This window comes from Pygocentrus nattereri, chromosome 14 (assembly GCF_015220715.1).
Source record: "Pygocentrus nattereri isolate fPygNat1 chromosome 14, fPygNat1.pri, whole genome shotgun sequence".
Lineage (NCBI taxonomy): Eukaryota > Metazoa > Chordata > Actinopteri > Characiformes > Serrasalmidae > Pygocentrus > Pygocentrus nattereri.
This window is the reverse complement of record NC_051224.1, coordinates 11,894,623-11,966,711: the sequence shown is the minus strand read 5'-3', so window position 1 is coordinate 11,966,711 and position 72,089 is coordinate 11,894,623. Positions and strand designations below refer to the sequence as shown.

Below are 72,089 nucleotides of genomic sequence, written 5' to 3'. Positions count from 1 at the left end.
GAGCCTGGGGCAGGGATGTGAATGAGAAGGATACGAGGAGATATTTGAACATTTCATTTGTATTGATTTTCATTGCTGCCAGATTGAACCACAATCAAGTTGGACTGGTTCTGTTCCAATTGTCCCTCACACGGTAAACTGATTTGAATTTGAATGGATGAAACACAACACCAGAATTGCTTCATTTGAAATGTAGCTCTGAATTTCCTGTTTAGTTTTGCCACCTAAGATCGGACCACTTAGACTCAGCTGCAAGACAATATGTGCTGTAATGACTTGATGTTGTTTCTATTGTAAGTGAAACATGGCTTGGTGTTGGCCTTGATAGCACAATTAACACCATCTGCTGTAGTGAGATTTATGGAGATAACAAATACCTTAAAGACTCTTCAGCAATGCATAAAATTAAGTAACTAGGTCTGAGGTGCAGATTCCAGCTCTACCTAATAAGCAACATAAGCAGCTGGTTAGGGCTCTGTGGCCGCCATGGGCCCCACTAACAACTTCAGGGTTATTACTTCACTGTTATGTCATCTAAAACGCGCAAGTTTGGGTGGGAAAACACAACTGGTTATTCTTGTCTCAAACAAGATCAAATGCATCTTGAGTCCAAAAAACAGTGAAGAAAATATATAATGAGAAAAAGCATTACTGTTATGTCATTTGTTTTGACTTTAGTTGGACAACAGTGAGCAGTGGATCTGGAGTCTGTTAAATGAAGCAGGTTCAATTCAGACAGGCAACACTGTGTGGTGAGAAAGACCCCTCAATCGAGAATGCTGAGAAGGTAATTTGTATTTTAAATCGTAACTCATTAGAACCCCACATAAGCATCCAATCATCAGCGATACGCAAATTAGCCCATCATGCATTTAGATAATTTAGACAGACTGTGGTAGTCATTATCATTAGTTAGACTTTAAATTTATAGTATATCAGCAAGCAAGACAGGGGCCCCCAGATTTACTAAAAGATTCCTGATGGTGTATAACAGTTTGCACTGGTATGGGTGGCCAATTTTCAATACCCAACAAGCAATCTTCTACTGAACTTAATTAACATATGTGCAATTTAATAATTTACATTTAACTATTGTGGTATATAAATGCCTGCTTGGGGAGAAAATAATTGAAGAAAAAAGTCAAAGAAAAGTTCAAGAAAGTAAGTAATTAATTATTACATATTTTGACTTTCTGGTTTTAAGCACATTTATTTTTAGCTTGAATTTGATTTCAATGCTAAATGCATTTGAGTTTAGTTCACTGAATGAAACCTAGTCATATGGGAATGGTAAGATTTTGAAGTTGTGGTGAATGCAACATCTTAGCTCTCTGAATGGCATCAAAATCTGTGATATTTCTGCGATAGAAACCACAGCCCTCAAAGTAATGAGTAGCTTTAGTTATGCAGGTACTGAACAGCAGAAACACTTAAAATCAGGGTTTTTATGCAATGCATTGCATTGTTATGCAAAATTAATATGTTGCTTTGCAACGATTGGCCACATTTTCACCTATCAAGAGCTTCAGGCGCCAGCTTCCATAAACATGGCTAATGTAAATTCCTGCTAAAACAGTTGAGATGCTGATTTTAAATTTATTGTTACATTAAGTGGACATAAATCATGTTAAAATGTGCATCATTAGAATGGAGGAAACTTGCATAAATAATAGTTATGAAAACAATTACAGTTATGAAATTAAGGACATTTATTTAATCATTTTATGTCATTACTCAGTTCCAGATGATCACAGAAAAAAATGCAGCAGGGGTTCCATGGACAACAGGAACTTTGCATCAGTGGCACGGAGTGGATAGGGCAAAGCAGCAGAGTCTGAAATGAAACTGGGCTACTGTGTTGGCAAAACCATGCCACATCACTGGATTGACTGTGTGCTTTTGTTTTTTTAAGACCAGAATTTAGAAAAAATCTTCTTTTAAGACAATTTGATGAATGTTGAATGTACCCAAAGTATAAGCAAATATGTATTAAAAACATTGTTTTACTGAATCAATTGGGTTTCAGTACGATTTTTTCAGTACGATTTGGGTTTTTTAATTACTTCCCCACATTAAGAAAAACATGACATGACAGGAATTCACGTTTGATTTTAATCACACATTTGATGACACATTGATTTAAATAAATGTATTAAAATCCTTTGTTTTTCTCAGTCTGTCAAAAAAAAAAAAAAAAAAAAACAAAAGAAAAAATGAAGAAAAGTGCTTAAGAAACAAGATAAAAATCTTACAAAACATTTAAAAGAAAGTATAAGGCACATAAAGTAAAGAATAAAAACATGAAAAGAAATTAAAACAAAGGACTCGTGAAAAAAGTGTTTAACCTGGATTTAAAAATCTCTGTGGGGCATGTCTAAAATCTTCTGGCAGTTTGATCTAGTTGTATGCAGCACAAGGGCTACATGCTGCTTCACTATGTTTAGTTTGGGCTCTAATAACTGATCTAAGACACCTACTCGCTTTATATTCCTTAAACATTCAGCGGTTTAAAGACTAGTAGCACCACTTTATCAAAGTACTCTGGAACAAACTGGATGCCAGTGTAAAGATTTTAGGACTGGAGACATGTGCCCTGTTCTCTTAGTCCTGGTTAAAACTCTAGCAGCAACATTCTAAATAAGCTGCAGATGTTTAATGGTCTTTTTGGGTTAGGACACCATTGCTGTATCCACTCTACTGGACATAAAAGCATGAGAATGAGCTTTTTAAGGTCTTTTCAGGGCACCAAACTCTTGATTCTGGCTATATGTTTAAGATGATGGAATGCTGTTTCAGTGATTGCTTGATATTCAGATTCAGATTCCTTTATTGATCCCAGGGGGAAATTGCAGTTGTTACAGTTGCAGGCATTTATGTAAAAGAATAAACACTTTAATAATTAAAACAATATAGAGTTTGCAGTATGTACACAAGATTTAAGTACTTATGAATACAGTAAAGTGGCGGTGATTGTGATAGTAAATATGAAACATCTGGTATAAACAGTTCAACTATTTAAATTATTTAAATTAAGTTAGTGTCCCTCTGAGTTACTGCACACACAATTGTTGTTAATGCAGATATGAACAGTTTGGTATTGAGTTTTGTGAATACACACTGAGGGAGGAGTTATGGAGTTTGATGGCCACAGGTAAGAATGACTTCCTGTGGTGCTCTGTGGTGCATTTCGGTATGATGAGTCTTGCACCGAATGAGCTCCTGTGTCTCAACACCGTGTCGTAGAGTGGGTGGGAGCCATTGTCCATAATGGCCTGCAGCTTAGACAGCGTCCTCCTCTCCGACACTGCCGTCAGCGAGTCCAGCTCCACACCCACAACATCACCGGCCTTGCGGATCAATTTGTTGAGTCTGTTGGCGTCAGCCACCCTCAGCCCTTGCTGATACATCCAACTTTTGCAGAGTCATCAGAAAACTTCTGAAGGTGGCAAGACTCTGTGCAGTAGCTGAAGTCTGTGGTGTAGAAGGTGAAGAGGAAGGGAGAGAGGACAGTTCCTTGTGGAACTCCAGTGTTGCTGACCACTCTGTCCGACACATAGTGCTGCAGGTGTACATACTGTGGTCTGCCAGTCAAGTAGTCAACAATCCAGGACACAACGGGGGCATCTACTTGCATCACTGTTAGCTTATCACCCAGAAGAGCAGGCCAGATGGTGTTAAATGCACTGGAGAAGTAAAAAAACATGACCCTCACAGAGCTGGCTGGCTTATCCAGGTGAGCATATACACGGTTGAACAGGTAGATGATGGCGTCTTCAACTCCCAGGCAGGGCAGATAGGCAAACTGGAGGGGATCTAGAAAAGGCTGGACTATTGGTCGGAGCTGATCCAAGACGCGCCTCTCCATGGTCTTCACGACATGAAACGTCAGTGCCACTGGCCTGTAGTCCTTGGCGTCACTGGGTTGTGGCATCTTTGGAACAGGAACAATGCAGGATGTCTTCCACATAATGAGGACCCTCTGGAGACTCAGGCTCATGTTGAAGACATGTTGAAGTACTCCACAAAGCTGGGTGGCACAGGTTTTAAGCACCCTGGGTGGAACCCCATCAGGGCCTGCAGCCTTGTTTGTGTGGAGTCTCTTCAGTTGTCTTTTCACCTGGTCAGCCGTGAGACACACTGTAGAGGTGATGGGTGGGGGAGGGATGGAGGTGTGAGATGGGCTGTCACGAGAGGGGGGCAGGCTATCAGGAGGGGGAGGGAGGGTGAGTGGAATGGTCTGCTGAGGACCAGCACCAGAGGAGTCAGGCTGGGTGGGACAGAGCCTGCCTTGTCAAATCTGTTAAAGAACAGATTTAGCTTGTTGGCCCCGTCCACACTGACCTCGACTCCTCCGTTGTTGCTGGACCTGAAGCTGGTGATGGTCCTCATTCCATTCCAGACCTCCCTCATGTTGTTCTGCTGGAGTTTCCTTCACCTTTGTCCTTCGCCTCCTTGACACCTGTCCTCAGTTCCCTCTGGATCGTTCTCACCTCCACTCTGTCTCCAGCTCTGAAGGCCCTTTTCTTCTTGTTGAGGAGAGCCTTAATGTCCATTGTTACCCACGGCTTGTTGTTTGGGTAACATTTTAACAGTCCTGGTTGGGACAGTGGAGTCCACACAGAAGTTAATGTAGTCCGTGATACACTCTGTGAGCCCGTCGACGTCCTCTCTGTGCGGCTCACAGAGCGCAGACCAATCAGTAGCCTCAAAGCAATCCTACAATGCCTCATAAGTCTCCCCAGACCATCTACTCACTGTCCGCTTGGTCACAGGCTGACTCTTCACCAGCGGCACATAACAGGAGCTGTGTACCAAGTTGTGGTCTGACCTACCCAGAGGAGGAAGGGGGGAGCAGCTGTATGCGTCCTTCACATTAGCATACAGCAGGTCCAGTGTTCTTTCCTCTCTGGTGGGACAGTCCACATATTGAATGAAGTGTGGTAGTGCCTTGGCCATAGCGACATGATTAAAGTCACGTGATATGGCAATAAAGGCACTCGGGTGTTGCATTTGGAGACGTGCTGTAGTTGAGTAAATGACGTCACTTGCCGATGTGGGGTTGGCAGAGGGGGGAATGTAGACTGTCACGATAATGGCATGCGAATACTCGCGTGGTAAATAATATGGCCTGAGTCCAACAGCCAACAGCTCAATGTCCAGGCAACAGGTATGTTCCTTGATGGTAATGTGACCAGGGTTACACCAGCGGTTATTGACTAGCACAGGGAGCCCCCTTCCTTTGTGCTTACCGCTCTCGGTCCAGCCCCGGTCGGCCCGAACAGTCTGGAAGCCATTGATGGAAACATGGTCATCCGGGATGTCCTGGTGTAGCCATGTCTCCGAAAAGCACATTAAACTACACTCCTGGTACTCCCTCTGACTCCTGGCTAGTGCTGTTAGCTCATCCATCTTATTCGTCAGCAACCTCACGTTGCCCATGATGAGGGAGGGGAGACGATGAGATATGATGTGGCTGGTGAAGATGAGATCTGGTACATAAAACCACACACGTATCACAAGTAGACCTCAAGGGAAAAAAATAATAAAACGACCTATCTAAGACTGCTTTGTATTTCACTGGCGTTCTAATGACCTCAATAGAGAAGATTTATGCTTTAATTAGTGTGGCTTGTTTTTAACTGTCATTTAATTCAATCAAATAGGGTCTGTGATACTGATCTATGCAATATCCGCATGATGTTATGAAATATAAAACATGCAATAAAGCACAAATTCCACCCGGGTGATGCCTACGGTCATTCATAAGGCGAGGGCCTGCGCAGCTTTTACAGCACGATGGACCCTGGAGAATACACACATGCCTGCTTCTCCTCTTCAATCAAGCACCTCCGTGTCTTGAGTGGCTCAGGATTTGTGTGACCTTTTTGACAAGCGGCCTGTAGTGTGCTAAATGAACGAATGCTAATTAAGCCGGTGGACTTAACAACTCCAGACATGACTGTTGCTGGTGCTGGGTGGGTGAGCGGGAGCCTGATCCAGAACACAAGACTGCTTCGTTGATTTAACCATTTTGTGATGATGATATGGTGGTAGGCATCACCCTCAAGCCCCAGCATTCTCACAGTCTGTCCCACCACTCTAGTGCTTCCATTGACTCATACATGAAAGAAAGACGGATAATGAAAAAGGGCAAATAGCACTAGTCTAATATATACATATACACTAGTCTATCTGTAGAAATTATATTAATTATCTTACAGTATGAGGCTTAATATGACTGGTCTTACTAGGTTTTTATGATTATATAGATTAGCTAGCTAATGCTCGCTACCATTAACATTATCCATCATAGAGTTAGCAAATTTGGCAACTGTTATCATCATCATTAACCGCTTGTTCTAGATAGGTTTGTGGGTACAGTTGAGAGAACAGAGAATCCCAGATGACCCTGTCCCCGACAACTTCCTCCAGCTCATTCCCGGGCACCCCAAGCGGGTCCTAGGACAACCCCCAGGGTCTTGTCCTGGTAGGCCGTGCCTGGTACACCCCCCACCGGGAGGCATCCAGGGGGCATCCGGATCAGATGCCTGAACCACCTCAGCTAGCTTCTCTCCATGCGGAGGAGTAGCGGCTCTACTCTGAGCTCCTCCCAGATGACTGAGCACCTCACCCTATCAAAAAGAGTGTAGCCCGCAACCCTGCGAAGAAAGCTAATTTCCGCCGCTTGTATTCCCAGTCTCTTTCTTTCGGTCATTACCCACAGCTCATGACCATAGGTGAGGGTCAGGATGTAGACCAACTGGTAAACAGAGAGCTTTGCCTTATGGCTCAGCTCCTTCTTCACCATTACAGTCCGGTACCATGACCTCATTACTGCTGCCGCCCATCTTAGCCTGTGGCCTATCTCTTGATCCCTCTTCCCATCACTCATGAACAAGACCCAAAGATGCTTAAACTCCTCCACCTGGGGCAAGTCCTTTCTCCTTATCTGGAGTGGGCATGTCATCCTTTACCAGGCTAAGAACATAGACTCGAGGTGCTGATCCACATACAAACCGCTTCACACTCATCTGCAAATCGCTCCAGTGAGAGCTGGAGACATCCATGTGATCCAGCCAAAAAAACATCATCTGCAAATAGCACAGACATGACCCTCTGGCCTCTACACATAATGTCCTCCTGACCCTGGCTACGCCCTGACACTCTGTCCATGAATATCACGAACAGACGTGGAGACAGGGCATAACCCTGGTGGAGTCCAACACTAACATTGAAAGAGTCTGACTTAATGGCGAGTATACGAACACAGCTCTCACTCTGGGAGTACAGAGATTGAATGGCCCGGAGTAGTAGCCCTGGCACCCCATACTCCTGGAGGACCTCCCACAAGATATCTCTGGTCTGCCAGTCCAAGGGTACTGTTTCTGAGGTACATGCAATATTGCAGAGACGTGTTAGCCACAACAGCCCCACAATATCCAGAGCCTTAAGCATCTCCAGATGAATCCCATTCACCCGAAGTGCCTTGCCACTGAGGAGCTTGCCAACTACCTCAGTGACCTCCACCAGGGAAATGGAGCTTGACACTCCAGAAGCCTCTGGCCCTGACTCCCATGAGCGAAGCATGTCTCCTGGATTAAGGAGTTCGTCGTGTGCTCCTTCCGCCGACCAAAAATATCCCCATTTGAAGTCAGAGTTTCTCCACCCTTGTCGAATACAGCTTGGGCGCAGCCACCCCAACCACTCCTGAGTTGTCAGACAGTTGTCCAGAACCACTTTGAGGGCAATTGAAAATCTTTTTCCATGGCTTCACCAAACTCCTCCCACGCCCTGGATTTTGCTTCTGCCACCGTTTTTGCCTATCGGCACCTATCTGCTGAGTCGGGAGTCCTTTGGGCCATCCAGTCCCTAAAGGCCTCTTTCTTCGACTTGATGGGCTCCCTCACCACCCGTGTCGACCAGGGGGTTCCTGGGTTACCGCTCTGACAGGCACCCACAAGCTTTTGGCCACAGCTACATCTGGCAGCTTCTGCAATGGAAGATTTGAACAGGTTCCATTCAGACTCCATGTCCCCTACCTACTCTGGGACATGAGAAAAGCTCTTCCAGAGGTGGGAGTTGAAATCATTCTGAACAAGGGCCTCGGAGAGTCATTCCCAGCACACCCTCACTATTCGCTTGGGCCTACTGGGTCTGACCATTAGTCTTCCCTGCCATCTGATCCAACTCACCACCAGATGGTGATCAGTTGACAGCTCAGCACTTCTCTTCACCCGAGCGTCCAGAACATATGGTCCCAAGTCAGATGAAATGACAACAAAGTTGATCATTGACCTTTGACCTAAGGAGCTCTGGTACCATGTACACTTATGAACGTCCTTGTGTTCGAACTTGGTGTTTGTTATGGACAATCCATGCCTGGCACAGAAGTCTAATAACAATTCACCATTCGGGTTTAGATCTGGCAGGCCGTTCTTTCCAGTCACGCCTTTACAGGTCTTCCAGACTTTACCAACGTAGGCAGTAAGACTATGGAGTCTGTAGGCAGGACCCTTTCCAGAACCCCATCCACTCGCTCAAAGAAGGCTGAATACTCTGACCTGTTGTTTGGTGCATAAGCACAGAAAACAGTCAGAGCTTTCCTCTCTGCAATTTTAATTTGCATTGAGGTGACCCTCTCATCTACTGGGACAAACTCCAACTGCATGGCCGCCAGCCGGGGATTCGTGAGTATCCTCACACCCTCCCGACGCCTCTCACCCTGTGTAACCCCTGAGTAGGAGAGGGACCAAATCCTATCCAGGAGTTTGGTTCCAGAGCCGACACTGTGGGTGGAGGTGAGCCCAAATATATCTAGTTGGTACCTCTCAAACTCCTGCACAAGCTCTGGCTCCTTCTCCCCCAGTGACGTTACAATCCACATACCAATAGCCAGTTTCTGCTATTCTGCTGATATCTGAAAGCTGACCTGAAGGCTTTAGGTCACACTTACTCTAAGTAGCATGAGGACATATGCAAAGGTTTGGGTACTCCCGAAGTAATTATAGGTTTTGTTGATGTTTAAAAAATAACGAACACATCCTCTTCAGCACATTTTATAGAACAATTACTGTTTATTTGCGAATTTAACATATGGGGAATAAAGTAATAATATAATGAATAAAATGTGGCCTGTGCAAAAGCTATATTAATTCATATTTTATTAATTAATTATATTAATGTTTGTTTTTACAATATGTTAAACTCAGCAAATAAATTGAAACTTTGAATTAAAATATGCAGACAAATGCTGTATTTTGATTTGTTCCCTTTAGGTGAAATGAAAACTTATTTTCACAATTTGACTGAAAATTCAAACTTACAAATGTGGTGGGAAAAAAGTACTAGTGATACAACCCTGTTTCCAAAAAAGTTGGTACGCTGTGCAAAATGTAAATACAAACAAAAGACAATAATGTGCAAATCATTTAAACCCTACATTTATTTAAAATAGTACAAAGACAACATATCAAATGTCATGATTGAGAAATTTTTTTGCTAATATATGCCCATTTTAAGGCAGAACATTTAAAAAAATGATGGGAAGGGCATGTTTACCACTGTGTTTCGTCATCTTAACAACACACTGTGAGTGAACTAAACTGAGGAGTAAGTGAAGTAAGTTATGGTTTCCGGACAACCAAATGCAAAGATAATCACAAAACATCCTTTTTCATATCCTGTTTAGGGTGATGAAATTAGCACCCCTCCCGATTACCTTGTTACATACCTTAGTCCCTATTATGTCATGATTCAGCACTTTTATTGACAACATGATTCAGCACTTTGAGATCCCCTACTTCCAATTGTGCATGACTTTTTAAAAAAATTATTATTATTATTATTATTATATAACTTACTTGTTTTTGGCTGTAACAAGTGTTTTCCAAGGCCCTTTAACTCTTGCTTTATTAACGGCCTCCAAAAACTCGGGTTCTGCAGGTTCTTATCAGCTTACTTAACTCTTTTGATGGTCAGGTCGTCCTTGTCGTCAATGCTTCTAAAGTTTCAGGGACTCTCCTATGTAAAAACTCCCTAACATGCACAAATCAAGGTCTATCCCTCTTGAGAGAATGAGTATGCTTTTATTAATCAGCTTTATCTGTGTGATTATAATTCTTTTAATGCTTAAAGTAGTAATTTTGGGGAAACCTTTATTCAAACTCCTCAGTTTCCAAAAAGAATTAATGATTAAAAATTAAAAATTAAAATAAAAAATTTAGATATTTTTTGGTCCACATGGCACTTTGCCTCATTCCAACTTAAATAGGCTCAGGCCCAGAGAAAGCAGTGGATCCTGTTTATATATGGTTTCTTCTTTGAATTTGAACTTCAATTTAACCTGCATTTATGGATACATCAATGAACTGTCTTCACAGACCTTGGTTTGCTGAAGTGATCCTGAGCCAAAGCAATGATTTCCATGATAAAATCGTGTCTGTTTTTAATGCAGTGTTGATTGAGGGTTCAAAGATCATGGCCAGGCAGTATTGGTTTCTGGCCTTGTCCTATGCATCCAAAGATTTCTGTGAATTATCTGAAGCTTTTATAGTGATATTATGTATTGTAGATGATGAAATCCCCAATTTCTTAGTTTTTTTATGTTGAGAAAATTATTCTTAAATTGTTGCACTATTTGATCGTGCAGTTTTTCCACAGTGTGGTGACCCCTCCTCATCTTCACTTCTGAAAGACTCAGCCTCTCTGGGATGCTCTGTTTATTCCAATCATGTTACTGATCTGTTGCCATAACCAAGGTTAGGATAGCTACTGAAAAATTTGTAGTTAGTTACTTTGTAGCTAGCTACAATTTGCTACTTTTCCAGAAAAGGTGGAAAAGTAGTGGCTACTTTTCAGCTACTTTTTGAAAAGTAGTGTGCTACTTTTTTGCTATTTTGAAAGTGCAATTGTCAGAATGTTGTTTGTGAATCTCCACCTGACACACCAAACAAGCCCAGCTGGTAGTGTGAACAACACACTATGTTTAATCCTGTGCCAAAAAGAAACAAACAATTTAAAAGTTGAAAATATACAAAAAGATCACCAAAAAGTGTAACCAACAATCAAACGTACACAACCAAAGGCGTGATATCCAACAAAAATGAAGACTAAAGGCAAAGAATATAAACCAGAGAATTTTGTGCAAAGTGTTGTCTACTGTTGAAATGAAACTGCTCCAATTTAAACATTTCAGCAAGATACACCAATTAGGCATAACCTCCTTATTTCTACACTCATTGTCCATTTTATCAGCTCTACTTACGATATAGGTGCACTGTGTAGTTCTACAATTACATATTGTAGTCCACCTGTTTCTCTGCATACTTTGTTAGCCAGTTTTACCCTATTCTTCAGTGGTCAACACCCTCATGGACCCTCAGGGCATGTACTATTTGGTGGATTATTCTCAGCACTGCAGTAACACTGACGTGGTGGTGGTGTGTTAGTGGGTGTTGCCCTGGTCTGAGTGGACCAGCAGTGCTGCTGGAATTTTTAAACACCTCAGTGTCACTGCAGGACTGAGAATAGTCCACCAACCAAAAATATCCAGCTGACAGTGTCCTGTGACCACTGATGAAGGACTAGAGGATGATTAGCTCATACTGTACAGCAATAGATGTCATCTCTCTTTTTACATCTACAGGGTGAACCGACAACACAGGTGCGTCTAATAGAGTGAACAGTGAGTGGACACAGTGTTTAAAAATGAGTGTATAAACAAGGAGGTGGTCATAATGTTATATCTGATCTGTGTATGTACAGACATGGACATTCAGAGTCTTTATTAAAGTTCAGCAACACTGGAGCAGAGCTGCTGCAGCTCCACAGAAGAGCTAGATTTTTGGAGTTAACGCATAACTACTAATCCACTAAACTTTAATGCTGAAACTGACACACAGCAACGCAGAGAATGAAATTAATCAATAATTTGGAGATGAATGGACCTTTGAATTTACATTTATAAATCACTGGTTTCCTGATACGCTTAATCTGCAGCAACTCGCGAAAATGAAGTCAGCTTCCCTTTCTACTGTTTCTCATTAGAATTTTCCCACTCCACATTAAATGGTGCAGCAGTACAATCTGGTGCCTCAGGCACCATTTAAGGTGGAACGGGACAAATCGAACGAGAAGCTGGAGGATGAGAAGTGACTTCAACCTCGTAAAAGTCAAACATTGAGAGACATTTTACAAGAAACTCGCGCAGAAGTTTCCCGAGATGCGAGAAAAGCTGCTAAAATGTTGAGAAAATGTTATGGCTCCCAAGGTGGTTTCATTATTGCTGAAAGGACAAAACGGCTCTGAGCCTGCTAGTAAGGGGTGATCACTGTGTGGGGCGTGCGTGCCTGTTTACTCAAGCTGTCCGTGGCTCAGTCGGGATTGCACCATCGCCACCAGTCCAGTGAACGACCGTGCTCTGTGGTTCATTTTTCTTGGATTGACTGAAGTCTGTAGCAAAATTTTCACTATAGCTGCACAAAAATTTGTAGGCACTACAGTTACATTTCATAAAACTGTAGCAGCTACAGCCACTAGCTACTAAAATAGTAGCGCACTTCTTCGCTACTCCCTCATTCCTGCTTTTAACACAATTAGTTGTGAGATTTTTTAAAAACATGTTGCAGCCATTAAATTGAAAATGAGCATATAATTTTCAAAAAACTATCAAATTTCTCGGTTTCAACATTCGATATGTTGTTGTAGTATTTTTCAATCAATATACGATTTGCACATAATTGCATTCTATTTTTATTTACATTTGCACAACATTTGAGTTCAGTATGCTTTTTATGTTGTCACTGGGAAAAGGGTTTGGCAGTATTACTGTCTGGCAGGTCACTGGGGTTTTGGTGTATTTGAATAGTCCTTGTCAACTGGTAAAATTGGAAAATGTCATAAATCATAATCACCTGTTGACTGCACTTGGGTATATTGACAACTATGCATACATTGGGCAAATCTAGGGATGCACATTTGGTCAGACCAGTGGGGGACTAACTAATGTCAGGAGTTGAGAAAAATACACCTGCAGTTAACATTGGAAAAGTTTGTTCCATTTTTTATATCGCTAAAATACACTGAAACACAATAGATCCTGTCTGATCTCCATGTTTATGGCCTCTCAATTACCCTGAAAAAATACTATTATTATACACAACAGCTTCCAAACCTGAAGAGTATGATACTGCTGACTATAACAAACTGAAACACATTTTTGTGTGTTTTTACTTTCATTGGGAATATAAAAATTCCAAAGCTGTCTCCCATTTCTAAATGAAGATATAACCTGAGAAAAAGGCAATAATTGGCCTGAAATACGCTCTCATATGTGAATGATCTGCTTCAAGGAGATTCAAATACAAACCAACACTCCAAATGTGAATGTTTTAAAGATAGTAATCATGTAAGTTGCAAGAAGTAAAAGGTTGTGGGGGTTAGCTGTCAGGATAGTGGAGCACTGCTGCCCACAGCTAGAGACTATCAGTGGTGGTACAGCATCTTCATGCACTCAGCCTCTCTGGTTTAGATCAGTAATAACACTGATGTGGGGTTTTATGGAAAAGTTATTCTCAAAAATATGTCATCAATAATGTAGGCCATGTACCTTTTGTGACAATCATCCCCAAATTTATCTTCAAAAAGTAGGACACACTCATTCCACCCCTCTTTACCAAATCCCCTTTCCTTTATTTTGCACCATAGTGTGTATCCACTGGGATGGAACAGTGTCAGAGTGGTCTACTGTGTTCAGTTGTCTCAGCTGATGATCCATTACATATCATAGTTTCAGGTAACAGAGACATTTTGAGGGGGGGGCACAAGCTCAGTGGGGTTAAATGGACAACATAAACATGAATTAATCTTAATTGTTTTTTCTGTACATTGACACATCTCAAGAGAAACACAGTAATTTTGTTTCAGATTAAATCAAATGTAATGTCAAGAGGTTTTCAAAGAAGGCAAAGCAGAAATGTGTTTATCTGTGCATGGATTTGAACCACGGTTGGCTGCATCTGATTACTACATTATTGTGTTTTATAATTCATTATAGAACTTTTTTTAAGAGTTCCATATAGTCATGTACAAATAATTTTTTTTCAACGTTGGAAACTTGGTGTAAGTTATTAACAGCTCTTATTGCTCATATCATATTTGACTGTTGTTCAAAATAACTACATTGTGGAATGTGTTGCTTTCTTAACAAGATTATTGGTGGGATTTCCAGTGCTGTGGTGATGCCAGACAGGTTGAAGTTACTAGAGAAATCAAGTCGGTACTGCACTTGAGGGGGCTCTCAAGAGTGATGAATCTCAAGAACTCATGGACTGAGAGCAATGAATCTTCCTGAAGACAAGCCAAGCTCTTTCCTGGGCTGAGACCTAGCCTCATCTCGCTGAAGAATAGTGGAAATCATATAAAATACAGCTATTTTACACATCAAGCATGATATAGTACAGCCTGAGGCATAAGTGGCAGGGGCTTAAGCCTTCCCAGGGTATACATGCCTGTCAGGTAACGTGGCAGTCAGTGAGTTTATAAGGTTATCCCAGCTACCGGATGTCAGCTGGCCAAGTTTATCACTTGTATTTACAAGTGTTCAAGTTCAGCAAATGCTAAAATTCACCATTTTTTGACTACCCAAACACACAGTCCATTAAAGCGTGGTGTGGGGTCAGTTCTGCTGGTGTGGTCTGGAAGGCCGCTGGTTTGCTTTCGTTACATCTGTGCAGTAGGCCCCTTTGATCAGCATGATACTGGTGTGAAAGCAGGTTGACGAGCTGGGCAAAGCAACATGGCCAGGCTTTAATAAATAGCCTGATATATTAGATTGTGGACCTGGGAGAGCGGGAGATATGCCAAGATGAGGAGATGAAAGAGAGAGGAAACGTCGCTGTGTCACACACTGACACTGACAAGTGCACGTGTGTAAACGTGCACACACACAAACAGATACACCGAAGTCAACCGTGCCAGAGGGACAGAGATAAAGATCCCTCAGCCAAGCAAGGAACGAGGAAAATTGGAGGAAGGAGAGAGGGGCAGCAACATGGGGGATGATGGAGGGATGCAGAGAAAAAGAAAGGGAGGGGAGAAATTAGATGTATTGCATCAGAGCTGGAGAGATTTTTAACAAGGGGAAACAGAGAGAGAGAGCGCTCGCCTGGGGGAAAGCCCCCTACCAGCTCAGTGACCGCAGAGAGAGAGAGAGAGAGAGAAGCAAGAGAAGGAAAGAGATAAGGAGGTCAGAGACAAAGAGAAAGAGAGAGACAGACAGAGAGAAAGAAGGAGAGACAGAGAAGGCAGAGATAAAGAGAGATAGAGAGTGGATGAGAGAGATTGATATATAGAGAGAAGTAGATAAAATGGGGAGAGAGAGAACTGAAGGAAGGCATGGAAGATAACGGGAGAGCCTTAGAGTGACAGAGAAAGAGAGAGAAATGGAGAGAGACAGAGAAAGATAGACCTAATAGATAGTGAGATAAATACATAAAGAGAGACACAGAGAGAGAAATATAGATAAAGAGAGAGATCGATGAATAAAAAACAGAGGCTTATATATATGTATGTATGTGTGTATATATATATATATATATGTATATATATATATATACAGTGCATCCGGAAAGTATTCACAGCGCTTCACTTTTTCCACATTTTGTTATGTTACAGCCTTATTCCAAATTGAATTAAATTAATCTTTTTCCTCTAAATTCTACACAAAATACCCCATTGTGACCATGTGAAAAACGTTTTCTCGAGAGTTTTGAAAATTTATTAAAATTAAAAAACAAAGAAATCATATTTACATAAGTATTCACAGCCTTTGCTTAATACTTTGTAGAACCACCTTTGGCAGCAACTACAGCCTCAAGTCTTTTTGAATATGATGCCACAAGCTTGGCACACCTATCTTTAGGCAGTTTTGCCCATTCTTCTTTGCAGTACCTCTGAAGCTCCATCAGGTTGGATGGGAGACGTCTGTGCACAGCCATTTTCAGATCTCTCCAGAGATGTTCAATCGGATTCAAGTCTGGGCTCTGGCTGGGCCACTCCAGGACATTCACAGAGTGGTCCTGAAGCCACTGCTTTGAGATCTTGGCTGTGTGCTTCGGATCGTTGTCCTGCTGAAAAATGAACCGTCGCCCCAGTCTGAGGTCAAGAGCGCTCTGGAGCAGGTTTTTATCCAGGATGTCTCTGTACATTGCGGCATTCATCTTTCCCTCTATCCTGACTAGTCTGCCAGTTCCTGCTGCTGAGAAACATCCCCATAGCATGATGCTGCCACCACCATGCTTGACTGTAGGGATGGTATTGGCCTCGTGATGAGCAGTGCCTGGTTTCCTCCAAACATGACGCCTGGCATTCACACCAAAGAGTTCAATCTTTGTCTCATCAGACCAGAGAATTTTGTTTCTCATGGTCTGAGAGTCCTTCAGGTGCCTTTTTGCAAATTCCAGACGGGCTGCCTTGTGCCTTTTACTAAGGAGTGGCTTTCGCCTGGCCACTCTGCCATACAGGCCTGATTGGTGGATTGCTGCAGAGATGGTTGTCCTTCTGCAAGGTTCTCCTCTCTCCACGGAGGAACGCTGGAGCTCTGACAGAGTGATCATTGGGTTCTTGGTCACCTCCCTGACCAAGGCCCTTCTCCCCCGATCGCTCAATTTAGACGGCCGGCCAGCTCTAGGAAGAGTCCTGGTGGTTCCGAACTTCTTCCATTTACGAATGATGGAGGCCACTGTGCTCATTGGGACCTTCAACGCAGCAGTAATTTTTCTGTATCCTTCCCCAGATTTGTGCCTCGAGACAATTTTGTCTCGGAGGTCTACAGACAATTCCTTTGACTTCATGCTTGGTGTTTGCGCTCTGACATGCAGTCAACTGTGGGACCTTATATAGACAGGTGTGTGCCTTTCCAAATCATGTCCAATCAACCACAGGTGGACTCCATTTAAGCTGTAGAAACATCTCAAGGATGATCAGTGGAAACAGGATGCACCTGAGCTCAATTTTGAGCTTCATGGCAAAGGCTGTGAATACTTATGTAAATATGATTTCTTTGTTTTTTAATTTTAATACATTTTCAAAACTCTCGAGAAAACTTTTTTCACATGGTCACAATGGGGTATTTTGTGTAGAATTTTGAGGAAAAAGATTAATATAATTAAATTTGGAATAAGGCTGTAACAAAACAAAATGTGGAAAAAGTGAAGCGCTGTGAATACTTTCCGGATGCACTGTATATATATATATATATATATATATATATATATATATATATAGAGAGAGAGAGAGAGAGAGAGAGAGAGAGAGAGAGAGAGAGAGAAAGGGAGGAGGGGAGGAGAGGGTCAGGAGTTGATAGGTTACAGCCCTCTTGAGAAAAAAGACATTTTGTGTGTGTATGTGGACTGAATGTGTGTTTGAGAGCATCCAGTTGTGTGTCTTCACACATGTATCATTAGGCATCATTAGAGTAAATTATATGGAGAGAGAGAGAGACAGATGCTGTCGCTGGCACAGTACAATTCACTGCACACACACACACACACACACACACACACATAGATAGAAGACTCTTATAATACACTCATGAGGAGAGACAGAGAGAAACCAGAAAGAATCTTAATCCAGATCACACACACACACACACACACACACACACACACACACACACACACACACACACACACACACACACACATTGAAGCAGCCCTGCTCATTAATGTTGACACAAAAGATTAATACAAGCACACCAGAAGGATATTGGAATTTTCCAAATAAATTAAACTGCACAGAAAAATAAAGATTGCGAGACAGAAAAAGACAGAACAAGGAGGACGAGCCCCCAAGAGAGAGGGAATTAGTGGCAGGAACAGAAGTGAAATTCTGCCAAAGCGCACACACACACACACACACACACACACACACACACACACACACACACACACACACACACACACACACACACACACACACACACACAGAGCTTTCTCTGGTGCAGCGCATTTTAACTTCTTTTCCCACTCCCTCGCTTTTTCCACGTCCATCTCCTCTCAACCTTTCATTACTGTCCATCTCTCCTCTATTTACAGTCCTATACATTACTTACCACCTGCTAAATACTGATGCTCCTCTCCCCCACTCTTTCTATCGCTCCGTCTCTCCCCCTCGTCCTCCTCCTCCCTTCACTCTTTTTCTCTCTCTCTCTCTCTCGCTCTCCCTCACTCTCATTCTCTCGCACCACCTGTTAGTGCACACCCGTATGCTTTGGAATCCACTTGTTTATGAGGGACTTTTTTCACACTCCTGCAATCAGAGGTAAGTGAAGGAATTCTTCCAATTAGTTCTTCCCTTCAGAACTTCCTGGGTTTCCCCTCTTCATGAAGTGTGATTCCTCTGCCTTTTCTCAAATTTACTTATTTTCCTTTATTGCTCCGTTTGCTCTCTCTCTCTCTCTCTCTCTCTCTCTCTCTCTCTCTCTCTCTCTCTCTCCCTCCCTCTCTCTCTCTCTCTCTCTCTCTCTCTTATTTTTGTTACTTAGCATCTGGAATGTTAACCATTCCTTACCTGGATTGTTGAGTACTCAAAACCCAGCAGCTGTATTCCAGTAGAGTTATAGCTCTTTCCTATATCTCTCTCTCTTGTCTATGTGTGTGTGTGTGTGTGTGTGTGTGTGTGTGTGTGTATGTATATATATATATATGTATATATTAGTTTCTCTCTCTCTCTTCTCTCTCTCCCCACCCTGTATTCCCTCGCGTTAAGTATTAATGTATCCATGTGTGCATGGTGTTAACCTTTTCTCTCTTCCGGTCTCTCTCTTTCACCATTCTCTTTATCTATCTTTCTCTCTCTCTCTCTCTATTTGTATCACTTTCTTGCATGCTCTCTCCTATATCGTAACTTTTTGACTAACTAAAAATTCTTCATACTTAGTTCTGAGTGTGGCTGTTAAGCTATGTTAAATTGCATTATGGTAATGTAAGGATACATTGAAGTCTGAGCCTTTCACTGAAGTGAACCTCTATCACACTTTCTCTATTACCCTCTCTAGCCCTCTCTTTCTCTCTCTCTCTCTCGTTCTCTTTCTTTTCTCTCTCTCTCTCTCTCTTTCTCTCTCTCTCTCTCTCTCTCTCTCTCTCTCTTACTCTCTCTCTCCTACTCTGGCTAAGCAACCCAGTGACTGTGAGATCAGTTTGTGATCTGATTCGGTTGAGCTGTTTGTGCCTGATAGAGAGAGACAGGTAAAAGTGACAGTAAAAAAGATGAGAAAGATGAAAGAGAGAGCGAGTGGTGTTGGGTGTAAATGAGTGCGAGACAGACAGAGAGAGATGGAGAATGAAAGTGAATAAGCTACATTGTTTTTGAAGTGCCATGCCAAGCAGGCAGATGAGAGGGAGAAGCTTCATTAGATCTACAAACATGAGCAGGTATGATCTGCAGGCAACAGGAGAGCGAGATTAAAGAAGCTCCCGGAGAAATGGAGAGAGGAACAGAAAGGAGGGAGAAGTGAAGCGCAGGAACGAGAGCTGCACTGACAGGATGACTGTGATCCCACTGTGATAAACTAACGCATTTCAACCAAAGGCACTTACTACACATGCAACTGATGAACTGATACTAGGTTTTTAGCCTTTTATCAGCCACACCTTGCACTTATCCTGAGAGACCTGTGTTGATGACTGAGTTTTTAACCTTAATGCTACATATCAGTGCTAATCCCACATTGACATTTGCTGGAAAGAAGCACAGGTTTGAGACAGATCTAATCAAACTCTGCCTTTGCTGGAGGCAATCTCGATTATGATCTGTCACGACCCCTGCAAAGCCCTCTGTACAGTTTTATTGTGGAACTGAAGGGGGTGAATGCACACCAGAAAGAAAAATACAGCAAAGCGAACCTCATCACTGTGATTATGTAAAAAGTGTAACTGCAGAAAAATGTAACAGAAATATGGTCTGGTACTTTTGAAGCAGCAAAAGACTTAACTCATCTGACATGGCATCAGCACAAACTAGAGGAATGGCTTAAGCAGCACTATGTAACTGTGTGAGCATTTGGAGACCTCTCTGGTGGAAATGTGTAATTGCACACAACATACTCTATTGTCATTTCTGCTTTGGACGAGTGGATGAATCTGATGACTGTGAGCGAGTTGAGTTTTCAAAGAGCCAAAGCTCAATGCAGGATGCTTCTTCTGAGGATTTAAGTGAATTTCCTACTGCTGTCCTCATATCTATCTATATAATGTTGATTTTGTATTTGAGACCTAAGCATTAAGCCAGACATTCTTTTTGAGTCTGTGCATATAATGTTAATACGTAAAGATGTATGATGTGGTTTGAAAAACTCCTGCGACATCTATCCTGACACCTCTCAGGTCTACATGACTCCTCATGTGTAGCCTATTGGTGACACAAATGGGACAGTCCTAAAAAGGCTGCATGGTGAAGTCACCAGAAAGGTCCCACCTCTTGTGATTGTGGTGCAAAACTTGTGAGGGAACTGGTGAGAGAAAATAGAGTTTTCTGTATTATGCTTGTTGCTTTTTCATTTCTTCACAGACATGGAGATGTTCTTATGTAGTACGATAAAGGGTGGCACTAGTCCCCACAGAAATGTGGTTGGCTATCACAAGTGCCCCTGCACTAAAGCTGGTAGTTGATTGGTTATGTTGTCAATACTGGCTAGGGTCATGCATTTTATTCTAAAGGCAATTCCTTGTTTAGATTGTCTACACATGTTTAGCTTTAAATGACATGACTTTTAATTATACCAGAAGCAGCGTTTTTCACTGAAAAGTGGGAAATTTCTATATTGACGTGCTTCTCTGAATAAAAAGTGTTTTGAGAGCGTTTTTATGGCACGATGTTTGTGAAAACAGTAAAAACAGACTTGCATGGTGCACAGCCAGAATTAAAGGCTACACTCACTACAATGAGTCTTTGTTGTTTAAGTAAATAAATATCCCCTCTAAATAAAAAAGTAAGTACAGTATATTTCCTATAGCTTTGTGCTGGAGGCTCCTACAGCCAAGGAGCCAATTTATTTAGTCTTAAATGCAGTTATATGTATAAATGATCTTTCCTATTAATACTATAAATATTGACAGTTTTGCACCAGTTGGTATGACAAAAATTAAAATTTTGAAGCACAACATAGGCACTAACTGGAAAATGTTCAAATCCTGTTCCATCTTTATTAACCTTTATTCAAGCCTTTTCTTTAAAGCAATTACTAGAATATAAACAATATATTCTTGCATGTTCCCCTATAGACATACCACTTTGTTTCATGTAGGTCTGTTTTTACTGTAGCACTGTTTTGACAAGGGCCTGCTGCATAGCATTTTAGCCCACAACTCTGCAGATTTTGCATTTACTTTCACTGAACACACAAACTCACAGAGCTGTGGCCCAGAAGAAACATAGTTTCCATCCCTCAAGCACATGTTTGATTCCAAGTGATATCTAAGACAGCATAATAGGCCTTCTTCTCCCATATCACTGTCTGTTAGCTGATGTACCAAAAATGACTGTTAGCATTCACAATCAATTGCCCTCAGATATCCAGTGATGTTGTGTTAGCAACACTTTGAAAGATGCTGACTTGCTTCATCTGACTTAAAAGAGATATCCTATCTTGTATTTAGCGTGTGATGGGGAAAACCTAGCAAGTGGGTAGAATTGACCTTGACTAAACTGGGGAGGAAATTTGAGTGAAAATGCAATAAATCTAAAATAAAGGCCTTGATTTTTCATCATGTTTAGTTATAAAACCTGCCTGTCTGTCAGAGGGCCTGTCATTAGCCTAGCTAATGTTTTGGTTGTTCAGAATGTCCCTACTAATTTTCTGGGCTTTAGGTTGCAAGGTACAACATCTCATATGACTGCTGATGGTATAGTTACAAGTTGCTGCTAATCCAGCACCTTGAAAAACAGCAAAGAATGTAAGGTGTTGATTTTGCTCTTTAAAGCACTAGATAAAAATTGACCTGTATTTGCAACTTGTTCCCCAGAATTCCACCACAGTGTCAATGTCAGGATGATGTAGCTGCCTGGAAATTATGGATGTGATTATTGGCTTCATCAGTTTCAGTGCTCCACCGTCTGGAGGCTGTGCTACTGGCAGTCCGAATCACACAGGCATTCTGGCTGCTGTCTGATACCGCCAGTTTCTCATGTAGTGCCAACAGTCATAATGAACAGTGCTGACCACCTACTGTCACCAACACTCTGTCTCTCTCTCTCTAGCTCTCTTCCCCTCTGGCACTTTTTCTCTCTATTGCCCCTTCAATATCCTCTTCAGCTCTTGCTGTGATCCACTTTCAGCCACACTGACACTCATTCAATTAGCATCCACGCACAAACACACGCACATACACAGATTGACACACACATACATATACGCATTCTGAGCTGGCTTCATAGAGCCAGCAGCCAGAGAGCGGTGCTGACAGCTACCAGCCCAAACAGCAGACAGATTACTGCAGTCAGCCTACACACATGCTGCCACAGTCGACTGCAGTGGGAACAGGTTCACTCCGACTATTGTAACAGTGCAAGACTTAACCACTGCAGCGTAACACCTAGTCTGTTTTCAAGGGCACAGAGTCAGTCACTGAACCAGTCATGTTAGAGATGATAGAGGACCTGCTTTACAGTGAAAGGGTTTTTCCAATATTTTCCAATACATGATTTGTTCATGATTTGTTCTGTTGAAAACAGACTCAAAAAGATTGCATATAACAGATATTAATTTCATTTAAGATGAAATGTTTTATTTAGTCTAAGTCTAATGATTGTAGAATTGCAAGTGCCTTGGGCTGTGTACCTTGTTTTTATGAACAAACAGGCATTCTGACCTGGTAGAGGTATCTGATGCTGGGTTTTTTGCTTGAACCAAAAAAATGAAGCTCAAACCATGCTGTACAGTACAGTACAATACAGTATTGAACAAAAGTCAGACACCACCCTTTGTTTAATTTACAATCAAAACCTGCATCAAGTACAACTCATCAATTTTCAGTATTTATTGTGTGCACACTTTGCCTTTTTTACAGCTTCCACTCTTGTAGGAGAACTGCTTTCAGTTTCCCGAAGAAATCTGAAGGATATTTTTCCACAGCTCCAGTTCAGTTGTCTTCTCACAGTATGGACAGAAACACCTGTGGATTTTTTCAGACCTGAAGTATGAGTGGAGATTGATCTTTTAAGGATAAAAGCTTTGACTGCTATTTATCTGATGGTGATAGTTTTGGTCTACCAGGCCTTGGTTGTTAGATGTCCCATTTTATCCGTATCTTTTAGCAAATTAAGTATCTTATAGCTAAAGTCCTCAGAAATGTGGCCTGAAAAAAGAATCTGTACTTTATGGCTGTTTGACAGGAAATTGAATAAAGAATTTGTGGTCTCTGACTTTTGCCCAGCACTGTTAATAATCACCCCTCCATGATGTTCATATTCATTTTAAGAAAAGTTTTATTTGTATTTATTTTTTTTTACAGAATGACCACTGTTTGTAGTGCCCAGTTGTTGGGAATTTCCAAAATATCAGTAAGATTTGTCCATTCAATTGACAGGACAAAGCGTTAAGCCCACTGTTAGCCTCAGTGAATGTGCTTTCTCTCACAGCTCAGTTAGCTGAAGGAGTGGTGTACCATCTCTTTAAAGAATCATGACAGTGCAGATATTTTTCTGGCTGCTGGCCAGATGACCACAGCAGTGCAGAAAGAATATTTATCGGTATTAAAGTGTCTGTAAATTCCACTGTGCACTGCAAATGTACTGCTGTCATAATTACCACTAAGAAAACAAAACCCTTTTTTACCAAACAGATGGAAACAGACCAAAATGATAGGTGTGACACATAAACAATCAAAGCTATTTGCGAGAATTACATTTCACCAGGATTCTCATTTTGTTCCATTCCATGAATGCATCTCGTTCCCCTTTTATTTTGTTCCTGCAATAAAACCCTCCCACGCAAATTGAAAATAACCTGTTTCATTTAACCCTGATTGCTGTCAGTTTTGCACAGCCAAAAATGGTCTATTGGATGCAAATGTTAAGAGAAGAATTCAATTTGAAGATTCATAATATTTTTTTCAGAGAGCGCTATAACCATTGTGGCCTATGCAGAGAGCTATGCAAGAGCAGGTTTGAAAAAGCATGATTATCCTGTGCGGTGTGCTAATCGCTAATTTCGTTAACGTCCGCGTGTCAAGAATTCATTAGCTGTGCTGTTCCAGGGCCTCTACACTCAGTGTTCCTGCCATAATGACGAGCTGCCTGTCACTGCCACGGAGACGCATCTGATGCCTGTCACACTGAGGATGACAGACAGCCAAACCCATTTGTGTGTGTGCATGTGAAAGAGCATGTGTTTGTGATTGGTCCTCAAGGCTAGTTAAGGCTAATTTTGCTCACAGTTCAGCTATATGTGTAACTGTGAGTGCCCTTCCTGTCCCCCTGCTCCATTTTCTCTCCTTGTCCCTTCTTTTCATTCTCTCCTCCCATCACCTCAGTTCTTTTTCCCTCATCTGTCACTCTGTTCATCTCTCCAACTTCTTTTAGCAAACTCATGAGCTGTGACAGTTAAAGGGACCATGTCACGGAAAACAGAATTTTCTTTAGCTAAAAGTGTTCGATTTAGTTTCACTCCCTCGTCCCAAGCTGCCCTTTTGCAAGTCAGTTCTGGCGATCTCCATCAGTTCATCCAGAGTACGTTCTTTTAACAAGCATGTAGCTGCAGTTCTACTACGAACCTGTTTTAACAAGCCCTTGTCTACTTAGCCTTGTCACTTTCTCCTGGGGGAATCCCCAGCATCACCTTAAACGCCATCACACTACTTTATTAGCTTCATTAGCAGGGTGTTAGATGAGCCCATGGAGGAGCAAGGGATCAAGTAGAACTTGTCCTGAATTCATTGCAGTCTAATGAATCTCCCCTTTCAAACCTGAAACCAGTGAAAGACAAAGCTGTTCTTAAGCCACAGCAGCAGTACTTTAAAATGCTTAATTTTTCTAAATCATAATATTCGATTTGCTGAATGAGGTTACAAACAACTCCTTCTATACTGATGACACAACTTCATCACTTTCTTTCCTCTGCTAGCTGGCTCACTAGCATGCTAAAAGCTAACCAGCTATAGTAATAAGAAGTAAAAGAAGCTAAACCACAGTTATACACCAAGTTTATACCTAGACAACGCAATCAAAATGCACTGTAGATTAGTGGCAAATTTGAAATTCATCAAAGACTCAAAGTAATCTATTTATCCTCTCTGAAAGCATCCACATGTATGTGTGGCTGTGGTTGTAGGAAAACAAGTGAGTCACAAGCACAAAATGTTTTTGCCACTTATCATCTGAATGCCCCCAAGACCCTGTGTATACCTAGTACTAAAGCAGTAGTTTGACAATTTACATGATTTTCCAATGACCCCAAATGCAGTCAATCAGCCAGGAGATGTTTGGTGTTGAAATTTTGCTTCTTTAGTTCAGAACAGGAGCTGATAACAGACCTTGGAAGCCAGTAGTCACCACAATCATTTTCACTGATACAAGCCAAATTCTTCATATATTTGTTTAAAATTATGTCGACAAACTACACAACTGCCTTTTAACTGGAATGGTTTAGTAAAATGGCAATGAGAGTCCACATTTACTCATTTAAGCTAAAATTGGAACTACATTATCATCTGCATAACATCTTGCTTTAAAGTACTGTTTTGCCTTAAAACTCTGAGAGTACAGGAGTGCGTTGTAAAATGTTACTATACAGGTAAAAGTGCTAGCACAGTACACACTTCAGGCTTGCTTACTGCAAGAGTTAGAAGGTGCATATGGAATAAAAATAACCCTAAGAAAACGAGGTGTGTTCAGTTTTGCATAAACTATAAACAAAGAAATCTACAAGTGGTCTGGTACATTACCACCAATTTCCTGCACATGCAAACTGAGTTATTATACAAATTAGGGAGACATTCAGCAAAATCAATGCATGTTGTGATTATTTTTCACCTGATGATTATAAGGATTGTCTCAGGTATGATATTCTAAAATATGTGCCAAGGATGAAAAAAGTAAATGCAAAGTAAGTATTTTTTATTTTTTCTATGTCTATATGTTCTATTTCTTTATTGTGCTAACTTACTGTCATACCTTATAGCTGAGAGGCGTGTATGTGGAGTCACTAGTGGGTCCAGCATTCAACTGACACATTTCTTTAGGTTCAAACATATGAAGGTTGAAGCACGTTTATGCAAAAAATGTGGACCCCAAATACCTCATTGAACATTGTATTGATTTTCTGAGTAAACTTGCTTAGCTTCTCTACCTACGTTTGTGTGGTGAAGATCCCAATACTTGGTCGTCTTGTATGGAATGATACCAGGTGCTCAGGAAGGAAGTGATTATGGTTATCTTCAATAGCTGCCCTTTCCTTTAGTTACACAGAGAAGTTTTTTTCATTTTTAAAGTTCATAGTGAGACATACTGGGTTCGAAACCACATTGACGTGTGTGCACCCCCTAAATTATGATCTAGATGCAGTTTAAGAGAAGATTTGGGCATAGATTTATAAAAATAGTTTGGGTGACCACTGGCTTTCAGTGTTTATTACCACTGTTAACCTAGCAGCTTGAAAAGCTTGATAACAAAAACAGTCTATACCACACAAATATCATGCATGCGCCTCCAGAAAATATATAAAGTAGACGGATTTGGGCCCTTTAAGAACATACAGACTTCATATTTATGTTCACTACTTATTTTGCTGAATTAGGCCCTAAACAGGGAGTTAAATCCTCCAGGCAACATCACTTTTTTCTTGTGGCTTGTTCCCTGGAAATTGTTGAGGATGTTTAGGATTAAGTCAAACACTTGCACGCTCTCTTTTTCTCTCTCTCTTTCCATATCCATGCCTCCTTTCTGCTTTGTTCTGGCTCACTAACTCCTAAAGGTGATACATCACAGTAAGTTCAGCTATTTTCTCAGGTTGCAAAGAAGGTGAAAAACAAAAACATTAGCTTGAGCTGGTGAACCTTAATTACAGCAAGGTTGGTTGCCTGCTTTGGCATGCTGCTCATGTCAAGGGTTGTTGGAACAGGTTGAAGGTTTTCTACTGAAATGTGTGTTGTGGCAGAAAGGTGCCATCTCACAGTTGCATTTTGCAGGTCAAACATCTCATTTCAGGTGCCCACACCTGGGAAGTGGTGCATAAATGCACATACTGTCTCACAAAAAATGATGAGGCATTTCTTAAAGAAAATGATTGCCTGAATGACAAACTGTGGGCAAACACCAAACACAGAAACACATTAATAAGACCGATATGTAAATGTGTTTACATATTTACATCAACTTCCATCATTCTGAAAAAGGCTAAGATATATTTGCTTCTTAAGATTGCATGACTCAAATCAAGGCTAAAGTTTGTCCTTGTTTTTAACCATTTATTTTTATTCTTTTAAGCTTCTTGGCTTAGACAGTAGGTTCCTACCCTTCCATCAGTGGGGAACCATCAGGGTCTTCAAGACCTTCAGAGAAGAGCAAATGATTTGTGTGAAATAAAAAATACATGTCAGTATTTTTTGTTTATTTTTATTTAATAGATTAAAAATGCTTTGTGTTATGTGTTATGCTATTACTATAATGATTTTCATGTATTGTAGTAATAATTTCATTTCATTGTAGGTGTTAGTCAGAAACAAAAGGGTTAAATTTTAGATAGGTAGATACAGCCAAGCAAGCTCTCCCATTGGTTAGGACATCAGGAGCTGATATAAGTGCATAATATGTCAGATTAGCCACACATATTAACTGATTAACATGTAATTAGATGCTGAAAATGTTTTCATTTTCAATGAGTGGAATCAATTGTGGGAGAAACGTTTGGTAATGCTTTATTTGAGGTGGTCCTTTGTAGATGATTAATAAACTTTTAGCCGAGTATCACTAACACATTAAGTAGATGTATTATTAATATGTTGCTTCCATTATGCAAAACCTAATCTTACCCATCCTGACCCAACACCTAACTCTAACCCTGGCCCTAATCCTAACCCTAACCTTAACCTCAACCCAAAACCTAATCCTAACCTTCATATGTTTTTGACATTTTACTGAGTGATTATTTGAGTGTTTCATCTTTAAAAAAAACATTCAAAATAAAGTGTCACCCAGTGTTTTGGAAGTCACTTGATAAAAATGGAAAACGGTGGCAGCTCTGTGTTAGGGCTTTTTACTGAAGAAATCACTGTAAAACTGCTAAAATATGTTAATATGTCTGTTATAAACCTCACAATAAAAAACAGAATGTCTGTTATAAGCTTCAAATGTTCTTGTTTGTTCTGCACATTGCTGTTAGCTTAGCACTAACTTATTGCTAAAATGTCTTAGAGATGCTAGCAGAAACATATTTCTTTTGTAAAGGTGTTTCTTCTCCTTGTTTTCACCCAAGTTCTGACATTTGTGGTGTGAACTAAAGCATAGATCTAATAGTCACACTAATAGTGACATTTCTGACATTTTTAATGTCAAAGCATCATATCTGCTTATCTTTATTCATCTTTCTGGGACAGATTAATTCTGAATTAAGTTACATATCCAGTGGAGATTCTCCACTGAATTTTAACCAAGTGGTTTATCCCATTTATTATAAACATTCAGTCTGTTATAAGCTGCAGTTTTAGCCCCTAGCAGTTTTACATATGCATGAAAAGAGCCTGCACTTTTCCAGCTTCCTCTTTATTTACTTACCGTCAGGAATGGGCAAAATACTTTGAAAAAGTGGTGATGCCTGAATACTAAATACACTGACATAAATGTATGCAGTAGCAAATTCGTTCACAATACATAAAAAAGTATATTTTGAATATGTTTAAAATACATATCGATAAAGTTTATGGGAAAGAAGCTCTAGTGTAATTTTATTCAATTCACACTGTTCTTTACTGTTACTGTTCATTCTTCTGATAATATGTTTCCTAAATGTTATTATTCAAATGTTAATTAACATTAATTTGACTCTTGCTTCAGTCCACTGCTGCTCCCATAATCCCACTGCCCTTTAATGATCTAAATCAACAATTTGCCATGTCCCAATTACAACTTCTTGCAAATTTGGCTATAAAGTGAGCAGCTGTGTGATTTTCAGTTAATGGTGTGCCACAAAACAGGCATGTGAAACTGGGGACCATCTGGGCCTAAGAGCTGTGGAGATGTGTTTATGATAGTGTTTAGATAGTGTTTATCCTCATCTAACACTCTGTATTCAGTTCATAAAGGCCTTGCTAATTAGGTGATGAGTTGAATCAGGTCTATTTAATGGGGCATAGTGCTGAAGTCTGTAGTGTTTTGGCCCACAAGGATGGGAGTCTAACACATGTGCCACAAAACTTGCTACAAAATGCATGCACAAGTGCTGAATCACTAATATCCACTACTGAGGAGAAAAAAAAGTTCATAATAATTACTGGCATATACACACACACACACACACACACACACACACACACACACACACACACACACACACATATATATATATATATATATAAATTTTCTGAGTGTGTGTGTGTGTGTGTGTGTGGCAAGAGAGAGAGAGAGAAAGAAAGAAAGAGAGTGATAGATATATAGGTAGATTGATAGAATGATTAACTAATTTATTCCTTTTAATTGCATTCTGTTACATCCCAGCACTGCTTACTGTGTGTCTTTCCTCTGTTCAGCTCTATGACGGTGCGTAAAGGAAAGAAACTCACCATCTCCATCCAGGAACACATGGCCATAGACGTCTGCCCAGGCCCAATCCGACCAATCAGACAAATCTCTGCCTACTTCCCCCGCCTCTCCCCGACAGGTGAACCCATCTCCCCAAACCCTGCTGCCTCTCCTTTGGCTCTCAGCCCTGGCAGCGGGGCCTCTGGAGTGGGGAGCAGTGCATTCCTCTCCCCTCTGCAGGCAGGGGCAAGGGGAGGGGGTGGGACCCTGTCTGCTGCAAGTAGTGTGGACACATCAGTGGACATTCACAGCTCAGATAGCGACGACTGCAGTAAGTCCGTCCCTCATACCCTGATGATCAGCTGAGGCACAGAATCCACCTATGTAACTTCAAGGGGCAATATGATGGGAATGCCCTGGTCCATTCATTTCATATATAAAAACTAAGCTTAAACCATTCAGCCTATGCCACTTTACCCACTATTTCACAGTGATTTCACATACAGTCATAAATACAAATGGTAAACACAGGAAAGTTCCAAGTTACTCTTGTTTCCAAGTTGAATTGTAGATACTTTCCCTGATACCATAAAGGCACAGGAGACCAAGCTGGTAAAGAATGTACCATCAATGAACGAGTTTCCCATTACAAGTTGAAAGGACTGTCTAAGCACATCATAACTGCAGACACTCTGCAGCAGAGTTACTGGAGCAGTAGATGTGGAGGAAATGATTAAACATTGTGTTTACTGTCAAGATGCAAATGTGTCATCGCAGGATTCCAAAGGATTCAGTTATCTAATAGAAGTGTCTGAAGTTTTTTTCTCAATGTCCTGGAGGATTTTGGTTCAAACATAATTACATTCCGTTAACTTTTTAATGTGGACTGCTTTTCGAATGAAGCGTTACACAGGGCACCCCAATCAGACCGGAGGTCATTTACATATACTAGTCTTGAATGCACAGCATAAAAAATAGTTGAGGAATAGCATTGACAGGCTACAGAGTGACAGGTGAGTAGTCATTTCATAGGAATGTAGGTGAACTGATGCTGCGATTTAGTGACGTGTGACACAGCAATAAGTAACTTGGATTATTTCTTAGCATCATGCAAATAACATAACATGCAGTGAAACAACTAAATGATTGGATCCAGCAAACATGGAGTCATCAGCGGTTGTCTCTACTCTCTGAACTTTTTGGCCCTAAGGGCATTTTGTTCCAACTAACCTCTGAATCTAGCTTCATTCGCATAGTAGGAACTCTCTGTGGGAAAACATCCCAAGCTGATATATATTGTGATGTGTATGTTTTTTCTTTGAATATCGAAAATATTGAAAAAAAAAAAGACTTATGAAATATAAATATTGCTACATGCATTCCTGTGCACTGAACCGACATCATAAGACTAGCAACCTCACCAAAATCCCCCTCACAAATCATAGTTAAATTGTTTAGGCAGCCGTGACCAACAGTTAGAGTAGCTGGTGTTATTACAATACAGTGTTGAAGTTTAATACTGTACATACTTTCATGTACCATCATTTCAGTATGAAGGAGTGTTGTAGAATTTATGTTGCATTATTCCTATTTTGACTTCTATTCTGTCCTTATAAAGGAGATCAAGTGACACTCAGGGGAAACTGTACACAGGACAAAACATATTTAATGTGGAACATTATAGTTTAAAACAGGAAGTGACAGCATTCATTTCTGCACAGGCTTAGAGTTACTTATAGGGGCATGATGTTGACCACAGACTGACACATGACTTTAGAGGTCTACTCCCAAACCATATAAACTAAATAAAGGTTGTTATAAAATAATGCCATGGAAATTATGATTGGTTTTTGGAACTACAAGTGTAATAAGAGAACGAGAAAAACGTAGACAATAGCTTCTTTAATTCCCCTTTGACTAAAATGTCTCTTCTTATATAAAATCAATTAGAAGTAATGCAGTGAATACAATTACTGTGAAACAGATTTCTGACAAAACCTGCCTGTGAAGCCTGTCTGTACGTTCAGTGTTAAATTTTAGGGTGAAATGAGGTGAAGTCTTGTAGGAGTCACTGCTAGAGGGGTGGATTTTGCTCTTTCCTTTCTGTAGTGACATTGATTCTGGCATCTTCATAGTGGTGAAGCAAGATGAGCAATTAATGTTCGACTCCATGTTGAAATCTTTGCCAGAGCTATTTGGCCAGTGGGTCAAAAAGTCGCAAAAGCAGGCCAAAGAAAGGCAGACAAATGGCCCTTCAGATTTTGAACACATCCGTGGTTGACACAAAATTACTTAACATTGCTTGAGGTCCGAGTTACTTTGAGAAGTGTTATTACATGCTGTTGTGTTCTGTGGGTGGCTATACTGGATGAATCAGACAGCTATATAACTGATATTTATTTTGACACTGGTATAATTTTAGATCTGAATCTGTTGGATCTGTTGACTATTACTCACATGCATTATTTGTAGCATGTTTTATGTTAGCTTGTTGCCTTGTGATTTCAACAAAGCTCAGCATAATTATATTCATGATAATCATCATACGATTATTGTAGTATATGTGATGATGCATGTTGGAGCATTTATTTTAAATGTAATGCATTACTCTGGGCACTGCCTATATCTTCCTGTAAGAACAGATGACTGATGAGCACTCTTTATGTTAGCCCAGGGGTGCCCGAAAATGTTCTGCTTGTCATGGCTCAAAAAAATCTCATATCGCTGTGAATAGCAGCAAATGTTATAAAGCAAAAGGGATTTGGTCATAGTTTAATCCATTTGAGTAGCCTTGATGTCTGCGCTAACAAAGTCATTTCTCTATTCTGCTGTAGCGGCTTTAGGGACATTAGAGTTTGAGCTTCGGTATGAAAGAGCCACCAGCTCTCTTCACTGCACCATCATCAGAGCTAAGGTAAGGAGAAACTGATAGCTGGGCCAACGTTTTAGAGCTGTTTTCCTCTCCAAAGATTAAGCTTAGGACAGAAGTGGACAAAGCAGCCCAAAGACACATTCAAGTATGCTTCTTTGGTGAATTTTGACAGAATAGAAAAGAAAATTGCAGTAAAACTCATATTACATCAGCTGGTTACAGAAAAGTTAGCTTTGAGTCTAACGTCCTGGGGTGTGCGGGAGGGGGGCTCCTTTTTAACCACACAATAAGCCATCTTGTTTTATTTTCTTGTCCACTCATCTGGTGAAGTCAATGGTTTGAAAGTATGTTGTATGGTGTGATCATGTGATGTGTTATCAATGAATATGTCGTTTTGTTGTAAGTGGCAAAGCTTGCAACTGTTGTGGCTGGGACTCAAGTGTGTTGTGAGTTGCAGGGGATTAGCAGGAATATTTTACCTGCACAGTTTTTACAGATATGCTCTGACGTATTGCCATTGACTGCATAAAGGAGGCAACATAGCCCAGCTGGTTAGGGACACTAGAGAGTCAAAACTTCTGCCTTTTTGCTGACAATAGGTAGGTTATGAGTTGCATATCTCATGATCCTTCCTCAAAATGGTTGGAGAGATGGATCTCTATGACACTTTCAGTAACCAATGGGGCGACTCACTGATCAATAAGTATATGTAGCTTAGCAGATACCAACACCTAGGCAGTATAATGCTATTTTATCTACATTATTTAAACTACTTTTGTTAAATGTGGTGGTAAAACATAAGCCAAACAACAGCTGGACAGCCCTGTCAGTAAAGCAGCTTAAATCTTCATAAATCTTCATAAATTCTTAATTATCTTAATCATAAATCTTAAATCTTTACATTTTGAATTGACATGTCTAGTGTAGGCATTTTGAAGGATTTGCAATGTATACTATATTTGGATGCTCACTTGCTGTTAGGACATGTTAGATATATATTCCTGGATCTGCATTTCTTCTTACAAATCAGTGTCATCTGATGTGTCAATGCGTGCCGACGTCTCCTGGGAGGGCTCAATAATTGCAATAATCATAATTACAATTATTTAGGTCAATACTGAGATCAAAATTATTTAACATGATTACTCACTGCCTTAAAACATTATGCTGAACTTCAAACAAAATTTATCTTTTTAACTCTGGACTTCCTTTAACTTCATAATTCAACTGAAAAACTAATAAAAAATGGATTTATAAGACGAGACAAAATGACAGCATCATTGTGAAATGCAGTGCATCACTATAATCAATTTATCTCAATTCTCTTATTTTCATAATCTTTGGAAGCCAAAATCGTTACTTAATTACCCAGTCCTAATGTATTGTGTGTGTGAATAAGTGTGCTCATGAAATTATCACTACTGATCTCTTCTTCTCAAACTTAACGATAAGTAAATGTGTTGTCTATTAATCTGCATCTTATAACTTACCTGTCATCAGCAAAAAGGCAGAAGCTCTAACTCCCTAGTGGCCCTAACCAGGTAGCCTATATTGTCTTGCTTATACAGTTAATGGCGTTATGTCAGAGCCAATCCGTAAAAATTATGCACATGAAATATTGCTGCTTATCTCCTCTCAGTACAGTTTAAAACTATATAGTTGATGAATATGCATCCCATAACTGGCCTCTTTTTAGAAAGTCATGCTATAACTCCCTCCCTCTTGCTCTAGGGTCTGAAGCCAATGGATTTCAATGGCCTGGCAGACCCATACGTTAAGCTTCATCTTCTGCCTGGAGCGTCTAAGGTGGGTGAATTTAGACCACTTGCACTGATGTTCAACTATTACACTCATTGACTATAAACTTCTTCATATCTTCTCCATATAGGGCTGCCACCTCAACCCTAGAAAATCCCTGAATACTCATACAGTTATGTTTTTACTAAATTCAGGAAATGGGTAGCTTTGTTCCTAGTGCAGTCTAAAGCTCTATTCAGACAGGATTAGTTTTACATGAGGAGGTGAGGTAAAATTCATTTTTACAAATGTTTTTTCTGAGACTTTTTTGTCCTGGAAGTGCAGCCTGGTGCCTAAACATGTCACCAGCAGTGTACCTTTCCTAGACAACTGTCACTACATTAAGAGTAATCTGAACCAATGAAACTCATAGTCAAACCAATTAAAGTCATATGCAATATGGTTTGACTAGACTGGATGGTAAAGAAACAGTTTAAACTTCAAAAGAAATGCTAAAATAGGGAAATGTTTGGATTTCTGGACATTCTGTGAATGATATTTTTTTCCTGAACAGGCTTTTAAAAAAACCCCAGACCTACCATGTGTATTTTTTTCAGATTGCTTCAATAACATAGCGAGTCAGCATATTTAAAGAGAAATTCCACCAGTTTTTCAAAATGTCTACATAATTTGTTCATTGACATGTCAACAAAGTCACTTGGTGCAGCTTGATGTGAAATGCTTTTGACCAAATGAGGTGGTCTTGATCTGGATCAAACTGAATCATGGTTTGGTTCGTTTGCAGTGTGAAAAACATGTTTTGGATGGTTTAGACTTTCAGACCAATTATAGGAAGTTGAGGCAGGCTATTTTCTGCCACTGAGCTATGGTAGCACATAGGGAGAGGAAGAGATTAAATAGTTGATTGTTATTTGCTCTGACAAGTCAGAAGTCAACTTAAAAATGCATTAAAATGCAGAAACTTACTCTTTATTTTCTGGGAGTATGAGGGAGAGGAAAGTCATCTTTTTCCATTCAAACAGAAAAGGCTACCTGCCGAAATTACAACATGTCAATATCAGACACACGCTTCTCTATACTTCTATCAATATATAGGGAGTATAGGGAGACGCAGCGCACCTAGGTGGTGACAACAGGCTGCATGTATGTTATCTTTTGTGCATTCATCAAATTGCAATGTGAAACCATAATTAACTGGATCAAATGCACACAGTGTAGCAAAAACAGGAACCTCAGTTCAGATTTTCTGATGTAAAACTCCATCTATAATTATCTACTATCAAAATCAATGACTAAGGGCTTCTGAATGGTGCAACTGTCTAAGTGTTGGCCCTGGTATTGATACAGCCTTCCCTGGCTGGGAGTCCAAGAGAGCACAAAGGGTCTTGCTCTATCTGGGTGGGCTTGAGGCTAGATGACATTACAGAATTGGCAATTAGTGTTCTCTTCCAAGTGCATTCAGCTGTCCAACAATTGGTTTGTTTGAAAAGATGCAGTGCCTGGCTTCACATGACTCCTAACACTGATGGTATTGTGTGAGTAGGGGAGATCTAGCTAATGGGTGGAACTGGACAAGACCAAATTGGGGAGGGAATTAGAAATATGCCCAAAAAAAAAACCAACCAATGAACCTACATGTGTCTCCTGAGATGCTGATAATGGTGAAACAAAGAGTAATCTGAAAAACTACTTTTTGAGGTACTCTGTTGTTACATTTCCCTTCATAAAACAACATCTCTGGCATCAGGCAGCGTATTCATAACGAGTACACATAATAACGTTCCTCAAGGGAGCTTTTAGGGGCATTAAATACTTCAGATGTCTAGTTTCTATCACCACCACTGTGAACAATTCTCAGTTAAATTTCTCTAAAATGGAGCATTTCCCATCGAAGCACTCTGAATGACTTTATGTTTTAAAGATTTAATGATGCAAAAATGTTGAAAAATTGGTGAATATCCTCTTTATGAATTAACCTATCCTCTATCTCTCATCAGGCTAACAAGCTGAAAACCAAAACGGTACGGAATTCTCTGAATCCGGTTTGGAATGAGACACTAACATACATCGGAATCACGGAAGAAGACATGCACAGGAAGACCCTGAGGTAGTGTGTGCGTGTGGGTGTATGCGTGCGTGTGTGTGTGTGTGTGTGGGGGGGGGGGGGGGTTGCATTCATAAGTCTTCAAAGGCCTATGCTAAAAATGTCTCAGGAACTGTCTTTCTTGCTATGAATATCTGCAAGCTGACAGCCCACACAACACTCCCTGGGTACAGGTTTGTGGCAATATTTCTGCCTTTCTGGCTGTGTGTGGGTGTGTGTGTGTATGTGTGTGTGTGTGTATGTGTGTGTGTGTGTGTGTGTGTGTGTGTGTGTGAGAGAGAGAGAGAGAGAGAGAGAGAGAGAGAGATGTACTTCTGAGCCTTCTGTATGAGTTATCTATGTGTAGGCTATGTGTGTGTCTGTCACTTAAACCTCAGGAGCGATTGCCTTTCTGAAGTTGTGTACTTGTGTCAGCGTCTTGATAATTCACCGTGCATTTAGCCAGACTATTTCCTCCGCTCAACAGCCTTCCTCTAGAATGCCTCCCCAATGAGCTGCAAGAATGGACAGCCGCCACACTCAAGTTTATCCCACGATTATCCATGGAAAATTACCTGTGCGCCCAAATCGTAAATGAACCGTATCCCCTGGCAACAGAGGCCTAGGACCATGTGCCCCTCCTCCCCTCTTTGTTTTCGTCTTAAGGGGAGGGTAAAGCAGGAGAGAAGGAAAGTCATTTAGCCATTTATCTCGGAGCATGAGAGTGAGCGCAGACCTGTGTAGCCCTTTGTACACGAGTCCCGAGCTGTCAGCACTGCAAACATCATTCTAATCCTATTCATTATACATTTCTGTCAGAACCAATTCCATCAGGCTGGTGAAGAAGACCATATTTCTGGCTCCTTCGCTCTCGTAATCTCACGCACTTCTCCTACCTTTTGATGGCGTTTAAATCAAAACGTACATCTTTCCCTCCATCCTTGTCCTTTATTCTTCTTTGTACTTTCTCTCTCCCTCCGAACTCTCTCTTTCTGCATCTCTCTCGGTGTCTCTCACCTTTTCTCTCTCTCTCTTCCTCAGGTTATCGGTGTGTGATGAGGACAAGCTGACTCATAATGAGTTTATTGGTGAGTCGAGGGTGGCTTTGAGGCGTGTGAAACCAGACCAGACGAAACGCTTCTATACCTGTTTGGAGCACCCACCGCCTGTGAGACACACACACACACACACACACACACACACACACATACACACAGAGCTCACATGCTTGAAATGCTGCCTGTAAAACATGTGTAAAGCTTTTTTCAGCTAATTTTAAATAATAGCTAAAAACAGCAAAGAATGTCGTCAAACACATTAAACACGTAAAAACATTTTAACAACTGGCATCATGCTTATATATATATATTCATATATATATATATATATATATATATATATATATATATATATATATATATAATTTATTTTTTCTTTCTCCAATGAAGTTATCATAATTCTGTTTTGATAGTGAACCTATATGTAACACAAATATGACCAATATGTATTAAATAATACAGTACAGTTCAGAAGTCATAGGCCACCCTTAATTTATTTAACTGGTCCAGTTGTATAAGGAAGAGGAAACTCAAATAAGAAAAAGAAACATAAGTGAGGAAACGAACAGGAGTTATCAAACTAGACGTTCAAAAAATATTAAAAGAAATTGGGATTCCTAACAACCATGTTAGACCTGGTAGACCACCAAAACTGTCTTTATCAAAAAACAGTACTTACATCTTTTATCTTTGAGAGCGAGAAGAAAATCAAGCTCCACTCTTGCTTCAGATCTGAAAAAGTCCACGCAGGTGTATGGGTCTGAAAGAATGTATAGCTGTCAAGAAGCCATTACTAACAAAAAGAAATAGAGAAAAAAAGAACATTTGCAAAAATAAATAAATAAATATAATAAAAAAAAACTCTGGGTCTGCACGAGTCAAGCAGTGATCGGATTTCTGCTTTACAACCAGTCAATAAACTCACAGAAGAAGACATGTTAAAACATAATGTAAAACTCAAAGTTCATGCTGCATTTTTTAAACGTCGAGCCTTATATGAACAAACATCATCTAGGAGCTGAAGAAAAACAAATCCTGCATTTTGTCAAACATATATTTGGTTCTCATTACATGTGTTTGGAATTACTTGGAATGTGAGAAGCAGAAAATGCAGGCTGAGGAGTGGAGAAGTATCTCTGCAGATTTCTTTAAAAAAGTCTCCTGAAAAGAATGGAAGCTAATGAAGGCAAAGTGTCGACACACTAAATGCTGAAAACTTGATACTGTAATTGGTTCTTGATGCTTCTGTACAATTTTATTCATGAAAGGAAAGATGGTTTGTGTGCATATATATGTACACTGATCAGGCATAATAACATTACATTATGGCCACCTCCTTGTTTAAATGCCAGTGGATCATTCTCAACACTGATGTGGTGGTATGTTAGTGTGTGTTGGGCTGGTCTGAGTGGATCAAACACAGCAGGGCTGCTGGAGTTTTTAAACACCTCAGTATAACTGCTGAAATGAGAATAGTCCACCAACCAAAAACATCCAGCCACAGTGTCCTGTGGACCGCGTCCTGTGACCACCTGTGCACCTATGTAGGAAGTGAAGCTGATAAAATGGATAATGAGTGTAAAAACAAGGAGGTGGACAGAATGTTATGCCTGATCGGTATATATCAATCAATCAACCTTTATTTACTCTGAAGTACATTGAGGGCAACCCTCATTTTCAATGTAACCAAGCATTTACAAAAACAGGGATTGACATGACAAAGAAAATAATATCTATATTTACTCATTAATTAAAAGAAAATGTAAAAATAACAGTGAAAAAAAGATAAAAAATAGATAAAAATAATAACAAAAATAAAACTTGAGGTTTAATTAATAAGAGATTAAGATCAGAATAAGATAAGAAATTAATACAATAAAATTATGTAATAATAATAATAATAATGATAATAATTATACACATATCTTATCATATATATATATATATATATATATATATATATATATATATATATATATATGATAAGATAGGATTATTATTATGGGTGTGATTGTAATAATAATTGTAATCTTAACCTTGGTAACCTTTGAGTTTTAAACAATGCAACATGGAACTTTGGTAAGAAACAAAAAAAGAAAGAAAGAAAAGCTGTTTGTGTTGCTAGGCTACTTCTTTTATTTCTTACTTCCTACAAAGTCAGGACATTTTTGTTCTTAAAAACGTATGGCAGTAAACACCCACACACACACACATATACACAAACACATGCTTGAACAGTCACTTTGAGTCTACTCCTGTAAGCAGGGAGATAAACATTTCAAGGAGCTTCACTAAGTTTATCTCTCTCTCTCTCTCTCTCTCTCTCTCTCTCTCTCTCTCTCTCTCTCACTCACTCTCTCTCTCTCTCTCTCTCTCTCTCTCTCTCTCTCTCTCTCACTCACTCTCTCTCTCTCTCTCTCTCTCTCTCTCTCTCTCTCACTCTTAGCTTCCCTCCCCGACAGCCATGGGAGCAGCACTGCGAGGAATCTCCTGTTACCTTAGAGAGGTACTCACTTTCTGTCTATCCCTCTCTCTCTCTCTCTCTGTGTCTGTGTCTCCCTCTCTCTCTCGCTCTCTCTTTTTCTACTTCACTGACTGTGTCATTAAATCCATCTGTTCCCAGACCTGGCAACAATTAAGACAGCACTGACATTTCAGAGCTGTACATATGGGGCCTAAATACTTCAAACTGATAATTGCCTGCTGTTTAATGCATTTATCATCACTTATCTGTGTTGTCACTGGGATCTAAATGAATTAGCGTTTCAGTAAGAGCAATGTGTGCAATGAAACAGGCGAGAAGTAGAAGAAAATGTATTTCCTATCATCATCTTCATCCCTCAAAGTGCTCTGAGAGTCAGCCATGTCTCATTTTGGAACTATCACGATGAAGAGATGCTAAGACATGGCACTGGCAAGATGGCTAGGCTGATTGAAAGAGAAAATGAAAATAAAAGGCAGGATCCAGACTTGGCCCTTGAGGCACACCTGATGAAGAACAAAGAATGGCAATATGCAGGAGAGAGAGAGAGATGGAGAGATGTAATATAACATTATTTCCTTTCTTTCGCCTCCTCTTTAACTCTAATGAAATGATAAAAGCCGCTGATAAGACCAACACCTTGTGACCCTCCTCAAAGCTCCTGAAATTTCAGAGCAGAGGGACAGAATGAAAAACAGCATCAAAGACCACAACGAGATCAGAGGGCAAAATGGGGAAAAAAAGAAGGAAAAAAGGAGGGTTGTTCTCTCAGACAAACAGAGGCAGAGGGATATCAGGGAGGAGGAGAACATGAAGGAGAGGCTATGGGGTTAGGAGTGGATAAAGGCTGTGTTGGATGAGTGACAGGCAGAAGGGAAAAGGCGAGATGTGGGACGATGTGTGAGAAAACAAAAAGAAATAAGACTCACTCACAAGAGACGAAAAAACAAAGTGACAGGAACAGAGTTATACTGCTTTCAGGGACAAGCAGGAGTGATAGAGATAGAGCTAGACAGAGAAACAGAGAGAGAGAAAGAAGCCGAGATAGAGAGATAGCTGGACAGAAGGTGTAAGGTGGAGACAGAGAAGGCCAGAGAAAGCCGGCAGAGTTGAATGATTAGAAAGACCGAGTTAGAGACTGTGGGCGGGAAGTGTCAGCAGGCACAGAAAAGAAGAAAGTGGAGAAGAGACATACACAGGGGAGACTGGAAAGCACAGGGATTGAGGGACCTGCATTAAGTTTATTCAGAAAGTGAATAAAAGTAGAGGAGAAGGCTATATGACTCTCATTGGTTTTTGCTGAATAATTTGATTAATATTTGAGCAAATAATATTAATACCTTTTAGACAAGCACATCTCTGCAACAGATGAAAATTTAAACTTTGTACAAAAAATTTAAACTTACAAGCACTTAGAAGGAACAATTCAATAGTGCAAATGTCACACTTTAACCCACAGGAAGGATCACAGTAACAGGTTGAGGGACTAGTTGTTACAGTTGTGAGAAAAGTCTGATAAATCGATATCTATCCATCCATCCATCCATCGATTTTCGGGGGGGGGGGGGTTGGGGAGACGGAGGGTGCTGGAGCCTATCCCAGCGGTCATCGGGCAGAAGGCAGGATACACCCTGAATAGGTCGCCAGTCCATCGCAGGGCAATAAATCGATATCAATGCAGTTAATTCAGTTCTATGCTGTTTGAACCAGGCAACCATTTCAAACTATTTTATATGCCCTGCAATGGACTGGCGACCTGTCCAGGGTGTATCCCGCTGGGATAGGCTCCAGCAACACCCGCGACCCTGAGAGAGAAGCGGCTTAGAAAATGGATGGATGTATATATGTATATATATAGATTGGTGGTAGAAAAATATGTCCTTACATGACATACTGGTATGTTTTTGATAAAAGTTATGAATAGAACCCTGCCACCCCCCTACACAAAAAAGAAATGCTTTGAATTTACATAAACTCTCATTTTTACCAGCTGCAGCGCCCGATATGGGGCAATGCAACATTTTTTTTGGCCCTTCTGTTTTTGATGCATCACATTGCTCTGCCATTCCACTTCAAAATGGATGAGGGGAAACTCATCCATGAAGTGGAGAAAAGGAGAAATCTCTGTGACCCTTTCAGTAAACATTATAGGCAGTTAACAGAAAGGAAACAGTTTAGAGAGAAATTGCCATGGTGCTGGAAGCTGGAGGCTGGTGACTTCCATATGCTTTGTGTTACTGATTGATAAGGATACACAGCTAGTTAGTTAACCCCTTAGCAAGCCATGGGCCCACCAGCAGTTTTGTTATACATCTCTATAACCTGAGAAAAGGCAGGCAACCCCTCTTCATAGCCTCATAACTGAGAAGGTGTGTCATGTATGATGTAGTGATATGATGGAATGGAAAGGGCGAGTCTACAGATTCAGGAAATGTTTGAACCATATTTCTGTGCTGTAAAATCCCAAAGAAAGAGAAAAATACATAGAAACATTGAATTTGATGCACAGCTGAGTTTGTGGAACCCAGAGTTAAATGTATTAATAAAACTACTCGTTACACACTCTAAATTGTTTATGGCTTGTTTATATTTTGACTTGATTCATGTTATGTATCCGGCATAGCCATTGTGAAGTCTTTGTGATGCCATGCGATACTAAGTTTGAATGCTAGCTTGCTGTCAGGACATGGTGTAACTTGTTATGTGGAGGCTGTACTTTAGGTAAGCTTTCACTTAGAGTTGGTCATTCGCTTCAAAACAGTGCTGCTGTGGCCAACAAGAATGTTACTAAAATAATATACAGTCCCTGATTGGTGACCTGTCCAGAGTGTTTCCTGCCTTCTGCCCATTGACTGCTGGGATAGGCTCCCCCTGCAACCCAGATGGATAAGCGGCTTAGAAAATGTGGAAATTTAGGAAATCAATCAAAATGGTTTGGTGTGAAATGTGCCTTTCTAGAGAAATTTACGGAGTCAAAATTGTTCACCATTGTAGTACTAGGAACCAACGTCCATATGTCTACACTACAAATATCACTATTTTATCTACTATAAAAAAACAGTGAACTTAAGGTTTTATAAGTCATAGTCATAGTCATATAAGTTATTTATAAGGTTATATAAAATAGTATTAAATAAAAAAGCATGTTTTTTTAAGTACTATTTTTCCCTTACAATGCCCTGCATGTACCTACACTCTATTGCCAAAAGTATTCACTCACTGATCCAAATCATGAGTCTTGAATTCAGGTGTTCCAATCATGTGTATAAAACTAAGCATCTAGGCATGCAGACTGCTTCTACAAACATTTATGAAAGAATGGATCACTCTCACCTGTGCAACAAGTCCAGTCATGGAATTTCCTCACTACTAAATATTCCACAGTCAACTGTCAGTGGTATTATAACAAAGTGGAAGTGAACGGGAACAACAGCAACTCAGCCACAAAGTGGTAGGCCACGTAAAATGACAGAGACAGTCAGCAGATGCTGACTTTCTGCAGAGTCAATCACTACAGACCTCCAAACTTCATGTGGCCTTCAGATTAGCTCAAGGACAGCATAGAGAGCTTCATAGAATGGGTTTCCATGGCCGCGTAGCTGCATCCAAGCCTTACATCACCAAACGCAATGCAAAGCGCCAAATGCAGTGGTGTAGAGTGCCGCCACTGGACTCTATAGCAGTGGAGACATGTTCTGTGGAGTGATGAGTCAGCTTCACTGTCTGGCAATCCAATGGAGAAATCTGGGTTTGGCTGTTGCTAGGAGAACGGTACTTGTCTGACTGCATTGTGCAGCAAGTATAGAGTTTGGTGGAGGAGGGATTATGGTGTGGGGTTGTTTTTCAGGAGTTGGGCTCAGCCCCATAGTTCCAGTGAAAGGAGCTCTTAATGCTTCAGCAGACTGAGATATTTTGGACAATTTCATGCTCCCAACCTTGTGGGAACAGTTTGGGGACGGCCCCTTCCTGTTCCAACATGACTGCGCACCAGTGCGCAAAGCAACACCAAGGAACAGTGGAACTACAGACAGCGAAAAGGTAAAAAAATCAATAAATAAAAAGCTGTGTGTTTTCACCCTCCCCAATATAAGTTCACCCAAGATAACAAGACATAGTTGAGATTCTGTGATAAATATTTTTTTTACCTAAATATATATATTTCTTTTTACCTGATTAGTCAAAGGGAATGTGAATTTGAGGGGGAACTGATTCGGATACAACACTGGCGTTATCCATGTTGAACAGCTGAAGCTACGGGCTACTAACTACAAAAGCACGTTATCTTGCACGCATTGATCTCATTTGAGAATAAGGTTTTGACAGGAAACACTGAATTATTAGTAATATTTTTTATTTGAAATAGGTTTTAGGCCAAAACATAATAACAAAACTATCACAAAACAATGCCTCAGTTATGTATGTAGCTTTTAGACCCATTAAATACTTCAGATGTCTGGTTTCTAAAACTATAATGGTGAACAATTTTGACTTGATAAATTTCTCTAGAAAGGCACATTTCACACCAAACCACTCTGAATGTTTTTGTTTACATCTAAACTGTTGAATGATTAAGTAATTTTGCAAAACTGTTTAGTTCCCCTTTAAAAGCCATCAGATTTGTGTGGACTATAAATGAAACATCAATATTTTGTGCTGTATCATATTTTATTTTAAAAGATTGACAAATGTAATTAATTTAATGTGCTGTTGGTTTCATGAAGAAAATATATGGTGACAAAAATTACGAACTGAAAAATGTCATTTGCATAAGTATTCAACCCCTGTGCTCCTTTATTCTAGTACCATTGGTAAAACTGAATCGTAAGGAAGACTGTGAAATTAAGACCAAAGAGCATTCTAAGTAAATTCGAGATAAAGTTAAAGATATGGGAAAAGGTTACAAATATAAATTATATCCAGTAAGCACCACTGGATCAATTGTGGGGAAATGTAAATTGCATTATACCAACAATCACTGTAAAGGAGTTACAGAGTTCAGTGAGACTGTAGTGAAGGTGTACCAGTCAATATTATAAAAAGAACTGGCCTGTATCAGAGGATGGATAAAAAGAAGCCATTACTTTCTTAACCCCTTAAAATCCCGTGCTTATTTCATACAAATGCTTACAACTTAGCAACTACAGATACTTCAGTGCAAACTGATTGAGCTGTTCTTAGGTCATAAAATTGAATAATAAAACTTTGACCATTTAAAGTGGCCATTTTCCAGCACGTCTGGAATTTGCCAGAAAGCATCAGAGAGAACCAGTGTAGCACTGCAATATGCTACCCCGGACTCAAGGAAGACACTGGAGACAGGGTTCAAGGTTGCAGCATCCATTAATTCACAGAACACAAAAACAAACCAAACCCATCCAAAGCTACGCTGGCCACTTTTCAGTGGCTTAATTTCAACTAGACTTTTCAGTCTCTTCCTCAAGTGTTTCGGCTCTTCAGTCTTGTTGTTGCTGCTCGTCCCTCTCGCTTGCTCTATTCCCTCTCAGTTCTTTTTAAAGGTGTTCTCGTTCCCTCTCGGCTCTGGTGCTCAAGCTGCCCTTAATGAGAGCCAGCTGATGCTTGTCATGCTGGCAGTGTGAGCACCAGAGCCGAGAGGGAATGAGAGCTCGCCTATCTGCCTCCTCTTTGCTGCCCCCAGCTGGCAGCTCGGCCGCCTGGGTCAAACGTGAGTTGTAGTGAAGCGACCTCACTGTGTAACCAGGCGGAGCTCGGGACTCGCTCCTTTTTCTGGTGCCTCTCGTGGCTGGCACCAGCGTCCTCGTCCTCCTCCTCCTGCCATCACTCTCGTGACTCATGTCGGTTGAGGGACCTCTGGTTTTGTGCACCGCCCCTCCACACTCCCTGCTGTCCCCGCCAAGGTTCATTCTCAATGTTTGTCGCCGCTGGGTGTTCGGGCCCCGCCTTCCTGCCACACCCAGCTAAAAGGTTTTCTGGTCAGATGAGACAAAAATAAAGCCTTTTGACCAAAAATCTCAATTTTGTGAGCGGTGCAAACCTAACACTGTTCTTTATCAAACTTTATCAAACACAACCCAAACAGTGAAGTATGGGCGTGACAGCATAATATTGTGAGGCTACTTTTCCTCAGTGGAAACTGGACATTTTTTAAAAACTGAAGGATGCATAGATGGTGCACAAAACAGAGAGTTACTGTAAGACAACCTGCTTCAGTCTGTTAAAAAACTAAAGCTTGAGAAAAACCTTTCAGGCGAGGGGCAGTGGTCCCAGGCACAAGGCCAGAGCAATACAGTGACTTAGTACAAAACTCTGGGGCCCCTCCACACAAGGCAGGGTGGAGACCCTGGGCTAAACTAAAAATATCACTGACATGACTGGCAGGTAGTACAGGGACAAAACTCAAGCTGGCACTGACTCTTAGAAATCTGCAGTGATCTGTATTCCTGCATGCTAACAAAAAGAATACAATAAAATGCTCTTACCTTTAACAATGCCCAAAAAGATCCCTCCTCCTTGCATTTTCCTTCACAACGTCTGTCAGGACCATTTGAGGAGCACACTGGCTTTTGATGCTGAGAATAGCAAGTCTGTCTTGAGAGACTTTGCTTCTCAGGTAGTTTTAGATGATTTTCATTTTTGACCTTTCTGCACTTGATGACAGGTATGGTAAAAAAAGCTTAAGAGCAGTAGCCACATCTTTCACACTAGACAGAATTGAGGAATGCTTCAGGAGCAAATGCTCGGTTAGACCCTTAATTGCGCTCACAGTTTTTTTCTCTGATCTGAGAGCATGCTTGAAGAAAAAGTAACTGATGGACACTCAGGCAAAAGATCATCTTTGTAAATAATGGCTAGTGACTCGCCAGATTCATTTAGCACATTGTTGCTTGCCTGTAAGAAGTACGTTGGAAACAGAAATTGAAATTGTCTTGCAATTGCATCCATCCCACTAAATTGCCTTCAGACTTGGAAAGAACTATCACTGTATGAACAGAATGCACCTATTTAGAAACTTTCCTCTGGATTTGTTAGGCACGGATTCTTAATAACTTTGTCAAAATGTCTTGTTATGCGTTGTGTGTTTATGACTGAAAGTGTACTGAAACTGCAAGTCACTGATCTGTGCTTTTCAGATCCTCAAACTGATACTGTAGTTGTGTTAATGTACTTGTTGCATTGCCCAGCAAACTCGCTGCTCAAAAAAGATCCACATCCTTCCTCTGCAATTACTGTGACACTATATATATATGTCTTGATATTTCTTTCCTCAAATCACTGTCATCATTACAAACTCAAACGTTTCCACAAGCCCAGTAGCTTCTGTAGAAACTGCAGAGTCATTTTGATCAATGCCTGCACAATATCACCACAGCGCAATTGAAGTGTTTAAAAAGCATCGTGTCTGGACTCCTACCATGTTGGACAAAGTTTTTAAGTGTTGGCTTTGAATTAAAATGGTTCTCCAGCTGTTCCCATCTTTTAGTGCTGTGGCTGGAATTCTGTGAAGCTGCTTTGTGACAACATCAGTTGTAAAAAGCGCTATACAAATAAATTTGATTTCAGTAATGTGTTAACAAGCATCATTTAGCACAAAATTCTAATTATGTGCAGCACAATGTACAAGTGTGGCATTGGGTTTTTTGTTGAAAATACGCTTGTACACATCAGAATAAACGCCACTCATAGTGCTAGCTCCATCATGTCCTTGTCCTCTACACTTGTGACGTGACAGTGCCTTGCTTTGAATAAGTTCTCTTTGCAGTTTGATCTGAAATATTTTGAAAGCCAAAAGGTCTCATTAATGTCAGCTGCAATTGCATTGTCAGTTTTGAACAGTCACATACCGAAACACTTGACTGAGCTGATCCAACCTTACTTAAGTCCTGAGTAGGGTCCATAATTATTGAGTAAAACTCTGCTTCTTTTATTTCAGACACAATCTCATTCTGTACTCGTGAGAACAGCACAGTTAATTTGTTCTGCATCAAAGGGCTCAGATAACGTTGCTCTTTTCATCAAGGACCACTTGTAAAGAATCATACCGCGCCAACCGGTCAATTACTGATAGGACGTTTTTATTATTTATTTTACCTAATGTTCCACCTACTTTTTTTCCTGAATGCAAGGGTGTATGAAGCCAAAATGAAAGTTACATCTGTGATTTTGATGAGCACTTCTGACCAAAATCTAACCTAGATTTTGTGTTCCAAGTCCAGTTGTGCATCGACCGTAAGCTCATTTTTCCACGTATCAATTATCACACATGCTGCTAAATGATGGGTTGATGATGGGATGAGCATGTCTGTCTGAAAAAGGCCAGCATGACACACAATAAACATGGTCCATCTTAGGCAAGTATTAGACATTTTATTTAGACATGTAAATTTAGACATTTTGAAGTAAAGATTACTTCAAAAAGCATCTGTCATTCTTGTCCCTGAGAAAAGGTCCCTCGAGTTAACACAAACCTTAGGAAAGTACAGTGCTCTTCACTCTGGGATCAGTAAAATCAACAGGGAGGTTGGCTTTGTCTGTTGGATATTCCTGGGTTTTCTCAATTTCATCACTTGCTTTTTGGTCAGGGTTGGTAGAAGTGATACCAGCAACTGGTAAGCTACTGTTAGCAGGTTTAAGTAGCTAATACTTGTGTGTCCCTGTGCTAACAGTGTCACCTGCATCCTCATCCTCACCCTCCTTGCTAAGACTCACAGCATGTACATTGAAGATAAAAGACAAACATTTTTGACAGCTTGGCATTAAATTCTTGTTTCCTATGTTGGCTCTGTCTTTTCTGAGCCACATCTGTATTTTCATTTGCTTGTCTTAAGCAAGATATGTGCTCATTCCAACAGGTGCAATGTTTTGGCAGCAATTCAAGAAGGTGACTGGGCACAATTTGATGTTTTTTTTTTCTCTCCTGGTGTGTGGTGTGATGCTGACAAATGATGAATTTACTTTAAGTGCATTTTGGTTTTCTGTGAAACATACTATCTGGAACAGTCATTTTTAATGCATAGGAACCTGAATACTTTTAAGGGGTTTTTTTACCTGACAATTCTGTGACTTACTCAACTAACCCAGTAATGGAATACCACTTGTAATGAAAAATCTAAATTCATGGTATAAAAATAACCTTCAGTTGTCAACCTTCAGTGAATGTAGAGAAATATCTGTTCGACTGATATGAAAGTTTGCAAGGGGAATGTTGTTATGGGAATGTGAAACAGTGACAAGAAATACATTTTACTATTGCATCTATTAAACTACAGGAACTAAAATTTAATCATTATGTACTAATTCTACCTAGTTTTTAAGTGCTGTGTCACCAACAGTATATAAATGAATCCAACTTTGGACATTGGATAAAAAAATTTAAATCACAGTGTCCCCCACAACTCTTACCTTCTCTCCTGGACACCATCCCTGGTGTCATAGTGAGAAATATGACTGACATGCTTGTTGATTCATCTAGCATATGTAAATAATAACTATGTGAAAATTGTATATAAACCCACAGGAAAAAAATCATACAATGTGATTCATATTATTCTCAAAACTATTTTTGAGACTGAGTAGCAGCACAAACAAATATTCTTATAAGACAAATCAGTGCAAACACAGTTGGGTGGCATCTTTACTGTGGAATATAGCTTAATTGTGAAAAGCCTGTAAGTCTGCCAAACAGCTTACTCTAGGTGTAAGCACCAGTGGTGAACTATGACTACTAGGTTAGGTCTTCACGTCAGGCCATGAATGTCAAAACTTGGTACAAAAAAAACAAGAAAATGCTGATTCTAGTTTCTGCTAGAGTTCTTATGGGATTTCTAATAGTATGTTAGCGATAAGTGAACACTGATGCACATGAACATTGTTTTAGTTGAAGCTTTCAACAGAAATTAACATTTAATTTACCTTACTGCCACCACTGTTTTTAACTGACTGCATTTCTAACAGCTGACTGAAACTTATTGATTAGTCTACTGTGGTCTATCCGTGACATATCTATGATTTCCAGAGAGTTTTTTTTTCCACTAAATAGGTGCCACCCATTATTTAGGTCCATTTCACTTTCAATTCCTAATGAAGTTGGTAATTAATCTAATATGTATGCCTTCTTTCCAGTTAAATAGATAGATGGATAGATGGATAGATAGATAGATAGATAGATAGATAGATAGATAGATAGATAGATAGATAGATAGATAGATAGAAACCCCCTGGGTTTCCAAACAAAAAGTAACCCTTGGGTTTCCAACTAAAATTTAACCAATGAAATAAGAGCATAACTACCAGATTCACAAAGTTTAAATGCAATAAGCATGATGATTCTACTAACTAAATGAGCTAGAACTGACAGATGCATTTTTTAAGTTCTGAGAACCACTAGTTCTTCTCTGAAGGCTTAGAAAACCATAAGAGTTCCCCAGTGGTAATTACATACTTTCAGAAAATCTGTTGCAATATTTTAAAGTATGATTATTGAACATGTTTTGAATGTATTTATACTGATATGTTATTATATGCAAAATACTGTGCTGAGAGACCTAGGTCGCTTGGCATTTCACATCCACTGGAACGGCTTAGGGCTGAGCAACAACATTGTTTATTTAAAACTCTTGATTTGGTTTTTGGCATACACACTGAATATGATGGAGACTGATGACTGATCCTATGCCATCTGCCTGCTAATCACATAAATCTGAATATGAAAGATCTCTCGCTTTCTGTATGTGTGTGTGTGTTTGTGTGTGTGTTTGTGTGTGTCCTCAACACCTGTTTATCTGCTCGTTACACCTCCTCATTATCATTAGGGAATCGGGGGTCATTAGTCAATCGTGGCTGAATTCAGCGGCAAAAAGTCAAAATGATCTTGACACACTTAATGAGTTGCGAGGCATTTAATGAGACATTTAGCAATGTACGTGATGTGCTGTAGTGATGCTATAGTACAGCTCAAAAATGGCAATAAGCCAATGACACTCTGTAGGATAGATTATCATAGGACTGTAAATCTGTTAAAAGATTGACACTCTGTAAGTACACACTGCCAGATGAACTGTTGCAGTGGTTAAAATTGGATTATTGGATGAGCTCTAAAGGCATTTTGATATTGAATGCAGTGTATTAAAGCTGTTTTCTTTTTCAAATGCAGCCTCAGGCTGCTGGGGACTACCATTCTGGCACTTGACTGTGTGTGTGTGTGATTTGTTCTTTGTTTATATGGTAGGTGTTGGCTGACTCTCTGTCTCTCATTAGTCTGTTTGCTATTTGTGTCTTTCTCCATTCGGTAACATTAATGAAGCCTCACGTTGCTCACCAGACAGTTCTGGCAACAGTCCGCTTCCAACACACACCCATGCACACACACACACACACACACATAAACACCCACACATATATACACCCACATTTGTTTTTAAACTTTGTCAAGACTTACAATTACATGTTCTAAATGTTATATAGTGGAGAATTGAATTAGCCATCTTAGGAATCAGATTTATTGTTTTTATTTTGGCTTTAATTTATCTGTGTGCAGATTTTATAATATAATATTTTTTAAATAATAGCTTACATAATTAAAACCATTGTTGTAAGTTTTAAGTGGAGAAAATTAACACAGAGCTTGTGTGCTGCCTGTAGATATGTTAGACCAGTCAGATACAACCAAAACTCCATATGTTGTGACATCACAAACACTACTTACAGGCAGTCTGGCACACTATATTCAAGCGTCAAGCCTCACACTAGAAAATGTGCATATTCTGGATATTTTAAGAACCTTAAATTATAGAAAACAATTGAAAATAACTATTTAAATGCAGCAACATTAGCCAGAAAAAAATGTAATTAGACATTTTTGCCAAATCTTTTAGCCAGAGGATGGATCAGAATTTTTGAATATTCCATCATCAAAGTTTAAAAAACATCAATGGTAAAGTAGGTCAGCAAGTTAGCTTCAAAAAGCTTCTCACACATAAGAACTGTGGGATATCAAGTCAAGTCAGTGTTTATTTATACAGCAAGCACTGTCACAAAGCAGCTTTATAGAAAATTCTGTGTCCAAGTCCCCATGAGCCCCATCAGCGGCAAGGCGATGAAAAACTCCTTAAGAGCATAAAGGGGAAGAAACCTTGACAAGAGCTGACATTCAAAAGGGGAACCCATCCTCGTCTCGTCAACACCAAATAGCAAAACAATAACACAAGAGTAAAAATGTCTAGATTTAGGACATGAGCCAACATTACACATTAAAAGAAAATTGGTTAAAAGAAAACTTATTGCCAGACCTTTTGACTATTATGAACCTATTTATTTACATCCAAAACACAAAATAACTACTGCAGCCATCTAAAGGACACACTGGACAAGATTCCCTGTACTGCCCTCAGTATCAGATAATACAAAGTACAGCAATGTACAAGAGGTGATGAAGAAAAATATTGATAAACAACCAACTCAAGTTGATTTCGCACTGTGCTCTACTCAACATCATTTAATGAACTGATCATGTTTGCTATTACATAACTATTCACACACTCTCCGTTCTCTGAAATACTCATTATAGTGTATAGCAAGTGATAAAAAGAGGGGTTTTAGTTTTATCCATTGATCCTCTCCCCCTCTCTCTCTCTCTCTCTCTCTCTCTCTCTCCCTGCACACAGAGAGAATGACAGATGTGAGGAGAGAAAGCAGCAGAGATGACACGAGAGGAACATTGTGAGAAAGACAGTCGCAGGATAAAACAGTGTCATCCTTCGCTTTTAACTCTCCACAGAAAGGTTTTAGTTGAACAGTGGTACCGCTGTGATTCTTCAAAAACATGTCGTGCTGAAGCCATTTCAAAGCGAAATGACAGTGTCGAATGAGCCTAAGAAGAAACCCCCCTATTGTAGGGTCTTCATCCCTTGCTGGATGTCTCTCTCTCTCTCAGACATGGGGCTAATTAAGATCAAAATGGATGTTTTTAACTCTGTGTACAGATGGGTTTCTGAATATTTCATATAAATAATTGCTCTCAAATGTTTGGAGTCACTCTTGAGCATTCTCAACCATAATTAATATGCATTTAAAGAGGGCCTGGGTGAGCCCTAATGATGTGTGTGAGTGCCTGTGTGTCTGTGTGTTTGTGTAAAACCACTATAGTCTTTCAAATAACAGGTTGCAGGGTTCTGCTGTTTTTAAGACTCTGACCCAAGGTCATGGCCACGTTTAAATCAATATGCCATCCAGTCCAATTAAGCTGGACAGAAGCATGATTGAGTACAGTGGAGAGAAGTTAGTTATTGCCAGGCTAAATGGAAATTTCCATGGTTAGTAGGACTGCACAAACTGATTAGAAAATGCTTAACTGTGTGTGTGTGTGTGTGTGTGTGTGTTTTTTTTTTGGATCAGATGAAGCATATTGATGGAATTAATGACACATATACCTAAAATGTTGTCTGCACTACAAAAATGCAAAAAAATCTTGGCAAGTAAAATCATTTAAAATCTTGTCCACGAATTAATATTTCTCCTTTTACGATTGTTGTAAGAGTGTTATAAGATGTTTAACTTTTGTTGTTTGAATGTTTTAACATTTTTTTACTGATTTTAAATCGTTAAATTCAGTGAATGGATCTAGTCTCATTTTTTAGACACATGATTTTACTTGTTTCAAGCATTGTTTCTTGAATTAAGCAAAATTAACCTTAATAAGACAATTTATATAGAAACAATTAGTTAAATGAAGAAATCTAGAAATAAGTGGAATAATCTAATAATATTCTTGCAACACATCATGATGAAATCATATTGACTAGATTTAAGATATTTTTACTTGCCAACATATCATTTTTGCAAAGTGTTGACAACAAAAGCTCAAAAGTCTTTTTAAATGATGATGGCTGATTTTTGTCATACAAACCATTTAGAATAAAATTTTCTAAATTGTTCTTGGCTTATCTAAGAAAAAACTTGAATTGGCACAGAATATTTACATTATGCTTATAGGTTCTTCAATCGTAGAAAGGTTCTTCATGCTTGCAGTATGTTTGCAGTAATGATTAATTGGAACGTTCTTTGGGGAACTAAATGTTTTTTTCTATGGCTATGTTGACAGTGAGATGCCAGTGTATTCTGTACACCTGTTCTATCTTAGTTGCCAACTCCTTTGGCTTTCAGAACAGCATAAATTCTCCTGGGAGTGGATTCTTCAAGATGCTGGATGCATTGCATAGTCACAAATTTCACAGCTGCACAGTCTTGTGTAAACAGCCCTTTCCACCATATCCCAAAGACATTTGATAAGGTTGAGATCCAGAGACTGTGCAGGCCACAGTTGCATTCATGGAACCATTCAGTGACAAGACATATCTTGTAACATGATGTATTGTTCATTTTTCAGATGGTATGAAAGGCTCTCACACTACCACCACTAGGCTTTACTGTTGACACCAAATAGGATGGTTCAGTCGTAGCTAATGCCAAATTTGAATCCTTCCATCAGTATGATCCAAAGGAATCCTGGATTTGTCTGACAAGACAACTGTCTTTCACTCCTGAACGGTCCAGTTTTGTCTGTTTTTTTTTGTTCTTTGTTGGCAACATCAGCAACCAGAGTGGTCACTGGCTTTTGTGGTCTGATAAGTGGTGCATAATGAAATGTCATTCTGCATACCCATGTTGAATTTAGATGATGCTTATACAATTCTTGAAGTGATTTTTTTAAAGCAGAAGGAAAAAATGCAACCAACTTCTAAGACTGAACTTTGGACAAAGGACACACACAAAAAGAAAAACACTGAAACTGAAAAAAATGCTATTATTTTAGTTGTTGAGGCTTCAGTATAATTTTTCACTTGTGTTTAATAGCAGTTTTGACAGGAAATGAAATAAATGAAGGGTAGTTTGACTTTTGCACAGAACTGCATTTATAAACTATAGTTACATGATTGTATGTAACTCAGTTCAAGATTTGCCATTAGATCTAATCCATCCTTTCAGCTGTGCTAACATGCTTTCCACAGTTACCTCATCCTTACTGCAGAATATATATATAAACCACTAAGATAACCAGACCATCCAAGACATCCTTTTTTCTCTCTGACATTTAATTCTATTCCTAATTTTGCTAACATTATTCTCTGAATATGGTCAATTATCTATCCACATGGGGAATTGGAATAAATCTAACCTAATGCCCTTGGTTAATGCTGTTCAATAACATTACACTTAACATTCGTACCACGTCCAGCAGGGAAGGTTTTTCATTCATGGGTATTAGGATTAGGTCATAGCTTACTATGCAAAGCAAATTTTTATCACAATTTAAGGCTCTCTTGTCAGATCTTGGGAGACGGTCATCTAACATATGCATGGCTGAATATCAATTATTAAGCTGAAGATTTCTCTAGACTTTTATGTTCTTTTTTTCAGTGGGCCCCTTTGAGAATCCTTTGAATTTATTCATTTAAAATTAGATTTCAGTGTTAATGTTTTTCTGTCCTTGCTTAAATTTATTAGCATTGTCGTGCATCCTCATTTCTGTCTATCTTTATTAAAGGAGTTTCAATGGGAACTTGCAGATACTGGCTGTAAGGTGAACTCTTTACTCCCGGGAGAAGTGAAGAGGCATTGGTTAAACCTTGGCGACTTCAGGATATCCCCTTTCTTTCCAGCAAAGCCATATTGTGAGGTTGTTAGTACAGAAAGGCTTAGCATCTGATCCTAACAGCTTTGTGTCATGGAAAGCTCACACAATTCTTGTGGTGTAAGAAAGAGAGCTGCAGTCCTCTGTAAGGATTTCGGACATGGAATGTACTACATTGATTCATTCAGTATGCAGTTTTGGGATATAATGGAATACAAGTTTTAGGAATATGTATTCAGAAAACAGAAGTCTGCGTTTTCCATCCACAGTACATTTTGAAAAGGCAGTATTCAGAATACAGGTACTTTGTTATAATTTGTTAGCAGAATACATTTAGAATACTTACACATTAAATAAAAAGCATACCGACCTTAAAAAAACACCATCATTGATTGTTCATTAACTGTTTTAAAATTTGTGCAGCAAAAACATTTGTTAAATGGGCTAAAAAGCATAGCTTGGCCAACAGCTTCTTTACAAACACTGCTCAGCTAAAGCCTAAAGTGATGAGAAGGTCATTTATCTCAGTATTACTGAGCTTTTTTTTGGTTGTGATTGAACCAGAAATGGACATGTTCACAATTGATAAGCTTAGCATCACTGTTTTACTGGACTTGTAGGTGCATTTCATGGCATGATGACTATGACAAATTGTTTATAGAAAATGTCATTTTCTAGTGTTGGGAGTTTCACAAAAGTGGGACAATATTAATCTTAAAAAACTGAAAAACAACTACATTTCAAATGTAGATTCAGATTCTTTTACAGAATCTACTGTTATTTTGTTGTGAGGACATGCACACTAGGTAATAAGGGTAAGAGTAATAAGGGTACAACACTCATGAAAAGCAGAGTCCCAGATCTCCCCCGTTATCATGCAATACAAACAAAGCTACATCACTGACCATCTCACACTACAGGACTTGTAAAACTCAAATGTTTGAAAATATCATAAGGCCTCAGATCACTTCAGAGCTCGATCAGAGATTGACTCATATCTCCTCTCACTACCAGATCATCCCCGCAGTCAGTTACTTTCCTTTAAGCCCCTTGACCTGGAAAATTATTTCATATTGTACAAATTTGAATAAGAAATTTAATAAGAAATAGAAAATCAGGGTTAAAATGGAGCTGAGAATCATGTGGTGTAAGTCCAGCTTAATTGTGTTCCAGGGTCAGTAACATTTATCTTTGACAGCTCACAAAACACAAAAGACATGAGTATACAGCTTTTACGTTGGTCCCCTGCTGCATTTACCAAAACATGTCCTACTTTTGTGTAGTTCATGAAACAGACGGCAGTCATTCTCAGTGAACTGAAGCAGGTGATGAGGGGGACAAATTAAGCAAATCAAAAATAAGCTAATTTTTCATGAAACATATTAATAGAAGAGTTATTTGAAGAAAGCTTCCAACCAGTGATTCTGCACGCCAGCTTCTTCAGTTCATTATGCAATCTAAAAAATAAAAAGGCCAAAAAGGGTTTTTGTAGTGATGCCAGAGAAATATAATGTTCGGATCCATTAAACACTTTTAATGGATAATTCTTTAAAGCTACACTATGTGAATTTGGAGCATGTGGGGATCTCCCTGTGGTAAATGTATAATTGCACACCACATGTGGAAGAGCATTTTGTAACATTGGCTGTGCTCCAAACTCCTTTCCCCAGTGGATGAATCTGATAATTATAAGTGAGAGAGTATTTTGAGTATTTAAAAAGAACCTGTAAGGGAATTATCTACTATTGTCAACACATTTCCATCAGTATAATGTTGATTTTGCATTTAAGACCAAAACATTAACCTTATTTTTGATCCTGTGCATGTGATAATATGGTATACAGTAATATGGAAAGACGTATTAGTATGCTAATTCTTTCAACTAAAAAAAGTGAAACTTTAAAAAATGCTTTCACTAAATGAAATAAGAGGGCAAAGAACCTTTTGAATGTTTTTTAAAAACTCTACACAATGTAAAGATTTTATACTAATTCAATTTATTTCCAAGAACCATGGAGCCAAGAACCATTTGGGAACCTGTTTTTTAAGAGTGTAGTTCCTACGGCTCCCCTTTAAAAAAGTGCTGGCAGATCCTTTATACTCTGGTACAACTCCACACATTTTAAGAGTGTTCCATTATCAGTTTCTCTGGTCAGATATTGGAGCTTTAAGTGAGGATCTCATTAGCGATTTCATCATGGCTTCCCGAACAGCCCAACTTCTCAACTGCACTGGCCATACTGCAAAATATCTTCCTGTTATTATTTTGTGGGCCGTCAAGCCATCTCTAACTCCATCTCTAACTCTGCCAACCATATGGATAGTGTTTTGTATGGATAGCTGTAGTCTTCTTGGGTCTTTAGGCTTCTTATTAAAATATACCTCTGGTTGTATATTTGTTGCTTGTCATCCTCTTTTACCTGCAACTGTTCCAAGCATTACTGTTATTTCAAAGTAATTTGTTCTTCTTGTAATATGTCCAAAGTAGGACTGCTTTAGTTTCTGGGCTTCGAGTGAGAAGTGAGGACTGATTTGATCAAGTATCCATTTGTTTTTTGTTTTTTGTTTTTTGAACCGAAGTTCAAAGGCATCAATATTTTTCCCATTCTGCTTTGTTATTGTCCAGCTTGCACATCCATGAAGAACCTCAGAAAACACTTTGGCCTGGACAGCTCTAATCTTTGTTTGCAATTATATCTGAAGATCTTTCCAAGCCCTTTTATCCATGGTCTGCTGAGAGCCAATCTGTGTCGTATTTCTTGACTGCTGAATCCTTTATTGTTAATTATTGATCCAAGCAGGCAAATATGATCTTTACAGTCAATAGTAAAGTTAGCAACTTTTCCCTTTGTCATAAACTTTGTTCATATTGAGCTTAAGAGCCATCTTTTCATTCTATTCTATAACTTTCCTTGGAACTTTTCGTTATGAGTGCGTATTGATGTATCCTCCAGCAATCCTTGCTCATCTTCCTTCAGTCTTGCTTCTCCTATTATATGTGCAGCATACAAGTTGGTGATAGTATGCAGCCATGTCTAACTCTGCTTAACTAATAATTAGTATATACACCACCATTAAAATGTTTTGTGACACCTTGCAATTTAAAATGTGTTGTATCAATGTGCAATAATTTCACATTTTAAATAGAAATCTGTAAATCTGCATTGTTTTCTAGCAAACAGATGAAGCAAGAGCTCACAATGCATGTTTAACAGTATTTTGAACAGTATATGTCAAATCATTATTAATAAAACCCACTGTTTATACAATGGAAGACAATTTGATGAACATGAAGCTAATTAATTGTGCAAATCAAACATTATTCACAACAGAAAGAAAAATGTCCCCAAACCTTTGATCAGCAGTGTAGTTTTGATTGTTGCTTTTCAACAGAGATCATCTGCATGATTAAAGGGAAGGAAAAAAGCAGCAATATGAGCAATAGCCTCTCTGAAGACAATATTAAAGGCCTTATTGTGTAAAAAAAAAAACAGTTTGCTAGAAAAGTCATTTGCAAATAGGTTTAAAGTGTTGTGGGAACAACATTAATTAAATTACAATTAATTTAATCCATTAGTTTGCTCTGCAGGAGTCCTTGCTGGGTTGCATTTTTTTTTCAGTTAATTATTCTTGGGCACCTGCTCTGTCATTATTGATGCTCTTGATTAATTGAGCTGGGGCTCTCTTGCCTTCGCTGTGTCCCATCATCCTGATGTTCTTGTGGTGATTTGAAAAAATCAGAGACTTGCAAGAGTTTATTCCAAAATTTGTATCAGCTACACCTGCCATACAGCCGCAAATTTTAAGTATAAAACTCCTTTTACACCAAACCCACCTTGTTTCTTAGAACTTTGAAATTCTCAGTGTATGAGAGGGTTAAATAAACATGCATGCTTTTCTAGGAAGGTTCATTACAGCTCTGGTTGTTTTAGCGAAAATCTACTTTTTTTAGGCAAGTAGCATTTTTAATAACCATTGTCTACTTTATGAACGCACATATATAATTATATTTGTGTTTTCTCTAATCTTTCTTGTGTTGATGAATGACTAAGGAAATTTGGCCTCAATGTCACCTCATAATTATTACTCTGGTGAAAAAAGAAGTCTGCTTATGACTTCCTGAACACTAAGGTGGACTTGTTTCATTGATATGATTTGTCCTAAGATAGTCGGTGTGAGATTTAAATTACCTTTTTAAAAACATCTTTACCATATACACAATATGGCCAAAACTATATGGACAGCTGGAGTTTCCCCCACTATATCAGATATAACCTCCACTCTTCTGGGAAGGCTTTTCACAAGACTTTGGAGTGTTTATGAGAATTATACACATTTAGAGCATTTGATGTCAGATTGATGTTGCACAAGAAGGCCTGGCTTGCAATCAACATTGCAATTCGTCTCCCAATAATGGTGTTGAGGTCAGGGCTCTGTGCGGGCCACTGGAGTTCCTCCACACTTGTCAAACCATGTCTTTGTGGACCGCACTTTGAAGCACAGCCATGCTGGAACAGGAAAAAGGGTCTTCCTTAAACTACACGATTAATATAGAAGCATACACAATTAATATAGAAGCATATAATTGTCTAAAATGTCTTGGTATACTGTAGTGTTAATATAACCCTTCACTGGAACTAAGTGATTAAGCCTAAAACCTTAAAAACAGCCGCAGATCATTGCACTTGTGAACTTGTGTGCACCTTCTTGACCGTGGAAATGTTTTTTTGATGAAGCTCCCAGTGCAAAGTTCATGTGCTGATGTTGCTTCCTGAGCCAGTCTGGAGCTCTGTATTGAGTGATGCAGTAGAGGATAGGTTATTTTGACATGCTACATGCTTCAGCATTCAGCAGCCCCGCTCTATGAGTTTGGGTGGTCTGCTGCTTTGTGGCTGAGCTGCTGTTGCTTCTAGATGCTTCCATTTCACAAAAATAGCACTTACAGTTAACTGGGCCAGCTCATAGTGCAGAAACTTCACAAACTGACTTGTGGCAAAGCTGGCATCCTATCACAGTGGCACATTGAAAGTCACAGAGTTCTTCAGTACATTTTAATATACAAACTGAACAGTAAGAGGGTAGTATATATCTCCCCTGTGCCATGTTATCCACCCCACCATTTCTCTTTGTCTTTCCTTCCATCTTTGCAGTGGGAGAATGAGCAGTTGCACAGTTTGGAGGAGAGGGGTCGCCTGCTGCTCTCATTGCAATTTCTGCCCCCGCCCGAAGAGGGAGAGGGAGATGGCCATCGGGGGGGCCTGTGGGTCGGAGTGCAGCGATGTGCCCACCTGGCTGCCATGGACGTCAACGGCTTCTCTGACCCCTACGTCAAAACGTGAGCGGATGTGACTTTTGTCTCTGAAGCTGTGTGCTGTAGCCGCAGCTTTGGTGTGGGTGGATGATTTAATCCTTATTGCATTTTTTTAAGTCATCGAACATCAGCACAACAAGAAAACATCTTGGGTTTGGCTACTTGAACCATGAAGGATTAAAAGTTGTCAAAAGAGTATAAGCAAGGGGCTGGAAAAAAGGGAAAGATGATAAATGATCTTTTGGGGAAGGAGCAACAGACAGAAAGAGATGATGGGAATAAGATGGACCAATATTTATGCTGAAGCTGAATGTAAACGGCTCGGCCGCATCCCCCACAGGTTTTCACTTTACATATTTCACATAGCTTTACTTCTCACCCACATCGCGTGTTAAAATAAATATTCCTTCCTCAGGCAAAATGGCAAGAGAATCGACAGGGCCCCCACCCACACACATGTCCATGTCATATTCGCTCTCTCTCCCTCTCTCTCTCTCTCAAACTACACAGTAAAAATTTTGGCTTTGATCGTGAGAGGGAGTGTGTGCGTTGGAGAGTGTGGGGAGGGGCAGGGAGTGAGGGTTAACAGCAGTATATAAAGCAAATGAAAATTTTATGGAAGCCAGTGGGATGCAGAAAAGCAGAAAAGCAAATAGCGACGAGTTTCAATCGATACATGCGAGGTAGCACAATGCCTCTCTTCCAGTTGTTTTTGTGTGTGCGCACCTCCCACCTTTCTATGTGCTTTTTTTCCATCCCTCCCCCACTTTGCCCACCATTCCAGATATTTGAAGCCAGACGTGCAAAAGAAATCGAAACATAAAACGGCTGTGATTAAAAAGACCCTTAACCCAGAATTCAATGAGGTACGGACCCTTTGATGAAGCAACCAATTGTAAGATATACCCACTACAAAATGTTCATCGGTGTGCATGCATAAGTGTTTGTGCGTATTTGTGTATGCATGTGTTATGTGTCTCATAACCTCTATAAGACTGATAGCTACAGTCAGTGTTAATGAGATGTCTGGTCCAATCTCTCCATCCACACCCCACCTCCAATCTCTCTCTTTGTCTCTCTCCTCCTGCCGCCTGTCTCTGGCGTGTGCATGTGGGCGCTGAGTATCATCAGTCAGGATGAGTGCCTCGTTTTCATTCCCTCACTAGTCCCCCAGCAGCATGGGCTACTGGTGCAATTACTCCACTGGGCAATGTGGAACCGGTCCTATAGACCCAGTCACTATCTGCTCAAGAGCACATAGCACATTCAGTGACACCATCACACCACATTGCACTTTGAACAGGCCTCATGGGAAATGATGATTCCGCAGCGCATCGCCACAGAATTCCAAGTGTGTCATTTGTCTCATTCTCAATTTCGTTACATTCACAGGAGTTCTTTTATGAGATTTCCCTCTCAGAACTGGTCAGTAAGACACTGGAGGTCACAGTATGGGACTATGACCTGGGTCGCTCCAATGATTTTATAGGTGAGAACAAAAAAACGTTGGTCCATATGATATTGATCTCTTAGACATGCCACCATTGTGCTGGATATTGACAATGATTGTTGACTCTGAACTGATTGTTGCTGCATTTATTACCAGCCAGTTTGCTTCCATAGCTGCAGATAACAATATTCACAGATCACATATATCACAGTAACATCCTCCCCTTTTAATTTAATATGCAAACAAAATACTGATGGCTAAGCACTGATCACTGCAGCTACAAACTAATAACCATTAAAATCACAAACTTAACCACATCTGTGAAAGTGAAACACTAACAAGCATCAATTAATAAGCATCATACAGGCCTTAAGGGCAGTTAGCTCGAGTTTGCCATGTGCTGATTGTCTGGCCCATATGTTTTGTATGGCTGGCTGATTAAATTAATTAAATAAAGATTAATGTCAGAATTTCTGATGTACCCCCCAGAGCCATTCGATGTATCACAGCCTAGTCCTCATCTTTCCTTCATATGTTTATGTCCTATATTTTGATTAATTGGTAAGAGTTTGTTACCAAGGTTGATTCTAAACTGGCACTATAATGACCACTTTCAAACCAACTCTAGGTTGACCAGCATAAGTTAAAATGAGTTGTGCTTGAAATGTGACAGGAGATTCAGTTGAACCAATTTTAGGAAAGTATGTCAAATCAACAAAATTGCCTTAAATTGAAGAAAGGAAATCAAATACTTTCATAGTTCAATTATTTTCTTGTAAATAATGATTTATTTATGTGGACAAGTTTGTTGTGTTGCTAAAACAGTAACAGCAGCCTGTTTGAATTCCATCTAGGACTGGGATCACTCATTGTTTTATAATTTAGTAACAAAATGAATATGCAGGAGTTCTCCTTCAGTTTTGTATGGACGAGTGCTGTCAGAACTATGCACAGACATGTTGTGGGGTAGAGGCAAAAAGGGAAAAAGCACACAACGAACAAGAATTAAATCTGATTTATTTTAGTGTATATTGCAATCACTCTTATCAAGAGAGACCGTGCAATTATGTTTCAGATAAAACCAAATATACTGTTAAGAATTTTTCAAAATCAGCCAGAGGCACTAATATTATTATCTAAGCAGGGATTTGAACATTAGTTGCCCGTGAGCAAAAATGCCGTCACTATATTATTTAATTGTCTTGAAGTATTCAGTTTTAACTCTATTTAAGAGCTCCACAGAGTGTTTCATAAATCCCTATTTCTTTCATAATAATGAAAACATGGCACAGAAAGTTTTCAACAACGTTTTTTCCAACACGATGTTTGGTTCTTGTTCAAAATAACCACATTATAGAGTGTGATGCTTTCTTTTTTTATTATTAGTGTTTATCAGTGTGATTTTCAGCACTGGTGTGATGTGTGATATGTTGCAGCAACTGGAACAATCTCAAGAGGTGATGGCCCAAGAGCAACAAATCTCATAAAAACAATCCATGAGCTCTATTCCCGAGCTGAAACTGACCATCATCTCGTTGAAATGGATCTTGAAGAATGGTGGGGGAAATATATATAGTTATTATTCATACCTACTAAAAGAGAACTCATACAGTCTGAGGATAAAAGGTGCAGCGGCTCAAGCCCCCCCTCTGCCATCTATCTGTGCACATGCATGAGCATCTATGTGTGCACATGCATAGAATTGAGTTGCTATGTGCACCGTGACAGGAGTGCATTGTGGGGACTTTTCACATTTCAGTCCATTTTTACAGAATTATTATCCTGAAACCTTCCCATCAGGTCTGATGCACTTTTTTAAAACTGAGTATGTGGAAAGAAGACATGGAGGATGATTGGATCAAGCAAAATGATACATTTCTTTTAGCCAGTGCAGCTCCAACACACAGACATTTGTTAATACCTCACTCTGGTAAATAAAAAAAAAAAAAAGTAATAAGAGCACAGGGAGTTCCACTGGCTTACACAGGAGCTCTGTGTGCATGTGTGTGATGAAGCTTGAGCTCGGAGGATCAAAATGTGCAAACATTTGAGCAAGACACCTAACCCCCAATTGTTCCCCAGACACCGTGGATAGGGTTTCCCACCACTCCGGGCAAATGTGCTCACTGCCCCCTAGTGTGTGTGTATTCACTAGTGTGTATGTGGTGTTTCACTTTTCACGGATGGGTTAAATGCAAAGGTGATATTTCACCTTTTGTGGGATTAAAAAGTGTCACTTAAAGATAATGGATACATTTTCACAATTGATATGCATGGTCATGGATGATTTTCTGTAGGGATGTACATACCTAATAATTTTATATGCAAGTATCCTCACAAAATATAGTTACTAAAAGGATATCCGGCTAACTATGCAGAAAAAAAAACAAGTTAAAGGTCCAGGTTAAAGGTCCAGTACCGTTAAGCAGTAACTCTGGTATGAAGAAGCTAAAAATCTGTAGCACAAAAACTAAGAAGCAAGCAGAGAAATACATTTGAAAAAGTTCAATTACTATAAGATACTGAAAAATTGCTGAAAAAATTGCTGAAGCTCCTAGTAACTGAATGGTAATTTCAGTATTTGATCACCGGCACCTCAAACAATTAATAAAGTACTTGAGTACTTTGTGTCACAAGTCACATAAGCAAGTTTATTTGGGATTACTGAACAACTCAAAGTAATTGTAATTGTAAACTGGTTTGAGGCCAATATGAGATGACTTAGGCATGCATTTTGCGCAATGCCAAACTACATTATCCTTGTAGCCCCGGTGCAAAACTTAGGATAACACGATTGACTACATTATCTGATCTACACTTGGAGCAAGGAAAAAAAATGAATTTTTACCTTGACTTTAAAAACAGTTACAGCCTTGAGTTCTCACATGACCACTCAGACGCATGGATGTAAATCATGCCTGTTCTCTCTAATGAAAAGAGCTTTGTATCGCAGGTGGAGTGTGCCTGAGCTGTCACTCTCAAGGAGATGCCCTACGCCATTGGATGGACTGCCTGAGGAACAAGGGGCAGAAGGTGGAGCGGTGGCACGTTCTGACCAACGAACTCCCTCAGAGCACCTGCCAGGAGTGAGGACAGAGTGACAGAGACTGGCTGAATAGTAGACTTGTATGTGGTGGGCATTGAGATGGCTGATATGCCTGAGGTGGGGTCTCTTAATGCTTTATGGAGCAGCGATCCTGGAAATGACAGATAACAGTGGGAATGCATTTGAGTGATTCGAACTTTCTGCACAATATGCTCTTAAAAATAAAGGTGCCAAGTGTAACCAAAAGCATTGCGTAAATCCACAGAACAGTAAAGCCACAGAAGAACCACTCTTAGTTTACTAAAGAACCTTTCAATGTGTGGTTCTTTAAAGAATTTAATTTGGTTGGTGCCATAAAGAACCATTTTTGGACTCTTAAAATAGCTCTTAATGGTTCTTTGCAGCATTTGTAGAACTCTTCTCAAAAGGTTCTTTAAGATCGTTCCAGCAGCCAATTCATAATTTTCTCCACATTCATAAGGTTCTTTAATAACTTAGGCATAAAACCAAACCTAAAAGCAAAATATGAAGGATGGTTATCAGGTTAGTTAGCTACTGCACTGGCTATCATATGCATAATGTTAGCTAGCTTGGTAGCTTGATACTTGGCAGCTAACAGTAATGTTAAAAGAAGCATCTGTGTAGTATTAGCAACCTTTATCATGAAATATGTTTGTGAACATAAGCATTTTGTTCCATGGGGGGACAGTTGGGATGTGTCCACGACAAGTTTTAAAGGCTGGCTTCGTACCCAGTATTGGCTCTGTTCTGTGCTAGCTATGAAATTATTAATGCAAATGGTCAGTACCATAGCCAGCCATATGGAGCCACAGTTTAAATTCCTTTCCTCTGCATAAATTGTTAATATTAATGATGGTTAAGGTGAGATCATGTGGTTGCATGAGTGCTACTTCAATGCATCAGTAGCTACTTCTAGTTTTTGTGTTTATTTTATTTCAATTATTGTCTTGAGACATATTAACTGACTAATAACGATGCGATCATAAGTCGGGTAAAGTAACATGAGCTGATAAAGTGACCTAGCCACTGTAATATGAGGTTTGAGTGTGAGTAAAGCGACTGGTTCACCTTGTGTTTCCAGGTATGTAGATAAAAACTGAATTTTGTTTAAATCTTAAACAGGAGGGTAGATAGATTCCTGACCATAACTTGAGGCTAAAATCATTTAAATATTTATGCTATTTCTTAAAGCATCACCCATAATGAATGCCAGGTTCTGTGTCCTCTTTAATCATGGAGAAAAAACACTCTATGCTTTGTGTGTCATTGCCAACCTTGTGGTCAGCACAGCTCCTTAAAAGGATATACAGTGTAAAATTGTCATTGTGAACCTGTTCAAGTTTCATACTTTCTGATCTATCTCGTCCTTGTCCCCAGCAATTTTCGACATAAAGTGATGCACATGACAACAATTAACAGAGCCTCACTTCACCATTCCTTTTTTCACCCAAGCTCCACTCACTGTCTAGTGTAGGCAGGAGATTCACGAACCCTGACGCAATCACTGCAACACGCACAATGAATGAAGAGACGGGGGTGATAAAGCAGGATGATGCCTGAAACTACTGTCACATTTTTATCCTGCCTTTCAATCTCTTGCTTTGTTTATGAAGGACACATAGTAAACAAAATTGCATTTTCTTCAATTCACAATAGTTGTTATTATTTATTTTATTTATTTATTTTTTGAGTATTTCCCTTTTACTGAAAGCATGACTCTACTGGCTGTTAAGATTTGCTGCATCACATCATCAAAACGTTCTGGCCTCTCTAATAAACACTCCTACTCACCCAGCCTTCATATTTTTACCGTCACAGCTGCCGTTTCACATACAGGAGAGGCGAACAGGAGAGTGTAACATTCCTTTATTAGTGACTGATTTAGCCAAATCTTTCATTGGTGTTAACAGGCTTTTGGGTGAAATGAATCATGCTCTGTCTGCAATAGAGTCAAAGTTGATTTTGTTAGTGAAGAAGTTGAGTACACATCCTCTACAGAGAAGGAAAATGCCTTAATTAAGTTTGGTCGCTGTAGAGGATGTGTTAACTTATTTCTTATTTTAACTAAGAAAATGAACAAAACGTCACTGAAAAGACTGTGAAAAAAGACCTCCTCCTTGTTTCTACGCTCATTGTGCATTTTATCAGCTCCACTTACTATATAGGTGCACTATATAGGTGCAGATGGACTACAGTTACAGACTAATTTTGAAAGATCCAGCACCGTTGAGGTAACATAACCAAGAACCAGGCACCTTTATTTTTAACAGTGTATACCAGAGTGTATACCAGCCTCCTGGAATATTTCCATCTGGCACATTTTAGTTTTTTCCCACTCACACATCCACTCCACTCAGGAAGGGCTTGTTAATTAGCAGATTAGCTGGATCATGTGTGTAAGAGAAGGGAAAACACTACAATATGTAGGACAGAGGTGTTCCAGGACCAGAATGAAACAACTGTTTATACATTACATGGGGAATTTATAGAAATAATGATTTAAAGTTTAAAGATTAGCAAAGCTGCACAAATTCTGCATTACCTGAATGCCTCCTGCTTGTGTTCTTAGTAGGAGAGATTGACGGCTAGACTACCAGTTGCCTTTTGATCGATAGACCACCCCTCTTTCTCTGTCTCTCTCTTTCTCTCTCTCATTGCTGCACGTTTTATACATATTTTGTAACATCAGAGTGAATTTGAATCCTCATAGATCCCCATGTAGCATTGTCCTCCTGACTGATCGCTGTAGAAAGTGTATTTTGCTGTTCAAACGCTTCAGTGACCTCTGCTTCTGGCGAGAGCTGAGAAGAGGCATGCAGTGCATTAAACAGGCTGTGTGGAAACATGCAATGTGCCTGCTGCAAATTCACCCATACCTTGCACCATACAGCACAGCCATTGAAAAACAGGAGGCTTCATAGGAGCCAAGGGACTGACCAGTGCAAGCTGGGTTTTGGCTATAGAATGTAACACTGGGAGGTCCAGATAATTAGGTGATAAGGTATCTCAGATGGGCTAGGACCTGTCTTTTGTGATTTACCTCTTCAGGCTCTGCCCACAAATGCATTCTTTCCTAGCAACTGTTGTGATAAGCTTACATGGCACCAAATCTATTCCTTCATATGAATACAGTCAGGAATACAGTACAGTAAATGTTAGAAATGAATAACACTATAAAAATGTATTTGGACAAACTAAGTTATGTGATCTAGGTTGAATGGCGTTTTTTACATTCTGTTACGCTCATCCAACCTCGCAACAGCGTTTACGAAAGAACGCATTTCATGATGAAACAAGTCTATGGTTGTACACAAATGTCTGGGCCCCCCTTGTCAACCTGTATGCAAATATACACACATCCTCTACAGCATACTTGCCTCTACATAATGTGATGTGCATTACTGTTCATTTGCTGAATTTAACATACTAAGGGAAAAATCATTAAATGTGGCCTGTGCAAAAGATTTGCCACCTTTTAAACTTTATGGATTCTTTTCCCCCAATATGTTAAACTCAACAAATAAATAGAAATATTTAAGACATATTTCAATTTGTTTTCTGAAGAGAATGTCATTTGATCAGGGGTGTTTACCCTTAGGTATAGATCTGAAGTCAATTCAGAACTGGAGCAGAATTTAATCCTATATCTGAGATACTTCATAAATGCTGGTCCTCCTGTAAAAACAAGACTGACCATTTGTTTTTGTAGCATGAAGCAATGTTTACAGCATTTTTAGCCTGACCTGACAATGTTTTCCAGGGCTTCGAATCTTGCAGTTTTGAATCTCCATTTGCTACTGTTATTTTTATGGGTTTTACAGACATGCTATGAAATTCATGCTAGTTGATTTTTAGACTGATATGTTTACATGTGCAGCATTCTGGGAATGTGTCTGCATGCCTGATGGTGCGAGTGTGAGTTTATATTGCTGTGTTCTCTTGGTATTTATTGCGTGTCGTATTCTTGAGGATTTGTGATTACTACATTTATATGAAGTGCTTATGTACAATTTGGAAATACAACTGGAATGCATTGCTCTACAACTCATTGTGTCATTTCTTGCCTTTAACTGTTCTTCAGTGAGCCTAAAGCAGAATTCTGACCTCAGTTGTACTGTTTTGCTCAAATGACCCTCTTTGTTTCACTCATGTGACTATCTATAAAAGTGTCGTGCCCAAATGTATTTAAAAGAAAAGGAGTTGGCACTAATCCAAAAGATCAGAGAGGATTTGTTTAATGCACATATGAAGGCAAGCAAGTCAAATGTGCTTTTCTCCGACCATATCAAATCTTAGTGTCCGTGTCCTACATATTTGTGGTATTTTACTTTTTTCTCCCAGCGGCCCGTTATGACATGACATCTGTGTATCATAATTCATTTTTACAAGACTTTATTCCTTAGAATTAAACAAGCTGGTTTTGATACTGTGCAAAGGACTGATATATGTAAACGATCTCGGTTTTGATTGGCTGCCCCATCCTAAAATACTCTTTGGTATAAACGGGTGGGGCTAACAAGTGACAGTTTGAGTTGGCAGGTGTTTGGAAATACATCACATAAGCAGCTTATTTAAAATGGGCCCTTTTCTCCATACAATTTCTGTCTATGGACCGGGGAGTGAGAATGATTAAACTACAACAAATTATTATGCAATTATTATGCAAATTATGAACAATTCCATTATATGAGTGCTTTAAAGAAGAGGAATATTACAGCAGAGGAATACTGAACAAAGAAGCTCATTTGAAAATAGCTCAATTTTTTCGCCTTATTTCCACATATGACGCAATAATTTATAATGTCTATTTGCATTTAAAAGACTAGCACTAATGCTTTGCTTAATGCACATATGAGCAAAGCTTTAAGCAGGCAAGTCAAATGTGTTTTCCCCTACAAAATTCAAATTTCCATGAAGTCTTAACAAACATAGTAAAATAAAGTAAATATAAAAGTATTACAAATATTATATATATATATATATATATATATATATATATATATATATATATATATATATATATAATTACAGACCACTTTCATACTGTTACAAAACACAACAGCAAGCCACGCTATTACTGAGCCTCAAACTAACCAAATAACGAAGCAGACTGTATGAGTTGAACCTGTTAAGCTTACATTACACTATTGAAAACACAGGCTGTGCTAGGAATTATCAGTTAAGGTATTTGGAAAAAACTCTGCAGCACTGCCCCCTAGTGTATGTAAACATTGACAACATAAAAAGTCATTTATGACATTATTGCAGACAGGGCTGGAATTGTACTTTTTCATTTACTAAGTATTTGAGTACTAAGATTTGTACTTAAGTATTACTAAAAAAAACACTTTTTACTCTATACATATCCATTTAGACCTATAAATGTTACAAATCTCTAAAGCAGGATTCTTTTCTCCTTTGCTAAAAGTTTTGGTTGCATGTCGGTTGAGTTCCTGTGCATTTGAATTTCCTTGTTTTAAAATTACAGCATCAAACCGAATTCATACCAATGTAAAAAGACAGTGCTGTCACCTATACCAATTCCTCTCTGTTTGGGGATCAGTACAGCAGATCGGTCACCTCACCACACCACACCACACCACCACATCACACAAATACACTTATAATTGGTAAAACACTTACTTTTTACTTTTACCAGCTGAACTATGTTTAACTGTAGAGAGTTTTTGACTTCACCTGAGTATACTTTTGGCTACATCCACTTTTAATTCAAATTTTGTCACAGTAAGTACAGTTTCTCTGTACATTCTTCCATTCCTGAGTACTGTTTCCTGGTTGTCTTACCTTAAACAATAATATAAGCCAACATATAAACGGCCATCACGTCACGTGGTTTGACTACTAAAGCTGCCCTGATGCATAATGAGACAAAATAGATGCAACAAATGTACTGAACTATGTAGTTGCCACATCTTGATATGTTAAAAAAACAAACAGCAATTATGAATACTACTTTGCTGTTGTTACTGGCTGGGCCAGGCTTGCTGGGCAGCTGTGTCATTGTGTGTGTTGCTGTAGTTATTTCTACTAATGATGAAGCATGCTGCATTGCATACTGCTAGGAGCTGTATCAGTTCTTGCCCTTGTAAATGAAAGAGAAACAATCTGGGGACATTTTGGGGTCTTTTATCATACCTCTTCAAAGATTAAAGAAACAGTTGTGCACAGGAATGAATGAGGTGTTCTATGAGGCAGTGACTGCTGCTGTCTGTAATGTCATAGGCTGTGACCCTTATTGACCGTGGGCCAGTGGGTAGATGTGAGATGCTACATGTGATGTTGGCTATGAAGTTTATATGACATGTATTACACATTAGTTTACTTTTTTTTTTTTTTTTTACAATTTTTTAGAAATAATTTTATTATTACATTTACAATGTCGCACAGCATTTTTGGAATATCAAAGAGATGCCAAACGGTTGCTTACTGTATATCTGCTTGTATAGCATTGGCACTTTTAATGCTTTTTTTCTTTAAACCCAGAACGTAATTCAAAGGTTCTTTAGTAAAGGCAGTAGTTATATATAGAACAATGACAACTGAAAGAACCACTTGAATGTATAAATGGTTCACGGCATGAGTAAACTGTTCTTATCTATGACAGAAAACATACTGTATACTTATCAGTCCTTTAAAGAACCTTTTATAATAATGGT

The 72,089-nt window shown here is 39.4% G+C and overlaps 1 protein-coding gene and 1 long non-coding RNA gene across 7 annotated transcripts in view; both read left to right on the top strand.

Moving 5' to 3' along the window:
- Window positions 1-2,011, top strand: part of LOC108412439 — a 5,582-nt gene extending 3,571 nt beyond the window's left edge. For 3 of the 5 annotated variants that reach the window (XR_005131422.1, XR_005131420.1, XR_005131421.1), the window contains exons 2-3: window positions 679-787; window positions 1,739-2,011. This is a non-coding gene — a long non-coding RNA (uncharacterized LOC108412439). The remainder of the gene's footprint in view (window positions 1-678; window positions 788-1,738) is intronic. The other 2 variants (XR_001856657.1, XR_001856658.1) reach the window with 1 other exon arrangement.
- A 16,043-nt stretch (window positions 2,012-18,054) lies between these two features.
- doc2a (double C2-like domains, alpha) lies at window positions 18,055-69,453 on the top strand. Of its 2 annotated transcripts, XM_037544794.1 has the most exons (12): window positions 18,055-18,318; window positions 27,478-27,585; window positions 29,736-30,058; window positions 32,562-32,641; window positions 34,331-34,405; window positions 36,355-36,464; window positions 37,482-37,608; window positions 39,945-40,004; window positions 60,735-60,919; window positions 61,680-61,761; window positions 62,288-62,384; window positions 65,299-69,453. In XM_037544794.1, exons 3-12 carry the CDS (start codon window positions 29,740-29,742, stop codon window positions 65,433-65,435), a joined length of 1,272 nt encoding a protein of 423 aa, XP_037400691.1. In that variant the 5' UTR covers window positions 18,055-18,318; window positions 27,478-27,585; window positions 29,736-29,739; the 3' UTR covers window positions 65,436-69,453. The 2 variants fall into 2 exon arrangements, with proteins under 2 accessions (XP_037400691.1, XP_037400690.1); XM_037544793.1 differs by lacking the exon at window positions 27,478-27,585 and having other exon boundaries at window positions 18,056-18,318.
- The last annotated feature ends 2,636 nt before the right edge of the window (window positions 69,454-72,089 follow it).

Coding starts and splice junctions, on each gene's coding strand:
- doc2a (XM_037544793.1), top strand. CDS start 18,263: ATGCTTTGGAATCCACTTGTTTATGAGGGACTTTTTTCACACTCCTGC. Junction 18,319..29,735: donor TCACACTCCTGCAATCAGAG/GTAAGTGAAGGA, acceptor TCCTCTGTTCAG/CTCTATGACGGTGCGTAAAG. Junction 36,465..37,481: donor ATGCACAGGAAGACCCTGAG/GTAGTGTGTGCG, acceptor TCTCTTCCTCAG/GTTATCGGTGTGTGATGAGG.